The sequence below is a fragment of the Hevea brasiliensis genome, chromosome 7 (assembly GCF_030052815.1).
Source record: "Hevea brasiliensis isolate MT/VB/25A 57/8 chromosome 7, ASM3005281v1, whole genome shotgun sequence".
NCBI lineage: Eukaryota > Viridiplantae > Streptophyta > Magnoliopsida > Malpighiales > Euphorbiaceae > Hevea > Hevea brasiliensis.
Genome location: NC_079499.1, coordinates 6941798 through 7011849, shown reverse-complemented (window position 1 = coordinate 7011849; position 70052 = coordinate 6941798). Strand labels below are relative to the sequence as shown.

The 70052-nt window shown below is 32.1% G+C and overlaps 5 protein-coding genes and 1 non-coding gene across 7 annotated transcripts in view; 4 read left to right on the top strand and 2 right to left on the bottom strand.

Moving 5' to 3' along the window:
- Positions 1–1528: 1528 nt before the first annotated feature.
- On the top strand, positions 1529–4581 carry LOC110648933 (60S ribosomal protein L32-1). Its single transcript, XM_021803308.2, has 4 exons — positions 1529–1681; positions 2258–2352; positions 4025–4206; positions 4287–4581. The coding sequence occupies exons 2-4, from the start codon at positions 2263–2265 to the stop codon at positions 4414–4416; spliced, it is 402 nt and encodes a 133-aa protein (XP_021659000.1). The 5' UTR covers positions 1529–1681; positions 2258–2262; the 3' UTR covers positions 4417–4581.
- LOC131181924 (small nucleolar RNA snoR100) lies at positions 3492–3608 on the top strand. The gene has a single exon (XR_009150396.1). It is a non-coding gene; the product is annotated as a small nucleolar RNA snoR100 (small nucleolar RNA).
- Positions 4582–24901: 20320 nt separating the features above from the next.
- LOC110652639 (serine/threonine-protein kinase OXI1) lies at positions 24902–26669 on the bottom strand. Its single transcript, XM_021808258.2, has 2 exons — positions 26057–26669; positions 24902–25946 (listed from the first exon to the last, which is right to left on the bottom strand). The coding sequence occupies exons 1-2, from the start codon at positions 26455–26457 to the stop codon at positions 25073–25075; spliced, it is 1275 nt and encodes a 424-aa protein (XP_021663950.2). The 5' UTR covers positions 26458–26669; the 3' UTR covers positions 24902–25072.
- Positions 26670–29308: 2639 nt separating this feature from the next.
- Positions 29309–34686, top strand: LOC110672248 (adenylylsulfatase HINT3). The gene is made up of 7 exons (XM_021834970.2): positions 29309–29662; positions 29805–29860; positions 30454–30511; positions 31529–31595; positions 33835–33890; positions 34116–34169; positions 34262–34686. The coding sequence occupies exons 1-7, from the start codon at positions 29501–29503 to the stop codon at positions 34379–34381; spliced, it is 573 nt and encodes a 190-aa protein (XP_021690662.1). The 5' UTR covers positions 29309–29500; the 3' UTR covers positions 34382–34686.
- Positions 34687–57830: 23144 nt separating this feature from the next.
- Positions 57831–63942, top strand: LOC110634781 (E3 ubiquitin-protein ligase CHIP). Of its 2 annotated transcripts, XM_021783919.2 has the most exons (8): positions 57834–58259; positions 58446–58513; positions 58641–58704; positions 61175–61246; positions 62856–62989; positions 63117–63270; positions 63343–63453; positions 63538–63942. In XM_021783919.2, the coding sequence occupies exons 1-8, from the start codon at positions 58143–58145 to the stop codon at positions 63661–63663; spliced, it is 846 nt and encodes a 281-aa protein (XP_021639611.2). In that variant the 5' UTR covers positions 57834–58142; the 3' UTR covers positions 63664–63942. The 2 variants fall into 2 exon arrangements, with proteins under 2 accessions (XP_021639612.2, XP_021639611.2); XM_021783920.2 differs by lacking the exon at positions 61175–61246 and having other exon boundaries at positions 57831–58259.
- Positions 63943–67621: 3679 nt separating this feature from the next.
- The window catches only part of LOC110634779 (U-box domain-containing protein 9), a 3238-nt gene continuing 807 nt past the window's right edge, over positions 67622–70052 (bottom strand). Inside the window, exon 2 of the mRNA XM_021783918.2 lies at positions 67622–69128. Within this exon, the coding sequence (XP_021639610.2) occupies positions 68043–69128 (1086 nt within the window). The 3' untranslated portion in view covers positions 67622–68042. The remainder of the gene's footprint in view (positions 69129–70052) is intronic.

The window sequence follows — 70052 nt, the reverse complement described above, 5'->3', positions numbered from 1 at the left end:
AGGCTGCTGATTTTTATTTGCTGGGCTTGCCTTCGGGGCATCTAATGAACCTCTTTTTTTTTTTTTTTTTTTTTTTTTTTTTAATTGCACTTAACATTTTATAAAAGTTCACTGGATGAGATAAAAATTGAGTCCATAAGTCTGATTTACATAAAAACTCAAACCTAAATACAGGCACAGAAAAAAAAGCCTATGTTCCTTCTCCACACTAACCTTAAGAATCCTTAATGCTGCCTCATCAAAACTTACCGAACTAGGGCAACCCGAAGGAGATTAGAGAAGAAAGAGACGCTTTCATGACCATACAAGTTTTCGAACCCAACAGGATCTACAGAACTAGAGCAACGCGAAGGAGACTAGAGAAGGAGATACTTCCATAACCATGCAAGGTTTCAAACTCAATATATATATATAAACTCATAGTGATATAAATCTCATTTTCTATAATTCAATAAGAAGTTTTTTTTTTTTCTTACAAATGTTAATATAACTGTATTGGATAAGATTGTCTTACATCTTCATTGCATAGATCAACAAAACAAGAAAACAAGGATGGGTAATCAATCCTTGATAAGGTCATCATCAAGACTACGGTAGTTTTTTTTTTTTTTTTTTTTTTTTCATTTTAGAGATTTATTAGATCAAATTATCATTTGATTGAGTAAATGCACTTATATGAGTTTATTTAGTTGTTTTTGTAAATTTATTTTAGCAAGTTACATATCTGTAAAGAGTTACACATCTAAATAATATAATAAATTCAAAGTTGAAAGATGAACTAATCAATTAATTAGTTTTAACTTTTCAACAATGATCAGTCTAAACTCAAATAATTTAATAATAAAATAATTAAAAAATAGGTTTGTTGGGTTGGGGTAACTTAACAAGAAAAGTTCAAGTTCCCATGAAAAAATGGTTTGTTGGGTTGGGGTAACTTAACAAGAAAAGTTCAAGTTCCCATGAAAAAATGGTTTGTTTGGTTGTCACGATTGTTTAACTTGCCAGGACTGTACTTCCTTTGTATATGAAAAGTAAATTCTCTTGCCCAATCTAAGAAACTTCAACTTTCTTAGCGTAAGTACTTTACCTCCAACTGTACCCCTCTTGATTTTTTGAGAAAAATTCGTCACATTATTTTGTATTCAATATGCACTCGTATAAAGAGAGAAAAAAAAAAAAGAAATTTTATTATATTTTCTGATTTCTTTTTATATTTTACTTATTATTTGTCAAAAAAAAATTATGTTAATTAACACTTTCTATTAAATACTTTTACCTACTAGAAATTTAGTATATCTATCAAACACATTTAAATCATACTAATTGAAGAATAATTTCCCTGAAAATGTACTTTACCGGAAGCAAAACTTCTTGAAAAATAGATTATTTTAAACCAAACAAGGCTCTAATGTCAAAATCCGATGTCACTCCTAAAACCATGACAAAACATGTCCATTTAGTTAAAACCTGATTTTGAAATAAGCAAAATAAGTACAGACCTGATTTGGGCCTTTCCTTTTATATAGGTCTCCCAAGGCCCATATTAGATTGGGCCAATCAAGCCCATTTCAAATTCCCAATTCAAACCTATTCAGCTATATATTTGTCGCTTCGAAGTGAAAAACCCTAGCTCGTGCACTTGTTCAGGGTTTCCGAAAGCTATAGGAGTGGCTGCACGCAGGTCCCAAATCCTAATCTCTCTCTTTATCTCTTCCAATTTGTCTGCGTACCTTTTTCGAGATTTGTATGATTCTGTTTACGTTAATAGATAGACATCTTATTGAAAATGGCTAAGCTTAGCAGGTCTGTTCATTTCTAGTGCACCTTTGTTGGGTTGATGTTGAATTTCTGTTTAAAGTTTATGGTTTTGGTGAGATTAAGCTCAATCTTATTAAATTTCTAGCTTGGACCTCATTTGTTCGCTATAATGGGGTACGCATAAAGCATAATGTGTAGCTCAAGTCTGAAATTCTACTGTAATTATGTTAAAAAAAATCTTCGGAGTTAATCTTAGGCCATATTTACAGTGAATTCAATATGAACATCAAAGGGCCTTCTTTTCCTTTTGCTTTGTGTGTGTATGTGTGTGTGTGATTCCATGATATATACTGGCCCAGTTTATAGAGAAAGATTGAATCTATGATTGTGTTAGATGAATTTGGAGATCTTTGCCCTGTCCCAGGTATATGTTAATGTACAAAAGCTTCTTCATGCGTCAACTGCTTATGTTCCTTTCCCCTTTTTTTATGTGTCACAGAGACAATGGCCGTTCCTTTGCTGTCCAAGAAGATCGTAAAGAAGCGAGTAAAGAAATTCAAGAGGCCCCAGAGTGACCGAAAGATTTCTGTGAAGGTTTGCATGTCTTGATTCATTCCATTAAGTTCTCTGTTAAATTGACTTTATTTTTCTTGCTTGAATTTTCAGACGTGTTCTTTGCTTCTTTATTGCTATCATCATCATTATTTTCGTGGTCTCTAAATTTCTTGGTTATAGATATGCTTCTTTTACATGGATAAGTAGCAGAATGTGACTACATTTTATTACTGTTCATGAGCCATTTGTGGTTTAGGTGTACATGAGCTTCTTCTGATTGGGTAAACATTTGGGAATTTATTAGTTCAATCCTTTTTTGATCTTGAGCAGTGTGAGGCTGTGAGCTTTTGCTAATGCTACCTGAATGCATTTGTGGTGGATATGTATTCATTGTGTTCAGTTATTGAACAATTTACAGAAAACAAAATTGTGGGTTGCATTTTAGATTTTGAATGCTTAAGTTTGTGTACCTAAGGAGTCTGCTATGAGGCCTGTATGTTGTCCATCAGAATGTTGTCATAATCTAATAATTCTAAAAGTAAATTTTGACTGCTAACATTTTACAGAACTTTGGTATGATGCCCTGCCATTTAAATTTGGTGTTTATTCTTTGTTTTCTTATTCTAAGTTATACATGTCATTTCTGACATCATGGGATCCAAGGGATTGCATTATCATTTTTAAACAAAATTTGCTTATATGGGTGCACTAGCAAGTTCAAGGCTTAGTAGAGTTGAGTTGAGTTTTTGCTTATATGGGTGCAGTAGCAAGTCCAAGAAGTTTGAGTCATTAGATACTTTGTGGATTTTGAAGCTTTATGTGCTCTTCAGTTCAGCTGAATCTGTTTCTCCTAAAATGGTTTACTGATTTTGGGAGTCGATATAAATTTTGTTGTTGAGCTTTATGAGATATTGAGGACTATGTTGTAGCAATATTTCTTGAGTTCAGGAATAATCCCTCCATATAAATTTTAGTTTGTTGGTTTCAAAGCACAGGTTGGCTCAAGGACATGTGTGAATACCTATCAGTAGTAGGTTTTGCTGCTATATTGATGTATGCCAAACATATAGTTTGAATGGTGGGCTACAATTGGTTTTTTTTTTCTCAATTGTATGAAGTAATTCTGTTTTAAATTTAATTATCTGTGTACAATAAGCCGATGCTCTGGATTGAATACACTATGAAGGTAGCATGGTAAGGTGCACAGAAATTGAATTTTATGGGTCGACATGTCTGCTCCCTCTGATGCCTCTATTGGAGGCTTTGATTTGGGGGCCTGGTTCTGACCCACATTTTTTTTTTTAATTCTGCTTGTTCAAAAGAAAAAGAAAGGCATTTTAAGTTGATGGATTCATTTATTATTTTCCGGGACGTCATGCCTGGTGTTGTCACATTCTACGAGTTTAGTGACTGCATCAAAGTCTGCAGTGGAGTTGGAGTAGTGTAATTGTTTAATTTGTTAAAGCTAGGCATCTTGCTTAAGGTAGTAAAGCTTGCCAGGTTGCTGATGGATGTTGATTATCAATGGTGGTTCTGTTTATTAGCTTTTTATAGCATTTTTTTCACCAGCCACAAGTATTTCAATTAAAGCTATAAATGTTGATTAGCAGTTTTTATTGTATTTTTATCCTTGTTTACTGTTGGTATCAGTGTCTGCCAGAATGAAAATTCTTTGGATTTATCTTTGAATGAAAGTTTGTATTGGTGGCAGACAAACTGGAGAAGGCCCAAGGGTATTGATTCAAGGGTCAGGAGAAAGTTTAAAGGATGCACTTTGATGCCTAACATTGGTTATGGTTCAGACAAGAAAACTCGCCACTATCTTCCCAATGGATTTAAGAAGTTTGTTGTGCACAATGTCAAGGAGCTTGAACTTTTGATGATGCATAACAGGTATGATTGGTTCTCTAAAATGTGTTTGAGGATTTATGAATTCCACGAGCTCTTGAGCTTACTGTTTGACAAAATTCTAGGACTTACTGTGCTGAGATTGCCCACGATGTATCCACCCGAAAGAGAAAGGAGATCGTTGAGCGAGCAGCACAGTTGGATGTTGTTGTTACCAACAAACTGGCTAGGTTGCGAAGCCAGGAGGATGAGTAAACATTTTTTACTATTTTATGTTGATTCTGCTGTTTAAACAAGACTCTTTGCTTTTGGCAGTTTGATCATTGCAGAATTATTTTGTTCTGGATTGAATGTTTGGTTATTTTTGAATCTAAACCTGTTTACTACAAATTGACGCTTTTAAATAGTTGTCTTTGCGAATCTTGAGGTATGCCCTAACCTTTTATATTTGCCTTAGCATGCTGATGTTTGCTACTCTCTCTTTGTATCTTTTTCAATGTTAATGAAGGAATTCATCAACAAAGCAAAAATTCATTGCCTAAAATAAAAATTATATATATATATATTGGTAAAAAAATGCATTTTGTATTGGAATCTTCTTATTTTCATTAATGAAGGGAATTATGGTATTTTCACGCATTTAACTATTTTTATTAACATAAAATTATTTAAATTTTGGATGGGAAGGCAAATTTATTAAAGAAATAAAAGTAGATGGATCAATTAATTCCGTTTTAGATTAGAGGGATTGATTAGTCACTATGGTTAAATTTTAGGGATTAAATAATTATTTATCTAAATAAAATGTGTAATATAACATAATATTATCTTTTTAAAATGTTTAGTTTATTATGATGGTAATGACAAGCTAGTGACAGCTGTGTTTGGTGGTGGCTGGATGGCCGAGGATGTGGTTGAGGCATTGAGGGGGCGGTGATGGTTGCTGGGCGGTGATAATGGTAGTGGATGGTGACAACTGATAACGTGTCACTTGTGAATAGTAGTTGTGATATTTGAAAAAACAAATTAAAATAAATGGTGTCCCCTCCCATAGGAAGCCTCAAGATCAACTGTGATATACCTTGGAAAGAGGGTGCTCCTCTTTCTGGCATAACCGTGATTGGTGAAGAAGAGCATAAATGCTTGTCCCCCTTTAACAGGTGAGGCAGAGGCTCTTTTAGAAGCGATTTTACTTGTAAAAGCAAGAGGTTTCATATCAATTATATTAGAATCAGATTCTCAAACGTTTATTAAGTCAGTTAAGGGTGCATCAGCAAATGCTCCTTGGGAGATTCGTGCTACGGTCTAGGCTATTAAAGCTTACACTCCAATTGGATAGTGTTTTCCTTTGTTAAGAGGAACCTTGATGGTGCTGCCCACTGCTTGGTTAGCATCAGTATGGCAAATCAACTTCATTGTAACAGTAGGATTATTGACCTTTCTGATCAGTTAAGGTCGATTTGTAATTTTGTTGTCCATGGGCCGTGTAATGCAATTCGCAACTTGCGGTTAAAAAAAAATAACAATTATATATAATTTTATATATAATAATTATTATTATAATTATTTACATGATAAAGGGTGTGTTGATTTGGTTTATCAGTTAATTAAATTTATTTATATATAAAAATTTATAAATATATTAATATTTAATTTAATTTATAATTAAAAAAATTATTTAAAATAAATTAAAAGTCATGGGTAAAATATTCTTTACTTATTTATTTATCGTGAAATTACTCTTTAATTGTATAAAAGATTATATTATTTTAATAATTTTTAAAAATATTAATACTATCTTATTTTATATATATATATACTTTTAAGTTATTTTAATAAATTAAGTGATTTATGAGTACCTTTTTAATTAAATGTTTAAATTAACTATAAAAAATATATTTTAAATGAAAAATAAAAAATAAATAGTTAAATCAAATGCTATCACAGTTGTCATTCTATTTTATTAAATTTTTATGTATGATCTAACAAAATATAGAAATATAACATGTAACTCATGTAACTAAGATTTCATTACATATTATCAAATTCTATCACTCATATATCCACCGTATAATTCAGTGATACCATTAATAAAAACACACACCAGTCTTATCTGTGTTCACTATTTCTTCAAGTTTAGTTGATCTCTCAGAACAATGGGGCTTTTTGTGTCCCAAAGGCTTCCTCTGCCCTTGGGAGAAGGGGAAGATGATGGATCTTCCTCGCCTAGTTGTGGTTGAAGCCCTCCCCCAATTGGGTTGAGAGTAAATAGTTGTTTTTAGGTACTGTTTTCTTGCAGGTTGGGGCAATTTGAGAGGGCTTTCAAAGTAGACCTGCTTGTATGGTTGTGGATTTTTGGGTTTGTGTTTAGATTGGCAGTTTGAAGTCCGATGGCTGTTGTTGGGATTGTAGTTGTTTGGGTCTAAAAGGATGGCTCTGAGTGACGAGAGGGCTCACTTGCATTGACTGTGCTGCATATCTGAGTTTTGCTTCTACACTACGGCTGTAAAGGTCTTTCCGATGGCATCGAGTGCGAGAGAGCTCTATGACAGCTCCCTCTTGTCGCTGCATAGCTGTGCTTCATGGCCTATCGAGGACGGTGGAAGACTAATATTGTTTTAGATTGTTGCGCAATGATGGTTGACGTTAGGTTGATGTTAGCAATGTCTGTTGGCTTCGATCATTGTTCACTTATATTGATGGCAAGCCTCTTAGTGGTGGTCGGCGGCCTATAGTTTTGGATTAGAGTTCTCCTGTAAATTTAGGGTTTCTAGGTTGGGAAAGTTTTACTTAGTGAGTTGAATTTTGGCTAGATTTAGTTTGAGTTGTTTCTTTGGACTTGTTACTTGTTTCACACTATGAGCCTCCTTACTATCTTGCTTTTTTATTTAGATCCAGATGTATTTTTGGCTTTTGACAAGATTAATATAACTAGACAAAATTAATAATCTCAACTCTCAAATAAATTTTAGATTAATCAAATTTAAATGTACATTTATTTTTGTCTCATATTTTTTTAGGAAACTGATACGTCTGCTTTTTTTTTTTTTACTAATATTTATTTTCATGTTTTTTCAGTTTTAATGACTATTATTTTTTTTTAATTTTATTCATAATCATTTTCAATTTATTTAACTTAATGATATAATTATAAATAATATAAAGAATTTAATAATATTTAATTATAAAAAACTAAATTATATTTAAATGCCATTAAAAACCGCATCTTTTTTAAATTATTCAATAACAATACAAACAATAATATAAAATTTAAAAAAATTATAACTTTTAAACAATAATTTATCTATCTTTATATCAATTTATCTATTATAAATAAAATAAAAAGAAAATATTATGTTATTAATATTATAGGATTTATTTGAATTGATTTTAAAATAAAGGAAGATGATAATAATAATAAATAAATTAATTAAAGTTAATTTAGTAAATGAGAATAAAATAATTAAATTTTCCTAGATTATATTTATTTTTATCATTACTAGAGTTTTATTAAACTTTAACATAATAAAATAATTTTGGACCTAATTCTAAATCCCTAAAAAGTTGAGGGACTAATGGTGTAATTAGAAGTTAAAAAAAAAGGAACCCAAAAACGCTGCGCAAGACCCACCCCCCTCCCCCAGCTTTCTTTCTCTTTCTCCCCGACTCTCTCTCCTCCCTCTGCTTTTTCTCCTTGTCGGTGAGAGACCCCTGCCGGTGACCACCCCAGTGGCTCCAGCGTCGACCAGTCCACCTCCAGCAGCTATGAACGTTGGCTAGAAGAGCAACAACAGCGGCGGGAGCTCGACCAACCACCCAAAGGCGCGCGACGTGGGAGAGCTTCCAGGCCGTTTCCGATGCCGAGAAGCCTGCAAGCGGTGGCAACATGGCTAAGGTGTCCCTTTGGAACCTCCTTCGCTAGCGATAATGGAGTTTTTCTGGCGAGTCAAAGAGAGAGAAAGAGGAGAGAGAAAATTTTGGGCAGTGGCTTTCCGGCCACTTTTCGGTCAATCCGACCGTCGGATCGGAAATCTGAGGCCACCGATGGACTCAGGACGATGAGATCTTCGAGATAGGACTGGCCCCGCTTCAATCAGATACCGTTGAAAAAAGGTGATAATCGGATGGTCTAGATCGCTTGGTGAGATTTTTGAACTTTTTCGATTTGTAAAATTTATAAATAATTTTATGATTATTATTAAAAAAAAATTTGGACTTAATTTAGGTGCGATTGAATAGAGGATAGCTCACAGCGTTGGGACTGTATTTTCAGTCAGATCCGGCTGTCTGGCAGCCTGTCTCAGAACGTAGTTAATATTATAGTCAATCTTAACATTTTCAAACGTTCTGGATACGTTCTAGGTATCAGAATTGGTATAGGTAAACCCGAATTCCAAGTTGCTCATTTCCGGTTAATACTGATTTAGAAAAAAATTCATAAAATATTCGTGGATGATCAAAAAATTATGATTCGGGGCAAAATTTTAAGGACCTATTAAGGACCTTGGGGCAAAATTTTAAAATTTTTAGAGCTTGTCGGAGTGAATTTTTATGAAATGTCAATTATAGAGACTAAAACGTAATTTTTCAAGTTTATGATTATTGTCTGATTTGGAGGGCCCAGGAGAGGCCATATGATGTTGATGAGATGTGATTGTAGAAATTGAGAATTTAGAAGTGTTATTTGAATATTTTTGCAGGTTGAGTAGGTCCTAGGTATAGGGGAGACTCTGCCAGATTTTCGGCACGACTTAGGACATCTTTGGTCTTTTTTTAGGTTGTATTGTATCAAATATATTAAATAATTATAATGAAATTTTCAGGTGAGCCGGGACAGTCTTCTTCCTCCGCCCAGCCACCACAGTGACCTCAATTTAAGTCTATGAGTAAAATATTAATTTTAATTATAATTTTGATATTATTATATATTCAAGCATGCTCATGCATCACTTATAAATATGTATCTATGTAGTTAAACACTAGGCACATTTTATATTGCATTCATAATTGATGAAGTGCGATGGACGTTGTTTGTGGTAATTTAGAGCAGCGTGTATGTGTTGGCGTGCGTGTGGTATGGTATTGGATATGGATAAGACGGGTAGACACGGCTTGAGAGACACTCGCTGGGACTCAGTATTTTATGGATAAGTCGGGGTAGACACAGCTTGAGAGACACTCGCTGGGACCCTGCATTTAGTTTATTAAGCGAAAGTCCGGCTTGAGAGACACTCGCTGGCAGAGGTTGGATTAAGAAAGTTGTATAGGGGATCAGCTCCCATATATGTACTGTTTGAACAGTGTTGGATGTGTGAATGCTCCAAATTACCTTTTTACTATTATGATGTAATGTGTATGAAAATGTTGATGATGTTGCATTCCACTCCTTATGATGCATTAGCTTTAGATAGCTATAGAAATTATAGTTAAAATTAGTATTTTACTCTCTAAGTCGAACGCTCACTCCTGTTCACCTTATTTTTCCAGGCTACAGGATGAGACCTTTTTCAGAATAACCTGTTCCTTTTCTCGCAGATTATGAAAAAATCACTTAACTGTATTATTATTATTATTTAAATTTGTAATTTAGAACTCTGCATATATTAGTAGTAGCATTAATCCTATCAGAGACTACATGAATTTAAGTTTTTGTATTAAGAAATGAAAATTTTTTATGAGTTTTAAATAGTTTGTAAATAATGTAACAGGGTTGAGCTGGGCTCCCCTAATTTTAGTTTCTGATAATTACTGGGTTAAGTTGGCTCGAAATAAAATTATAATAGTTTAATTTAAATTATTTTATATGCATATTGAGCCTAAATTGTGGGTCTGGTCATGAGTTTAAGAATAGTAAGACTTACTACGGGCCTCGGGGGCTTTATACCGACTCAGGTCCTAGTACTGGTCTGGCCCATAGGTTGGGTCGTGACATTAATTTTCTAATCCTATTAGTTTAGACACTAAATAAATTCTTTTGATTTCATCTTGTCTCAATTTCTTTTATTTTTATAGTTTATAATTTTTTAATCGATTATTTTGACATAAAAATTTTAAATATTAGAAGTAATATAACAAAATTAAAAATATTTTATTAATTCAAACATTTTCCCGCTATTTATACTTTTATTAAATATATTATAAATGTGTATTTGCCATTATGAACGATAACAAGGTGAGTTAGTGGCAGGGATTGCTCTCCCCATCCACATCTCAAAGGATTCAGACTCGAGGACTTTTTAATTGGGAAGTGGGGTAAAGCCAGTTTTCCGTGGGGAGTTTTCTTTTTATTTTTTAATTTATTTTATTATTATAAAATATAAATTTATTTTTTAAAAATAAATTATAAGTAGGGATGACAATGGATAGAATACCCGTGAAAATCACTTTATCCAAATTCTTCAAACCCAATTAATATTCTCGAAATCTAAATCTGTTCTAAGTTCGATTAAAACTTATTCTAAACTACTTGAACTCAATTATTATTACTTAAAAAATACTCAAACTCTTTTAATTTTATATATTTTAAATAATAATTTACATAAAAAATGATTTTTATAAATAGTTTATATTTTAAAAGTTTAATAATTTCATAAAATATTTAAATATTATTTTAAGTAAAATAAAAAATATAAAAATTTATACATAGTATTATAAAAAACATATATTTTATATTTACTAAGTATTTATATATACGTGATCGGGTAAAGTATAGTTAACATGCAAAATTTGAATCCAATCTGAACCTGTCACAGGTATTATTTTTCAAATTTGAATCCGTCTCAAACTTAATTATGTACTACCCAAACTTATCATATTAGGATTTAGTTGAATCAGGTACCCATAAAAGTTTGACTCATTATGTAACACCCAAAAATTTTAAATTTTATGAGCATTTTTGGTATTTTAATTTTATTTAAATTTTAGGAATTTTTTTGAGATTTTTCGGATTTTAAAAATCGGGTTCGATTTTCCGAAAATATAAACTTTGATGAATTTTAAAAATTTATTTAAAGACCACGTGGCAAAACTAAAAATATATTTGGAGTCTACGTATTTTTCTGAGTTTTCTGGAATTTTTTTTCGGAATTTTTGGATCTCGTTTTCGGTCCCAAGGCAGAGTAAAAATTCAAAATTTTATATCTTGAATCGAATCGGCCGAATCGAACCGGACCGAATCGGACCGGTCTTCTTCTCTTTTTCTCCTCCCTCCCGCGCGCGTCGACCCTCTCCTCTTCTCTCTCTCTTTTCTCTGTCCTCCCTCCTCCCCTTGCCGCGCCGCAGCCTCCCCTGCGTCCCCACCTCGGCCTTCCCCCATGGCCGGCCGCCGCCTGGAACGCCGGAAAACGGCCTTGGAACGGACGCGCAGCGCGCGAGCAACTGTTGGACTTCCCGGCCAAAATCCGGCCGATCCGGCCACCAATTGGACCGGGTCCTGTGTCTAAAATCATCTACTCGACGAGAGCTTTCCATAGACACCAAGAACGCTGAAATCCATCGAGCGGTTTGTCCAATTTTTGCTCGGGAAGATTTTAGCCCATTTCGACTTTTGGGCTAGATTTCTCGAAAACCGTGAATCCCACGAGGAAACCGAGGGTATCAGCACGCTCCACTCGTCGAGAGCTTTGCGGCGACATAATTTTCAAATTTTTCCTACACCGTTTTTCGGTGGGTCCCACGAAACTTCGCAGTGTTTTTCCGAGCATTTAATGAGCTTAGAAAATTTTGAAAAATTTATGTACTAACCCCCGTGTTATGGGCTTCGTGTACGTATCCTCGATTCGCGGAAATTCGACAGTTGATCGTGCGTGAAATTAGGCCGATGCACCGTTCTGGAAAAGTCTCCGAATTGGACCGAGGTTTTGGCTAGCCCCCCATTGTCAGACGTTCCGAGCGCGTTCACGAAGTCGGAATTGGCAAAGGTAAATCCAAACCTTGCTTTTTCGTAATTTTCTAGTGCTTAAATAGGATTAAAAATCCATAAAATATTCGTGGTAGCTTAGAAAATTATGATTCTTTTTGCAATAGCTTAGTAATATTGCTAAGGACCGCGGGACAAAGTTTTAGAATTTTTAGAGCTTATTTGGGCAGTTTTTGCAAAAATGGTCAATTATAGGGACTAAATTGAAATTTTACATGTTGTGATGGATGATTGATTTGATGGGCCCAGGAGGGGCTGTGTGATGTGATTGAGTTGTGGATATATGGATTGTGAGTATAGAAGTGTATTTTGAGCCCTTTTGCAGGTTGGGTAGGTCCTAGGTATAGGGAGACTCACTGGGATTTTCGGCACGACTTAGGACGTATTGGTCTTTTTCTTTGTTTGTATTGAGTCAGATTTATTAAATGATTGTAATAAAATTGTCAGGTGAACCGGGACAGCCTTCTTCCTCCGCCCAGCCGCCACAGTGATTGTCGTCAAGTCTGTGAGTAAAATATTAATTTTAATTGTAACTTCGATATTATTATATGTTCAGCATGCCCATGCATCACTTATATGCATATAATTATGTAGTTAAACTCTAGGCACGATTTATGTTGCATTTATAACTGTTAAAGTGCCATGAATGTTGTTGCGGTAATTTGGAGCAGTGTGCGTGCGTTAGCGTGCGTGTGATGTGGTGTGGACTATGGATAGGACGGGTAGTCACGGCTTGAGTTCTTCGCTGGGACCCGATCCTTCGAGGGGTAGTCACGGCTTGAGTTCTTATTGGGACCCTCGATTTGGTTATTAAGTGGAAGTCCGAGTGAGTTCTTCCCGGCACTGAGTTGGATTTAAGAGAGCTGTATAGGGGATCAGCTCCCATATATTATGATTGATGTTACAGGGTGCGTGAGTGCTCCAAATTACCTTTTTGATGCTATGATGTGAATTTATTGCTGATGTTGCATTTCATTCCACAGGTTGCATTAGTTTTAGATAGTTATAGAGATTATGGTTAAAATTGATATTTTACTCTCTGAGTCGAACGCTCACTCCTGTTCAATATTTTTCCAGGCCACAGGAGGATATTTTTGAGGTTAACCTGCTTTTCTACTTCGCAGGTTGTTTATCAATATTTGTGTAATTTTATTTACTCCTAGAATTTCCGCATGTGTTAGCAGTAATTATTTGAATTTGGTCTGTAATATTATTATCATGTTGGACCTGTAAACTTAATATTCTATGTCTGTTTGATGGATTGGATGAGGGAGCTGAGCTCCCATTTCTTTTATGATGCTATGAGTATGTGGAGGGTGAGCTGAGCTCCCCAATTGAGTATTTATTATGTTTACAGGTCGGGTGAGTCGAAAACTCCCCGTTGGAAAGTCCATTTTATGGCCGGACTCTGTCCGTTTGTTTTCTTGATATTGGGCCCAAATGGGCCTTAGAGTTGGGTTAATGAACAGTTAGGCTTACTACGGGCCTCGGGGGCTTTAGGCTGGCCCAGGTCCTAGTGCCGGTCCGGCCCATAGGTTGGGTCGTGACAAATGTGGTATCAGAGCTTAGGCTCCAGATTCTTAGGGAATGTTGTCTAAAGTGTTGGGAAGAGTCTACTAGGAGTCACATGCGGAAAAATAGGGTCCACATTCGTCTTGCATTGTCATCTTTGCTTCTAGTTTCTGCTTCAAATAATTATGTGTAAATATGAGTCTATAGAACTGTGTAATGTGCAGTTTTGAATTTTGTGGGCTAATGCTGCTGAATTTCAGGAAAATGCGTAGAAGCAGGAGAGCTGCCACTGCACCAGAACCAGATGTGCCTGACGAGGTGTCGGCACAGGATGAGGCGCCTGCCCCGAGGAGGCGGGGTAGGAGGCCTAGAGCTGCTCAAGTAGAGGAGCAGCTACCCCCAGTACAGGATCAGTCCTTTATGGCACAGGGTCCCATGGACCCCATGGCAGCTACTCTAGCTGGTCTGCAGAGAACCATCGACATGATGGCGCAGTATATGGTCCATCCTCCACAGCAGCAGCAGTCCACCGCACCAAGAGGGGAACCTTACAAACAGATCATAAATTTCAAGAAGTTGGTGCCTGGTACTTATGATGTGTCAGACGATGCATACCGGTTTTTGGATTCCTGCAGACAGGCAAGAATCTGATTGGTGATAGAAGATTGATAGAGTGTATGCAGCATGTTATGGGGCCTATGCCTAGACAATGGATGAATGACTACGTGTTACCCCGGATGGAGGGTTTGACATGGGCACAGTTTGTGGAACTTTTTATCAATCGGTTTGTGCCAGAAAGCTTCAGAGATCAGAAGCAGTGGGCCTTTGAGGCCTTAAGACAGAATGGCAGGTCTGTAGATGAATATGCTACAGGATTTCTGGAATTGAGCAGATATGCCCCTACAGCAATATCTATAGAGACTATGAAGGTGAAAAGATTCCTAAAGGGGCTTGACAGGAGGTATGCAAACCTGGCCATGATGTCTGATCAGTCTTTTGACGTGGTAGTTGATCGAGCCAGACAGATAGAGATTAGCTATACTGTGGATGACAGCGGAAGAGCAAAGAAAAAGCGAGGCGAGAGGTTCTACGGTGTTCCCCAAATGGGTACTCCGGATACTGGTGGCCAGAGTAATTACAGAGGAAAGTGTAGGAGAAAGAGAAGTGGTTTTACACACAAACCACGAGGATCTGCACCAGTGCGGATCCAGCGGTGGTCACGATTCGAGCCTGGCGATTCTGCAGTTCAGATCCTCTTTGGCACCGTGTGCACAGTGTGGAAGAGGACATTCAGGACCTTGTTTGATGGGGTCAGGAGTATGCTTCAGGTGTGGCCAACCAGGTCACTTTGCTAGGGAATACCCCATGTTCAGCGAGCCACAGATGGGGTCACAGGGTTCTGTTGCAAATGTTCCTCGCCAGTTGTATCCGGGTACTTCCAACATGGCAGGCAGTCAGTTCAGTGGCCAACAGGGCCGAGGACAAGGGGGACGTGGATTTGGAGGCAGATCAGGAGGTAGAAGTCAGTATCAGGGTTCTGCCACTCAGGGTAGGGGTCAAGCTCGGGTTTTCACCCTGACCCACCAGGATGCTCAGGCTTCCAATGCAGTTGTGGCAGGTATTCTTCTGGTCTGTTCTTATGAGGCTCGTGTTTTGATAGATCCGGGTGCTACGCACTCATTTATCTCCCCTGTGTTTGCCATGAGGTTGGGTAGAAACCCTACAACTTTAGAGTGCCCTTTGTCAGTAGCTACCCCACTTAGTGACAACATAGATGTAGATATGGTTTTTCCGGGTAGCCCAGTGGTAGTGGATGGAAAGATCCTCCCAGCAGACTTGGTTCCTCTACCAGTAATGGATTTTGATGTAATCCTGGGGATGGATTGGTTGTCAACTCACTATGCCACTTTAGACTGCAGGAACAAAAAGGTGTATTTCCACATACCTGGTGTGGAAGAGTTTAGCTTTGATGGTGACAGGAGCGTGGCTCCATATAATTTGGTGTCAGCAATTAGTGCCAGAAAAATGTTGAGGCGTGGATGCCAAGGGTATTTGGCATTGGTGAGAGATACATCTGTAGAAGGTGTCAGCATGAAAAATGTTCCTGTTGTCAGAGAATTTATGAATGTCTTCCCAGAGGAGCTTCCAGGGTTGCCACCAGGAAGGGAAATAGAGTTTTGCATTGATGTTGTGCCGGGTACAAATCCCATATCCATGCCACCTTACCGGATGGCACCAACAGAATTGAAAGAGCTGAAGGAGCAACTACAGGAGCTTTTGGACAAGGGTTTTATACGTCCGAGCACTTCACCTTGGGACGCTCCTGTTCTATTTGTGAGAAGGAAGGATGGGTCATTGAGGTTATGTATTGACTACAGACAGCTGAACAAGGTGACTGTGAAGAACAAGTATCCACTTCCTCGGATCAATGACCTGTTTGATCAGCTCCAAGGAGCTAGATTTTTTTCCAAGATAGACCTGCGATCAGGCTACCATCAGTTGAGAATCAGGAATGAGGACGTGTCCAAAACGGCTTTCAGGACAAGATATGGTCATTATGAGTTCTTGGTGATGTCTTTTGGACTCACTAATGCACCAGCAGCCTTCATGGACTTGATAAACAGGGTGTTCAAGCCATTTTTGGACCGTTTTGTCATCGTATTCATAGATGACATTCTGGTATACTCTCGGACCGAGGAAGAACACGTGTGGCACTTAAGGATGGTGTTGCAGACGTTGAGGGAGCACCAGCTATATGCCAAATTTTCAAAATGTGAATTTTGGCTAGAAAGCATCTCATTCTTGGGACACGTGGTTTCTAGTGACGGCATTCAAGTGGATCCCAAGAAAATTGAAGTCATGGCGATTGGCTTAGGCCTACAACGATCCGAGGTGCGAAGTTTTACGGGTTTAGCCGGCTACTATAGGCGTTTTGTACAAGATTTCTCGGGATAGCGGCTCCCCTAACTAAGTTGACCAGGAAGAATGTTCCATTCATTTGGACAGATGACTGTGAGGTGAGTTTCCAGAAGCTTAAGGAGTGTCTAACCACTGCCCCTGTGTTGACACTACCTGTGAGTGGTGAAGGATACACCGTGTATTGTGACGCCTCCAGAGTTGGCCTAGGGTGTGTTTTGATGTAGAATGGAAAGGTAGTGGCTTATGCTTCAAGGCAGCTGAAGAGGCATGAGCAGAACTACCCCACCCATGATTTGGAAATGGCGGCTGTAATCTTTGCACTAAAGATCTGGAGACACTATCTGTATGGTGAAGTGTGCGAGATATACACCGACCACAAGAGCTTGAAGTACATCTTCCAACAGAGGGATTTAAACTTGAGACAGAGGAGATGGATGGAGCTTCTGAAAGACTATGATTGCACCATCCAGTACCACCCTAGAAAAGCCAATGTTGTGGCAGATGCCTTGAGCAGAAAATCTTCTGGCAGTTTGGCGCACATTTCAGTAGAGAAGAGACCATTGATTCAGGAGGTACATGAGTTGATGGATCAAGGTTTAATCCTAGATCTTTCAGATGAGGGGGTATTGTTGGCTCACTTTTCAGTGAGGCCAGACTTGAAGGACAGAGTTAGAGTTTCCCAGCACAGAGACCAACAACTGATGAAGATTATAGAAAGAGTACAGCAAGGTGAAGGTGGTGAGTTTGGATTTGCCAATGATAGCGCCCTAGTGCAAGGTTCTAGGATATGTGTGCCCGATGCGGACAACTTCAGGAATGAAATCATGCGAGAGGCACACTACACACTGTACAGTGTCCACCCAGGTTCCACCAAGATGTACCATGATGTGAAAGATAGCTATTGGTGGAATGGCATGAAGAGAGACATAGCAGACTTTGTGTCCAAGTGCTTGACTTGTCAGAAGGTGAAGTTTGAACACCAAAGACCGTCAGGGAAGCTGCAAGAGCTCCCTATCCCATAATGGAAGTGGAAAATGATCACTATGGATTTTGTGACTGGGTTGCCTCGTACCACGCGAGGATATGATTCGATATGGGTAATTGTAGACCGCTTGACCAAATCAGCTCACTTCTTACCTGTAAAGACTACATACTCTGTGGCACAGTATGCCCGGCTCTACATTCGAGAAATAGTCAGATTGCATGGAGTTCCGACAGAGGGCCCCAGTTCACTTCTCGATTTTGGAGAAAGTTGCAGGAGGCACTTGGCACACAGTTGAACTTCAGTACGGCTTTCCACCCTCAGACAGACGGACAGTCCGAAAGGACAATCCAAACACTGGAAGACATGCTTCGCATGAGTGTCTTGGATTTTGGAGGTCAATGGGATGAGCAACTAGCTTTGGTGGAGTTTGCCTACAACAACAGTTATCACTCCAGCATAGGGATGGCACCCTATGAGGCATTATATGGAAGAAAATGTAGGTCTCCTCTGTGTTGGACATAAATGGGGGAAACGAAGGTGCATGATGTAGACCTAGTGCAGTACACTTCAGAGGTAGTTCCTTTAATCAGGGAACGATCAAACAACTTTCGAGGCGTAAGAGTTATGCACGGACCCAGACGGAGGGATGTGGAGTTTGCAGTGGGCGACTATGTATTCCTGAAGGTTTCTCCAATGAAGGGAGTCATGAGATTTGGAAAGAAGGGCAAGTTGGCACCTCGGTATATTGGACCTTTTGAGGTTACTGATAGAGTTGGAGCAGTTGCCTACCGGTTGGAGCTACCACCCAACCTTTCTCACGTTCATCCCGTGTTTCACATCTCCATGCTCAGGAAATACATTTAAGATCCTTCTCATGTACTACAGCCGGATGTGATAGAGCTAAAAGAGAATTTGACATTTGAGGAGCAGCCTGTAGCCATAGTGAACTACCAAGTGAGACAGCTGAGATCCAAACAGATCCCTATGGTTAAGGTTTTGTGGAGGAGTCAGTCAGTGGAAGAGTGCACCTGGGAGTCAGAACGGGACATGCGTAGCAAGTACCCTTATCTGTTCAATGTATAATCATGTGCTTTATTCTGCCTTGTGTAAAATTCGAGGACGAATTTTCTGTAAGGGGGGAAGAATGTAACACCCCAAAATTTTAAATTTTATGAGCATTTTTGGTATTTTAATTTTATTTAAATTTTAGGAATTTTTTTGAGATTTTTTGGATTTTAAAAATCGGGTTCGATTTTCCGAAAATATAAACTTTGATGAATTTTAAAAATTTATTTAAAGACCACGTGGCAAAACTAAAAATATATTTGGAGTCTACGTATTTTTCTGAGTTTTCTGGAATTTTTTTTCGGAATTTTTTGGATCTCGTTTTCGATCCCGAGGCAGAGTAAAAATTCAAAATTTTGTATCTTGAATCGAACCGAACCAGATCGGACCGGTTGAATCGGACCGGTCTTCGTCTCTTTTTCTCCTCCCTCCCGCGCGCGTCGACCCTCTCCTCTTCTCTCTCTCTTTTCTCTCTCCTCCCTCCTCCCCTTGCCGCGCCGCCTCCTCCCCTGCATCCCCACCTCGCCGGCGCCCCACCTCAGCCTTCCCCCACGGCCGGCCGCCGCCTGGAACGCCGGAAAACGGCCTTGAAGCGGGCCTTGTGTGAGTGGTATTGGACTTCCCGGCCAAAATCCGGCCGATCCGGCCACCAATTGGACAGGATCTTGTGTCTAAAATCATCTACTCGACGAGAGCTTTCCATAGACACCAAGAACGCCGAAATCCATCGAGCGGTTTGTCCAATTTTTGCTCGGGAAGATTTTAGCCCATTTCGACTTTTGGACTAGATTTCTCGAAAACTGTGAATCCCACGAGGAAACCGAGGGTATCAGCACGCTCCACTCGTCGAGAGCTTTGCGGCGACATAAATTTCAAATTTTTCCGACATCGTTTTTTGGTGGGTCCCACGGAACTTCGCAGTGTTTTTCCGAGCATTTAATGAGCTTAGAAAATTTTGAAAAATTTATGTACTAACCCCCGTGTTATGGGCTTCGTGTAGGTATCCTCGATTCGCGGAAATTCGACAGTTGACCGGGTCTGTGAAATTCCGGCCAGACAGACCCGTTACCGGAAAAGTCTCCGAATTGGACAGAGGTTTTGGCTAGCCCCCCATTGTCAGACGTTCCGAGCGCGTTCCCGAAGTCGGAATTGGCAAAGGTAAATCCGAACCTTGCTTTTTCGTAATTTTCTAGTGCTTAAATAGGATTAAAAATCCATAAAATATTCGTGGTAGCTTAGAAAATTATGATTCTTTTTGCAATAGCTTAGTAATATTGCTAAGGACCGCGGGGCAAAGTTTTAGAATTTTTAGAGCTTATTTGGGCAGTTTTTGCAAAAATGGTCAATTATAGGGACTAAATTGAAATTTTACATGTTGTGATGGATGATTGATTTGATGTGCCCAGGAGGGGCTGTGTGATGTGATTGAGTTGTGGATATATGGATTGTGAGTATAGAAGTGTATTTTGAGCCCTTTTGCAGGTTGGGTAGGTCCTAGGTATAGGGGAGACTCTGCCGGATTTTCGGCACGACTTAGGACGTATTGGTCTTTTTCTTTGTTTGTATTGAGTCAGATTTATTAAATGATTGTAATAAAATTGTCAGGTGAACCGGGACAGCCTTCTTCCTCCGCCCAGCCGCCACAATGATTGTCGTCAAGTCTGTGAGTAAAATATTAATTTTAATTGTAACTTCGATATTATTATATGTTCAGCATGCCCATGCATCACTTATATGCATATAATTATGTAGTTAAACTCTAGGCACGATTTATGTTGCATTGATAACTGTTAAAGTGTCATGAATGTTGTTGCGGTAATTTGGAGCAGTGTGCGTGCGTTAGCGTGCGTGTGATGTGGTGTGGACTATGGATAGGACGGGTAGTCACGGCTTGAGTTCTTCGCTGGGACCCGATCCTTCGAGGGGTAGTCACGGCTTGAGTTCTTCGCTGGGACCCTCGATTTGGTTATTAAGTGGAAGTCCGAGCTGAGTTCTTCGCTGGCACCAGGTTGGATTTAAGAGAGTTGTATAGGGGATCAGCTCCCATATATTATGATTGATGTTACAGGGTGCGTGAGTGCTCCAAATTACCTTTTTGATGCTATGATGTGAATTTATTGCTGATGTTGCATTTCATTCCACAGGTTGCATTAGTTTTAGATAGTTATAGAGATTATGGTTAAAATTGATATTTTACTCTCTGAGTCGAACGCTCACTCCTGTTCAATATTTTTCCAGGCCACAGGAGGATATTTTTGAGGTTAACCTGTTTTTCTACTCCGCAGGTTGTTTATCAATATTTGTGTAATTTTATTTACTCATAGAATTTTCGCATGTGTTAGCAGTAATTATTTGAATTTGGTCTGTAATATTATTATCATGTTGGACCTGTAAACTTAATATTCTATGTCTGTTTGATGGATTGGATGAGGGAGCTGAGCTCCCATTTCTTTTATGATGCTATGAGTATGTGGAGGGTGAGCTGAGCTCCCCAATTGAGTATTTATTATGTTTACAGGTCGGGTGAGTCGAAAACTCCCCGTTGGAAAGTCCATTTTATGGCCGGACTCTGTCCGTTTGTTTTCTTGATATTGGGCCCAAATGGGCCTTAGAGTTTGGTTAATGAACAGTTAGGCTTACTACGGGCCTCGGGGGCTTTAGGCTGGCCTAGGTCCTAATGCCGGTCTGGCCCATAGGTTGGGTCGTGACACATTACCATCCCTAATTATAAGTTACATATGTAAGTTAAAAAAAAAATCTTAATAATATATATATATCCTGCCCTAATAATAATATATTTTTTAATATATTATTATTAGGGCAGGATGTCTTCTCTCCGCTTTGTACAGTACCAGGAATAAGGTGGAGTTAGGAAAAAATTAAATGGATGCTAAGTGGGTGAGATTAGAGTTCATGAACGATTGCCATCCCTATTTACAATATATTATCAACTTGCAAATATTTTTATTTTACAAGTTAGCTTCAAATCAAATAATATAGATCGTCCCATTAACTCTCAATTTTGTGTGTCTTCGTGTTAAGTTATTTTTAGTTTAGTGTAATTTTAATAAAAAAAAAAATTAAAAGCTTTATATATAAGATATTAAAAATTAATATCAGTTAAATTTAAAATTTAAAATTAATTTTCAAATACTCGTTAAATACGTTGGGTCTAATATTTTTAGATTAGTTGCAAATTAAATAGAAATTATTCGAAACTCTTTCAAATAAGCAAAACAATATAAATTTATTGAATGAAATAAAAATTTTAAAGCTATTACGAAAATTGTACTTCATTATAATTTTAAAATTAATATGTTATAAAATAAATAAATAGTTATTATGATAATTTTATAATTAAAATTTTAATTATATTGCTAATCATTAAAAGTTTAAATTAATATATCTGACAACTAATTCCTCTTTAAGTTTTAGGGGTGTTTAAATTAAGGGTGTTTAAATTAAACTATTTTTATATTGAAAATAATTATTTTTTCTATTTTTGAGCTTAAACTTTTAATAATATTATAAAAAATAAAAAATAAAAATATTTTTATCAGTTAAAAAATTGATCTCTTATTCATATTTTTATAATATATATATATATATATATAATTAAGGTATTACAATTAGTCCCTAATAAAATTTTTTGATTTCTCCCATAAATTTATCATGGAGAGAAATATTTGGATTTCATATTCATAATATAGTCTAAAACATTATGAAATAAGAAATATGAGATAAAAAAAATTTCTCCCTCTATTTAAAGCCTACAAGTTTGAAAAGGTTGGCCTTGTATTTATTTATTTATTTATTAAACTTTTAGGAGGAAGTTAAGGTGCCCACATCATGAAACAAACAATCACACTGTTGGAATGATTTAATGGGTGGGCAATTTGCCTAGCCCTCTTCTAGAAGTCAAGCCATGCATGTCCGCCATTACAATTTCGCTTCATATGAGCAACTAAAATACTAGCTATTATTATTATTATTATTATTATTACTTTATATATATATGATAGCTTGAAAGCAAGACTTTCACTGGTCTTAGTGCGAGCGATTTTGTCAAAGTTGACATAATTGATCCATTGAATTGAATATGTGATAACATGAGATCGTTTTGACGACTAGACACCACCACCATCATGACCAATATTTCCCACCAATTGGCTTTAGCTTTAGCTTATTTAGTCATACCAGAAATGAGAAGCAATATGGAAAAAATAAATAAATTAGCCTACAAAGTCTTGTGATTTTTTTAAGGTGGTTAATTCTCTTAGGTCACTCCTCAAGAGCATGGACTCCCACCAAACTCAGCAACTTCGATGATACAGATTTCTTTTGCCTTTAAAAAAAACAAAAATCAATTTTAGACTTCGCAACAACTGATAGCAATTTCCCCCCCCCTTTTTTAATCAGATTAAATAGACTTCATCATCATCATCATCATATGTTATGGCTTTTGGGCTATATAAATAACCTCTTTTTAATAATAATGAAATAATCATGTAACAATTATAAAAATGAAAATTCATTGATGATGGTTGTAAATTTAATATTATAATAAATATTTATTAATTTATAAAATTACATTTTTTTATTTCATTATTGTTATATATATTGAAAATTTACATATTTTTCTTAATAAATAATTTATTATTATATATAATATTTTCTTTTCTTTTAAATTGAGCAAAATAAATTTTTTTTTTATTTCATTGACTAAATTTTCTAGTTTCACTTTTAAAAACTCTAATATAAATATGAACTAACTTTAATTTATCTTCTAAACCTAATTGAAAAAAAGAATGTCCAATGCTTTATTAGGTCCATTGCCCTTATCTAAGGCCATGTGAATGTCAACATTTTGTTAATGGGCTTTACTGATTCTTGCGGCTTCTTAATGTTGTATTTGTGTAGATGACCATGTGATGGCAACAGCAATAGCGGTGAATTTTGATGCTAAAGGCAACACCCACTTGTGCAAGGCCACTATAGTTATGAATCCTCGCTGGTTATTTTGCAATTGGCTGTGTTGCCTGCCAACACCCCAACCAACACACTAACATGTGTGTTGCTTTTTTGGGTCTAATTGTATGATGAACTATTTTCTATGGAATTATTTTATTTTATTTTTTACTTTTTCGTACTCAATTAGATTATTATTTACTTTTCTAAAAGAGTTCTTAATTTAGCATTAAAATTATAGAAATAAGACCATCTTTTAGTATTTTAATAGTTTTCTCTCCGCAAATTAAGAGATAATGGAGAGAATATTTACTCTTTTAAGATCTTAGGAATTAAGAGATTTTATTATTGTAGGCCTTATAATATTAAATTTCAAAACTTTGGTTAGATTTAGTATAAGTGAGATTTTAAATCTTAGCTGCTAAGCATATTCGAAATCCATACATACCAACCAAACTCTTAACACATAATAACCTAATATTTTTATTATTATTATAAGACTTTAGCTTTGAAAGTTAAAGCCAAAATATAATATATTTATTATACGGTCTAAAAAAAATTAATTTTTTTTTAATTTATGACTATTCTTTTTAATAATTTTTTCTTTAAAGATTAAACCTTAGGAGAACAGTGAGTCTTACATTTCATATTTATTAGTTTTTTTTAATTATTAAAATTTGTACTTTAAAACTAATATCTCTTATTGGGATAAATATTATACTAAATTTCTAACATTCCATCAGTGAATAGTTTTCTTCAAAAGTGAAAGCATCCAAATGGATAGACAATAAGTCACTACATTCATTCATTTCTCTTTATTCCAACCACAAAAAGCATTTTTAATTCTCATCTACCATTTGCTTGCCTAAACCATGAGCCATAATAATTTTTGCAATAAAATTGTGTTTGAAATAACTTTTAAAATGAAAGAATTTTAGTTCGCAATAAATTAATTTTAGTTTTTAATTTTTCAAAATATTTTATTTTAGTTTTTTAATTTTAAATTAAAATTGAAAATTAAAATTTTTATTCAATATATATTACAAAAATATAAATTTGGTGTGAGAATACATTACTATTAAACTAATATAATTTATATTATAAATAACTACGTTGAATAAAAAATTATTATAAATAATTTATAAAACTATTCAACTATAAAATTTTATTATACAATTTAATAGTTTTTTTGTAATATAATATAAGAATAAATTTAATAATTATTAAATTAAATATTTATATCAAAATTTATTAATTATTAATCTCCCAGAACTTTCCATATCACACCCAAAGGAATTTCCTTTCTATAACCCAGGCTCTAAATTAGGAAAGGAAATTTCAATTTGTTGGAAAACTAAAAATCTCAAATTCAATTGAAAAGGTAATGAAAATGCAAATTTAATTATTTACCGTAAATTCAGAAGATCAAATATATTACTAAGCTACCAAAAAATATTGTCATGGATTCAATACTAGTCCAAAACTATCTACCTCTCCTACTTCTATACATCTTCGAGTATTAAGATTAAAAAAAATAATAATAATTAAAAAACAAGAAAATTGTCAGTTTCAGGAGGGTGATTATTGAGTCCTTTAACCCACACCCTTGTTTCTGTCGTCTCGTCTTCTTGATTGACAACCTTTTCCTCTTTTTCACCTTCATTTCCGCTAAATATTCTCTGGACAAAAGACTCCACATCAATTTTCATAGTTCCCTCCTTACCCTCCTTCTCCCAAAACTCATAACTTGCCGGCGGAATGTACGGTGGCCTCGCCATTTGCAGTATCAAAGCCCAGTCGATGCCCTCAAAAAATTCGTGGCGTTTGATTTCTTCAACTTTGATCCTACTCTTGGGGTCTTTCACCAGTAACTTTCCTATCAGGTCCCTCAACGGCGTCGCTTCCCCCACGAGATCCGGCGATTTCGTTAAAATCTTGAAAAATGTATCCTTCCTATTTGCACCCTTAAACGGTGTCACTCCATACAACATCTCGTATAGTACGACTCCTAAGGACCACCAGTCCACCGCAAAATCGTGGCCGTACCCTTGGATTATTTCCGGCGCCACGTATTCTTCGGTTCCTACGAACGAGTTGGACTTTTCGATGGTGTCTAACTCCGGAGGTGCCGTGCTGAGACCGCGTTCCGATGAGTCGTCGGGCGAGATACCAGAATTGCAGCAGCCATGAAAGAGAGATAATCGTTTTTTGTGAGACGAGTGGGGTTTAGGGTTATTTGAGTTGGAAATAGGAGAAGTTTGAGGTAATTTTGGAAGGAGCTTTGTGGACAGATCGAAATCGACGAGCATTATGTGGCCGTTCTCTTGAATGAGGATGTTTTCAGGTTTCAAATCTCTGTAGGCTATGCCTAGATTATGAAGATGCTCCAATGCGAGAACCAATTCAGCAGCATAAAACCTGAGGAGGGAAGATGAATTTAGCGACACAAATACCAAATTAATGATTCAAAATTTCTATCTGGGTTGTTTTCATAACATTGATAACGAAATGAACAAAATTGAAATTACCTGATAATCTCAACGGAGAACATTCTCTCGCTCTGTTGCTTTCTCAATTGATTGAGGTCACGTCCAGAACAAAAATCAATAGCGTAGGCAACAATTTTTTCGGTGGCCAAAAGACCACGTAATCTGGGTAAAAGCGGATGCTTAAACTGGCCCAAAACTTGCCGTTCAAAGCAAACCCTCTTGTATTCACTCCCATCGGATACATCGTTGTTCTTCTTCTCCACCAAATCTCTCAATATAACTTTCAAAGCCCACAACTCACCGTACTGCTCTTCTTCAACCAGAAAAACCACGCCTTTAGCTCCACGGCCAAGCGGAGATATCACTTTGAGGCCATTCAAGTCCAAGATCGGCACTATATATTCTTGTCTGTGTTGATCTTGCGGCACATCGTCGCACATGGTAACGAAAGTGACCGGCGACTGACTAGAGGGTCAAGGCAAAACCGGTACGATAATCCTCTATTCTCTTGGAGGCGATAGACGAAATTTTGTTAAGCGAAAAATTTATAAAGGGGAAGGGAGTTTGGATGATGAGTTGTGTGACTGTGCTGTGATATGTTGGGTTGCGCTGTGCATTTGTATTTTCTTGGTGAGGAAGGATTCAATTATACGAGTTCTTGTAATTAAAGCTGTGTCCCTTTTCTTAATTTTTTCCCGGTCATTAGGGTGTCGCTGCAATGTGATTAGTACACGTAGTGGTTTTGCAGACGTGGCAAGATCTTAGGGAGCAAAGATAAAATAATAATAATAATAGTAGTGTGATTACGTATGGATTTACGTGTGTGCGAAGGGTTGGGGCTGGGTTCTAGAAACCGCGATGCGTAGAAATGTTCAAACTTCAAATGCGTGCGGCCGGTGGCAGACTTGGAAGAGAAGGAAATTATTTTTACTGGAATTTATTTATTTTTTTTATAACGATTTTAACATATGCAGTTTCTTGGTAGGATGATTATTTTAATAAAAAAATCGTGTGGACCATGTTTATAATGTGATGTTAATTGTTAAATAATTGAGAATTCTATATTAACAACAAAATCTTAGGCAAACAAAATCATGATCATAACGTTCTATATCTTCCAGCATATTGTTTGTATAACAAACGAAAAATAAAAATAAAATATTTTCATTGCTAATTAAAAAAATCTAAATTAACTAGATATAATTAGATAATATATAATTTTGTTTTTTAAAAAAAAATTTACTATTTAATATTTAGATTTTGATTAATATTACAATTTGATTTTACATTTTAATAATTAAAGGATTTAATAACTTAATTATGTTTTTCATAAAATTAAAAATCATTTCATTTAATATTACAGTTAATTTAAGTTAAAAGTTCCTTTATCAATTAAGAAAAATTTATTATTTAATTTTTAAATTTTGACTGATAATATAATTAAATTTTTTTTATTTTAAAAATTAATTAATTTAATAAAATAAAAAATTAATTTATTTAATAATAATTAATTTTAATTAAAAAAATATAAACAAGTGATCAAATCATTTAATTTTAAAAATATAAATAATAAATCATAATAAGGATAAATAATTAATAATTGATCTGAAAGTTTAATTTTTTAAAATATAAAAATTAAATTATAATATTTATCAAAAATTTAATGGTCAAATAATAAATTTTTTTTAAAAAAAAAACGTTATTGACTACTACCATCGCGGCATTTGTTTACTGCATTTGGCTTGTTTCTGTATCTACTCATTAGACAGATTAATAAAAAAAAAAAAAAAAAAAAAGGCAATACCATTTAGGGAACGCATCCTGGTGCAGAAGAGCGCGTGCAGCTGTTGTTACACCAAAACTAAGGCCAGCCGAAAACACTGCAGTAGATTTTGGCATCCTTCCATGCACACTCACAGAATCTAACAAAGGCTTTTTTTTAATAAACTAGGAAAGTTTGATTTCACAGCTAATTTATTATTATTTTATTTTAATAATATAATTTAATACTTTTTATATTTTTAAAATCATATTATTTTATTAAATATAATAAATGTTACTTAAATTTATATTAACTCATACTATTTAAATTTTGCTGAATTATTTTATTTTTTAAAATTATATGTCACATGACAATTTTTAAAATATTATTATTAAATTAAATGTTTAATTTTATGAGCTATTTCCTAACTAATTTTTTTAATAAAATATGTTATGCATTTCAATTTGAAATGCGCAGTTGAAGCCTGATTGTTGAAACTTCAAAGTGGGCTGGATTGAATTAGAAGAACTTTTGGGACTACTTCCCTAAAAAACAATCATACTGAAGCCCCAAAACCCTACGCCTCACAGCAGGGCTGGGCCGCACAATACTAATCTATATCTGTTATAGGCCTGTATTAAAACCCTGGCTATTTTTAGGATTTGGGTTGGGATGAACGAAGGCTGGGGAGTCATTTTCAGGGTGTAGATTACCTAAGGGATGGGGCTCATCGAATTTTTTCGATTACCTAATTTAATTAAATTTTAATAAAATAAATTTAAATTTAAAATTTAATATTTATGACGAGTTTGAATTTTATACATTGAATATTTATTATTTAAATTTATTTAAATAAATATAAAATATATATTTTTTATGATAATATTTATAAATTTTTATATATTTTATTTTATATAAAATAAAATTGAAATATTTTATGAAATTATTAATTTTTTAAAATATAAATTATTAATAAAAATTATTTTTATATAAATTTTTAATTAAAATATATAAAATTAAATAAATTCAACTATTTATCGGATAATAATAATCGAGTGAAATGCATTTCAGATAATTAATAATAAATTTTAATCGGATTTGAGACGGATTCAATTTTTGAAAATATTAATCGGATTAGGATTCGAATCATAAAATTTTCGTGGGTATTCTATCCGTTGCCATCTCTAGAATCTCTGAGACTTTTTATGAAAAATAAAAATAAAAATAAAAATTGCATGACTTTATAGCTCATAATCTCTCTTAAAACTACAAAGCTGTATTGTTACATAAATAGCTTAGCTTAATTAGCTTTTCCATTTTTTTCATGACTGTAAATAGAAAATGTTGAAATCTTGAGCATTTTTTATAGAAAAAATATTAATTAATATGAATTCAACAATAATTTAAATTAAAAATAAATTATTAATATATTATATTAAGTCAGGCTTGGTGGGCTTGGAGCAGCACGTGAAGGCCAATTTGAAGAAACCATACTGTAATACTGATACTGACATAAAGGAACCAAAAATTGAAATTCGGAGACAGCCACACCACACGAAACGAAACGAAGAGGATAAGCAAACCAACAACCGTAAAGTAACCTCTCTTGAAAAAACACTCCACCTTTCTACCGTTTGTCTCCGCTCTCTCTGCAAAATTTTATTATGGCAACGCACTTTCCTACCCTGCCGATTCTTGACCATCTAGCCGATTTCGCCTGAATGGAGACACGGAGGCTTGCCATCCTCTGCTCCCATCTCCGCCCCATACCTCCTCGTGCCACCCCTTTTTCCCCTTTTAACTGCCTTTCTGACGACAAGGGGATTCTGCAAAACGACTGCGTTTTCTGCAAGATTATTCTCGGGGACTCCCCGGCTTTTAAGGTATTTGCCGCTTTCCATTGTTCACAACTCTCGGAATTTGGTAATTAAGTTGCTTTCAATTTTCTATATTTCTAAACATTTTAGGAATTCTTTGATTTTGGGAAAATCTTCAACATGTTCATACTATTATCTGATCTTGCAGCTTTATGAAGATGATACGTGCCTGTGTATTTTGGATACAAATCCGCTGAGTTATGGGTAAGGTATCATTTATCCAAAGCACAATCGTAATTTGCTACTTTAGCACTTTTTTTTTTTTTTAAAAAAAAAAGAACAATTATTTATAGATTCTCTGGTATGGTGATGCAGTGCAGTGTCAGCTACTTTAAGTGCAATTGTTAGAAGTCCTACTTGCTCTCTTGAATGAATTCTTATGGTCATGCTGGTTTAATGTTACTTGAAGAATGCTACATATTGTCTGAAATTAACCATTGAAAGGGAATGAGAAGAACCATTAACGGAATGCATTTACCTTGTTTAATTGAGTTCTACTGAACAAAACATTTACCCAAAATTTCCCTTCTCTACTTCAGCTGAGAGAAGTTTTACCAATTTGCTAATTTTTTTCCTCCCTCAAGAGGATGTATTCCTTGTTCTGTGCTGACTACATGAGGGATTGTGATTGACTGATTGTAACAATATGCAAAGTTCAAACTTTAATGTGATTACTTTCTAAATATTAAAGTAAACAGTTCAGAGCACGCGTCAATTATCTTTTGCATTTTTTCGTTTACTGGTAAATCTTTATCTGTCTCCTACTCATTTGAATTCAAACCCTGTTTGTTTTGTAGGCACTCTCTTATTATCCCAAAGTCTCATTTTTCTTCCTTGGAAGCCACTCCTCCATCTGTAAGTTAATTTCCCCCTCATTTGGTGCAATTATTTGTGGGTCCTTCATGAACTCACAGTATTTTAATGTGTATTTGTTGCAAATTTTGTTGTTATTGGATTAATTGCCTCACAAAATCCTGTTAATTTTAGTTTGCGCTTGGTCAGATTTCTTCACAAAGTATTGTTCTCGTTTATGTCTTACAATCAATTGTAATTGTGTAACTTGTGTTTTGGTTGCTTGTCTTGGCTCGCAATACTCCTTTATTGTACTCAGTAAAACCAAAATTGAGGTGACTGCTTGAGTACTTAGATATCTTTTTTGAGGTTTCACTCTCTTTTACTGCATCTAAAGTGTAGTGTAGAATAAAAACATATTTTTCATTCCCATTAGAAGCATAAAAACCCAAAGGTCTTCTGTAAATGACTTTAAAGAATAGATATTTCATCCTCATTAGACTGCTCTATCTGATGTTGGATGAAAACACCAGAGCAAACATTTTCTCATAGTGACTTGATATCATGTATAATGTATTCAATAGTATATTGCATATTTTATTGTTTGTTCAGGCCTGCAAGTGGGCTAGCACACATTTGTTAGATATGAATACTGTTGGATATTCTATGTTTAGAAAAAAAGAGAATAATTTGGATTAGGAGGCCTAAATTCTTAAAATGTGTAATTACTGAAAAGGAAAATTGAAAAATTTATAAATGCGGTATAGTTTGATCTTTTCACTTGTTATATTCTTTTTTGTCCTGTTCCATTCCATCCAAAATGTTAGGACTGCACTCCTTATTGTGTGACCAAAATGTTAAGATCATTGTTCAAAACTTCAACTCTGGATATGTTACCAAGTATCTCAAAATTTGATTTTGAATGAGTCCCCTGAATGGGATATATTCTGTATCCAACACTCGTCCGTGAGTCCATGTAGCACAGGAATAAAGCTATCCAAATACTCAGACTGTTCCCTGAGTATTTATATAAAATAAATAAATCCTTGCCATGTGTCTTCTAAGGAATTGGGTTTGCAGGTGGTTGCAGCTATGTGTTCAAAGGTACCTTTTATTGGCAACGCAATCATGAAAGCCACTGATTCCAGTATGTGTTTAACATTCTCTATTGCTGTTATGATTAACATATTTCTTCCCTGCCATTCCTGGTTGCCATTCCATTTGTTTGGTATATGATATGTCCAAGTTGATTCTAAGCTTTTGGAATCATGAAAAATTGGCTTTTTTAACTGACATGATGCAGCCACTGGTCAGGTTGGACCCAGTTATGCATTGACAAAACAAGCTACACACCCTTACTTTGATCCTGCAGCTTGGTTATAAAGCAGGGTATAATCTCTCTCCTACAGAGATTGTCTGATTTCTTAGGCCACCAATTCTTTGTATGCCCTTGTCCAAAGGGAAAGATGAATCGCTGATTGAAGCCATAGCCTCTAACTTGCACTCTTTGGTGATAAAATTTTTATAAAAAGGCATTAATTGTTGAAAATGACTTGTCTATTGTGGAGTCATGTGACATGTTTGCATTACCTTGTTATGTCCACGTTAGATTATCAAACATCCAAATAAGGCCTCGTAGAAGAGATAGTTATCACTCAAACAATAAACATAAAGTTAGGGATGTTAGGGGTGTGCAATAGTTTGGTTTGATTCTGAACCAAAAAGACTGAATTACAGAAATCATATAAAATGAAAACCGAACCAAACTAAAATGATAGTTAGTTTGGTTTGTCGATTTTGTACATAACGCCAAACATTGTGTTTTCGCCCAAACAATGCCGTTTCCTCACTTTCCCTACCCAGTGCCCGGTGACTAATACCAACTCGGGCCTAGCAGCATGAAATTGTATCAACACTGCATTCGTAGAATAGAGTACAAGAGTCGAAGAAACAAACAAACAGCAAAAGAAAGGAACCCAACACCAATAAAAGGAATTGTATCTCAATATTAAAATTGCATCTCAATATTTTATCTCAACAAAATCACCAACAAAATTACAAAGTGGAAATTATTATTGAGTCCTTGTATTTTAACGAAACTAACTATTTGATCTCCATATTTTGAAAATTACCCTATTAGTCCCTATATTTTGCATCCGTTAAATTATTTAGTTTCTCCGTTAAATTTTTCATTAGTCAATACTAGTCAAACTACTATTTAGTCCCTCTATTTTAAGAAAACTAATTAGTTGATCCTTGTATTTTGAAAAATATTACTACTTAATTCCTCTATTTCACTAAAATAGAGGGACTAACTAGTGTGTTTTTCTAAATATAGGAACTAACTAATTAATTTCACAAAAATAAAGGGATTAAATAGTAGTTTGATTAGCATTGACTAAGGAAAAATTAACGAAGGACTAAACAGTTTAACGGAAGTAAAATATAGGGACTAAAAGATATATTTTTCAAAATACAGGATCAAGTAATTAGTTTCGTTAAAATACAAGGACGAAATAATAATTTTCCTAATTACAAAATCACCACTTTGACCTTATTGGCATGAAATGAAACACCACCTTGCAGCAGATCTGGTCCACGTCAGGAACGGGAAGGCGAAGTTCGTACACATGATTGGTTGTCGTTGCAGACAACCCCAACCTAGTTGCAGGTGGAGTCAGACGCATTCCATTAGAAGCTTGCAACTGCAAAAAAGGAGTTGGAGTTGCAATCATTGAGGGTGTGGGGATTGGAAGGAAGCAGTAGCACACTAGCATTAGTGAGAGTAAGTGAACAAGGAAGAGGGCAAGTTGGAATTGCAATCAGTTGAGTAAGGGAACTGGGGAAGGGAAAATGGAAATATCACAACTGAAAATTAGGTATAGGGATTTATTGAGGTGGGTTGGGTCATTGGGTATACAATTGATAGTGGCTTGGGTAGCTGTCAGTTGGACTTGGGCCTTGGCTTGAGGGTTGAAATGTTGGCTGGGGAAAGGTAATTGGTAGAGTAGTAAAATTTCAGTTAGGTTATTTCAATTTTTAACCCTAATAACCTTTTTTTTTAAATATAACCGAAACCAAATCGAAATATCAAAAAATTGAATTGAATTGGTTTGGTTCAGTTTCATTTAAACCTAATTAGAAACTTATTCGCAGTTAAAACGTGGGGCTAAATTTGACAGAGTTTTATATTTTTAACATAATTTGCCTACTAGGATAATATCTTAGGATTAATTTTTATTTTATTCATAACATTTATATAACTTTATAACTTGCTTGTGTTACTCATTTCTTGTTTTTGGCAAATGGAATCTATTTTTTGAGCCATTCAAGCAAAATTTCAAGCACACCTGGTAAACTGCAGTATCATTTGACCTTATTTGCAGATTCTTTCAATTTATTGGTTAATAATGGTGCAGCTGCAGGCCAAGTAATATTTCACGTAAGTTGTTTTGAACTTCTGTTTCAATGTGAAAAAAGTTATTTTAATGGTAAATGCACAAATTTTGTGTTCTTTAATTTCATCTGAATCAGAATTAGACTGCCTTTGTTATTTGTCTAGGAAACAGATTTGCTTTTTCCCTTGTTAGCAAGATAACTTCAATTATTTACAGCAAAGTAAAATGAACATTTGTGCTAATTTTGCCTCATAACATGGGAATTTCAGACACACATCCATATAATACCTCGTAAGGCACGTGATTGCTTATGGACCACCGAGGTATGCATCGCTAGCTTTATGTGTTTTCCTATTGCAACAAAAAAGACAATATTCTACTGGGAAAAAGTATATAATTTGTTGAAGTTCTACAGAGTTTACGGAGGAGACCCTTAAATTTCGACCATAGAGCTTCTCAACTCGTTAATTGTGTTCGAGAACAGTTATCAAACAATTCTGAAGATGGGAAGGATCAAGAATCTAGTCTCTCTTGAAATTAGAAGGACTATGAATCTTTTCTGCAGTATTTTAAGTATACAACGTGAGCCTGTAACATATGTGTATAGTCCCATTCATTTGAGTAGGCACCTTGCACTTGCAATGGTTTGCTGTACTCTTTAAATGGGAAGGAATTTGATTTAGTACCCAAAAGTACTTTTATTTAAAAAAAATTAGAAGAAAAAACTTCTATGGACATTTCATCCATAGAGATACAGAAGCGTGAGCAATGTTCGGCATTTTAGCTGCACTCAAGACAATAAGTATTTTATATTGGAAAAACAGATGCCCTTTGTTATAATCTCTCTCTCTCTCTCTCTCTCTTTCTCTCTTAAAATCTCATTATTATTAAGATTTCGATTGTTTCTTAGAAAATAACTCATATATAAAAATATATTTTTAAATATTATTTAATTACGATATATATTTATGTTATGTATATTTGAATATTTTTACGTTTCAATAAGATTATCTAAGTATGAAAAATGGATTAGTTTAACTATTAAATTTATAATCGAGGTACTCGTTGAAATTTAATTATTACTGTTCTTTTTTAAAATTTTCAATCCCCAAGCTCAAAGGCATGGCAATCAAAATTTTTAATTTGATTTGATTAATTTAGATCGGATTGATTTACGGTCTTTTGTCAATTCTAACGTGCGACATATATAATGATGATTTAGCTATTGTATTAGAAATTAAATTGATTGAATATTTTCTCTCAAGAAAAGTAATTGAATATTTATCTGCACGTTTTAATTTATTAATGTTAAATTATGAAAAAAAATTTAACAAGAACTAAACGAAACAAGTGATTGAATATTTATTTTAGGATAAATTTTACAGAGGTCTCTCAATTTAGGAATATATAAATTTGTAATTTAAAATTTTCATATTTTTTATTTAATTAAAATAAACTTTTTAGGACTTCCAGTAAATATGACACTTATTACATTAAAAAAAATATATTTTTTTTCTCTTAATTTGATACTTATAAAAAATATTATTTAATTAAATAAAGTTAAATAATTTTATCCTTAAACTATTAGCTTTATGTTCAAATATATTATTTTTAAATTTTTATCTTAATTAATCCACAAGTTTAAATATGTTCTATCTTTTTAAAAAAATAAAATAATAATTGTCAAGACTTGATCCCATGGGCCGAATCGACATTACGACTTTTGGGGAGCTCAACTCACCCTCTTAATACTCAACACAACAATTTAATTAAATGGGAGTTTAACTCCCTCATCCAAGACAAAATTCTATATATCCATACACGTATAAATATTATGTTTACAATTTAAAAAATAAATAAACTATTGTAGTCCTAAACCAATTAAAATACTATATAATATTGATATTTGTTGCTAATAGACCTGCGAAGAAGGAAGCAAATTAATTACAAAATGAATTCTTCTGCATCCTGAAAAAAAATGGAGTGAGCATTCGACTCATAGAGTAAGATATTGATTTCAAATATAATTTCTATAACTATCTAAAGCTAATACATTCCTAATGATGAAATTCAGTATATATTAACACATTCAATCAAGTTTAAATAATATTCACACAAAAAATAATTTGAAACACTCATACATCTATGTGTCACATCAATCAATATATATATATATATATATATATATATATATATGGGAGTTGATTCCCTACACAACTCTCTTAACTCTAACATCTGCCAGCAAGATCAACTCGAGGTGGACTTGCTCTTAATAATCCAAATGCGAGGGTCAGCGATATCAACTTAAAGCCGTACTCAATTCGACTTATCACAAAAAGGACCGGGCCCCAAGTGAGGCTAGCTCAAGTCAATCTGTCGTCGTCCCAAGCGAGACTAGTTTAGGACCCATTTTTCTCTCTCTAATAAAAACCACAGCTACCACCGCCGATCACCGCAGGTCCTTGGCTTGCCAGTGTCGCCTAAGGTCCTTGGTCATTCACTGGTCAGTCATCGTCCATGTGGGTTGTCACACCTTACCCCTCCGTAAGATGTGGTATGATCCCGTAGTATACCTAATAAGTTACTGAACTTTACCTACAAATAATCTATTAAATATACTACAAGAGATTTTGATAAAACAAATTCATTTTTAAGTTAGGCGTGATGATAAAAATTTAAATTCAGTGTTGTCAATTCAGGTATGTTTCATAAAATTTATTTAGAATTAATTGGACATTTTTAAAATTCTGCGGAAAATCTGCGTAATAACGACTGAAAATACCATTAAACAGTTATTCTAACCTGTGAAAATCAATTCATAAAAATATGTCTTCCACAATTCAACATGATTAAACTCAATCAAACATCAAATCATCTCATTTCATTTTTAGCAAATTCCATTATAAAGGAAATATTTCCCTTTTACAAGACTCAAAAAGAAATTTAAATGTTTACATTCATTGAAGTAATAAAATTAACAATTACAAAGATTTTCAACTATTAAACTCTAAAAAAAATAATATTACAATAATTTACATTTGATTAAAGTCCCAAAATAATATTACAACTGTTTCTGTACAACTACTTGAATGTAATTACATATATATAATTACATGAGTACATCAAAACTTAATATACAAAGGCATACCTATGCTATACACGTAGACAACTTCAATTCACAGCTTCAAGTGTCCTCACTCAGCTGCTATATCTTCTCTTTCACCTGCGATAGCATACAAAACTATTGCTGAGCGGTGAACTCAGTGGTGCATAACTAATAAATTAAAACTCAATATAAAGCATAATTTATCAGAACATATCAAATCACATTTTATTGATCCATAAAAATAATCCAATATTCATCAATCGAAACAAATCCTTTATTTTAATCACTTATATTTAAATCCTCCTATTTTTAGGAAATCATCATAATAAATTACAATCATTGACAAAACATTTATCATATAATCACAGTTTAAGGGTGTTGCCAATAATTCTCACAGTTGGACCCATGACACAAAATTTCACGATCAATGTCGCGTTGTACACCACAACAAAGTAAACTCCTCCCAATAACCGAGGCTAAAGGGAGGCACCAAAGGCTAGCTAGCTAATGAGTACTCATCCGAATCAACCTCAACTGGCAAGCCAAAGAGGGAAAACTCAACCCCAACAAGTGGAGAAGATATCTCACTAGACAAGCTAATGAGAAACACAAAGCATATTGTAATGTCAACTGTGGTTTCAAAACATTTTTATAAATCAGCAAACATAATTAAACTTGCAAATTCATGCATATGGTTGGCAACATATCAAGTTCACAAAAGCACTTCAAAATAAATTCAAATACCAGCCCACCCCCTTGCTACAATAAAACTAAGGGCTAACATCCGTCTTTCCATAATATAAAGTCATTTCATAATTCACAATTTTAAAACAATGTAAATAATTCTTTGGATGCATAGGAAAAATCATATTTGGTTCATACAATTTCATTCAACAATTTAAAATTTTCAATGCATTAAAAATTGTAATTATTCATACAAACTTATCCAAATCAACTTCAAAGTGAAAAACAATTAAAGAGAGTTAGTTGTGCACAAACCTCCTTTACTTGTCTTGACTTAACCCAATCCATCTCCTTCCTTAGAAGGCTCATTTTCAATTGAAATACATAATTAAAGTGTCTCAATACTCATCCTAGATGTTTTCAATAACTAATCCAATAATTGCGCTATACATACTTGAATTATTTATGAAGTTTCCTAAGGTTTGAGTTTTTTGTATTTGATATTATTGCAGTTAACATTCACTCAAAATGTTGACTTTTTCATAATTAATAGGTGTAACATTTCTAAACACATAGCCATACCATATTTTGGATCACAAATTTGTTAGCATTGGTTGCCAATTGTAATTCAAAGCTTATTTAGGAGAAATTACAAAATTTCAGATTTTATCTCTAAGGTTTACTGTTCTATTGGACCAATCTACAGTGAAAAATTGGCCAAACTTTCTTCATCAAAGTTGTTCCTTATTGTCTCTACTGTAATTTTCTTTTTGAATTACTCCATTTGGAGTTTTGTAGCTCAAGTTATGGCATTTTTACCATAATTGGCCAGATTGATCAAATCCCAAAATTCTGGACAAATTAGGGTTATGGTAGCTTTTGTGACGTAAATTTGGTTAGCAATTTGAATAGGTTATGGTCAGAATTTGAGTTTGTGTTCTTCATAAAAGTTGTTCTACTATGTCTAAGCTTTCTATGGGTTTAAGAATCAGGTCATTTGGACCTCTCTACACAAAGTTATGATCATTTAAACATGTACTGTTCATTTAGTCAATTCTGCCCAGAATCAGGGCACCAATTCTGGATTCAATCAAATTTGAGACCAACTTATGGTCAGTTTTTGGGCAAGCTTTCTACATAAAAAATGTGACATTATGACCCTAGTTTCATTTCCAATTGGCCTCACACCAATTGGAGTCATACTATTCAACTTATAACCTCTTAAATAGACAGAGGTCAGGCTGTCCAGAATTCAACAACACCACACCACAAACTTTCTCAATTCCATTCATCCATCCCTAATGCAAAACACACTAATTGACTAAACTTGAGCATCACAAATATCAATTGGTAAAAAATTCTCAAAACTCCCAATTTTCAACCAAAACCCTAATTCTTGTCTTCCTAATTTCATACACCTATACAATTCCCATGCCAATCATCACCAAATTCATGTTCATGGTCTCATTTAAGCTAAATTACATGTTCCATTAACTTAAAACAATTCAAAACCCTAATATGTCATGGCTGGCCAAAAATTCATCTCTCTCTAACATGCATAATTTTTCAATTTTTCCAAGTAATTTTTGCTTATTTAACTTCAATTCAACCAATATACAAGAGGAAAAGTTTGGAATCACTTACCTCTAATGGAGCTTTTCTTCACTTCTTAAACTCTTAAAAATTTTCCTTTCTTTCACTTTCAATCTTCAACCCAAGGTGTAGTTTCAAGAATTAATATTGAAAATTATGGGAATTATGAAGTAAAATTAGGGTTTGTAAGCTTAGTTTTACTCATCCATGAAGGTTTTGAGAGAGAGATGGAGAGAGAGAGAGAGAGAGGGGCAGCCACAAGAAAGGAAGAAGATCAAATTTTGTTTTTTTTTTTTTCAATTTGTGTTTATCCCATTATATACTTATCCAAATAATTAATTAAATTAAATTAAAATTCTTTATTGTGTTATGCTTACATAATGATGATGTTATAATTCACTTTATTTAAATTTTTTTTCTTTTCCTTTTTCTTTTCCTTTCATACACCTGTCCATATATTTAATTATTTTTCATAATTTTAATTTCCTACATTTTAATGGATATTTAGGGCAAGAGTCACCTCTAAGGGTGAATTGACCATTTTGCCTTAATCGGTTTGAGTAATTTTTCTAATAGCACTAGGTGGGAGGGCGGGAAGGGGGGTGGTGGTGGTTGCTGGAGCTTTCATTTTTTTTTTTTATGCAAATTGCGTCCTGCATGGCCACCTTTCTCTTTTTTTTTTTAATTATTATTATTATTATTATTTTACACTATCAAAACTAATAAAATAATTTAATAACATTTAATTAAATTTCTTTATAATTTAACTAATTAATAATTTAAGTACCACTACTAAATTTTTAAATTATCTCATTTAACTAAAATAATCAATATATTAAAATGTTTATGTTTGAATGCTATATAAAATATTTAAAATTTAGAATAGAGTTTAGATATAAATGATAACAATAATGTACTCACACTCATACTCTTAGAACCATGCTTAATTGATATAGAATTTTCAATAATATTAATAATATAGAATTTTCAAATTAATGATAATATAAATCTAAGTACAAACAAAAGCAGGATAATACCAATATTTTAATATCTAATATAATATTAAACTTTAAAACTAATCATTTAAATTTAAAATTGAAACTTTAAAATAATTTTACAAAATATGTTTAAAATAAATAAAATATCATTAAAATAATTATTTTATAATTTATTTAAATTTTATAATTTTTCAGGGCATTATAATCTCCCCACCTTAAGAACATTTGTCCTTGAATGTTCAAACAACCAACTTTGGTGTTTAATTTACTTCCACCCTGTATTGATTTGTGTTCTTATGACCCGCCTTCATTCCTCTATCTCATCACTCTTTGCTCTCTAAGAATGTGACCTGCATTCCTTGCCATGTTATTGTAACTTGTCCTATATATTCCTTAGTGTGCCCCTTACATGCTCAATCTTTCTTGTTCTCAATTTTGTAATCAACACTTTGTGACCTTTCTATTGTCCCCTAGGTATCATTTGCTCTTTTTTTCTTATTACTATTAATACCTTTTTGATCCACTGTACTTCCTCCTTATCTTTTGTCTTGAGTTTTGAGCCTATAGTATTAACAGTGCTTATGCCCATCTTGTCTATCCTCAAACTTCTGCTTTTTCACCCTTAAACCTCTTCCTTCAAAGATAACCATCCCATCATTATAAACTTTAACCTTCTTCAAATCTCTTATTCCTTACTGAATTGCTAACTCCATTACCTTTGGAATTATAACTCTATGATTGGCTCCTACAAGTACATCGTTTACCTAGCGTTATATTAAAGCACTAGCCTACCACTCATTTTTTGGAACTTGGGCAATTCACCATGGATGATCCTTTTGGTATCTCCTTCCTAACATGATCACCAAAATATTATTGTTCCCTACTATCCTTTGTATGGACTTATTCTTTATAGTTAGATAGGTATCCTTGAACCTATAAGTTCCCCTGAATTAACAGGGCAATGGTGAACATGTGTTCTGTAATGATCCCTGACAAGATACCTTATGCATTCCTCTTCCTTGATATAGCCACATCTCTTGATCCTCCTTCATTCTTGACGTTACGTATGCACTAATCATCATTTTCGCCTCAAGAGATTGGGTACGTAGTAGTGCCCCCTCAAATTCTCAATTAATTGGGTTGCCTTTTTAATGTAATCTCTTAGAATCGAAACATGAGCTAATTTGGAAAGAAGGATAAATCTTCTCCTACAATTTATAGTACACCATTGTTTGATAAACAATGTTTAGGCCATACCCCTTAGTCTTCCTTTTCAATTTTATCATTTCTTTGCAATTATTGTGCTTTATTATAAGATATCAGCTGTTGGAATTTACAATCTCTTTTTATTCTCCATTTATCCTCCATACTTATTATTATTTGTCTAATGCTCCTTATACTTGGTTATATTCTAGAAGATATAGCACTAATAGATTCTTTCAGATCTACTCTAATTTTACCAAAAATCACTCTTCTAATCTATGTACTTCTTAATAACTTATAATTACATCTACACCTATCTTGTCTTATCCTGACCTTTACTAGCGTTCTCCTATATATTATCATATTATTATTCATGTTTTCTTACATAATTATCCTATTAGTCACACTGAAAATACCTGCCTAAACTTTAATTGCAGACTTTAGGTCTCACCATTTTGATTTCTAACATTAACCTTTATGCCATTATCCCTCATTCCTTTTCTCTCATCATGCATGTTTGAATGCATTAGGTTGACTTTTGTTCAACTTACTCTTTATTGACTTCGCTTATCTGTCTGATAAGACAATTCAAGTTACTATTACACACCCTTTAGCTATTACTTACTTTAGTTGCAAATCTTACCTAACTTTTCTCATACTATCAAGAGTCCAAAGGATTCTTATCCTTTTGCCCCTTATTCTACCTTAGGGATAAAAGATATACAAGGTCTAATCCAGATCCTACTCCAAGTTTAGGCTCTTAACACTGCATCAATTATGATCTGCTCTAAGTTCTACCTTGATAGGTCCTATACCATGACAACGTTCTCCCTAATACAATCCTTTTCTAAGCTCTTTATATTTACTTTTCTATTTATCTCATTTACCTTTCCTAGAACCACATTTTGCCTCCTCTGTATCCTGACTTTACTCTTCCTTATCTTATCCTAATCTAGGCTTTCTAGTTTATTCTTTAGCCAACTCCTTTTATCTTACTCAAATATGAACTTTGACTATTTTGTCCTTTAGCTCTATTCTCTTTCTTGACCTGATTGTCATGTTAAAAAATTATACCCTTTCACTGTCTCTAATAAGTCATCTACACCTTAATGTTACCCAGAATTGGTCCCCTGACCACTCTAGTTAGTATTTCTACCAACATTCATGTTATCTTTCCTGTTGCATTTGATTCAACTATTTTATCTTTCCTTTTTGCACTCCTTCTATATAAGTACATATTCTATGATCCATCTATGCTAACCTTTATCCTATCCTTTCCTTTACTTAAAGTATACTTTTGTTTTGTGCAATAAGAAGGTAAGGAGGAACTCAGGGAATAGTAGCTATGCATTCACTATGTGATCCTTGTTTCTGTCTTTTTTTTTTTTTCCCCACTTCCACTTAAAAGCCAAAACTTAAGATGTTAGGTATCCAAACTCATCATTTAATTCAAAGGCTTAATGTCCATCGTGATCTGATTACTTATGATTTCTATAGTGAAAGTTATACCTTCTATAGGGTACCCGAGCTAACAACCCTCTACCACACTCCACAATCTTATTTGGGACACTATTTTATAGGTTATTCTCAATAGTAGTAACCTTCTGTCTCTTCTAAAAGGATAAATCATACCCTACATCACACTTGACTGTAATAGAGGTACTGCATCTGCCACCTTGCCATAACCATGTTAGACTATTTGCTCTCTTTTCATACTGCAAACCCCTTAAAGCATCATTTCACAGACTATGAATATCATTCCTAGCATCTCGGTCACTTTTAGGGAAGCAAAGTCCTAGTCTGCGACTTGCTGCCACAACAAGAAGACACTATTTTTACTAAACTTTAGGCAAAACATCTATTGTAATGCCAAAACTATTCAAAACACCATATCAGAGACCAAATGGTCTCACTCTACAGGTGCTACCTTTACATTATGACTATATTAAAATCTCTAATCTTATGGTAACTCATAATATACTCAAGCTCATGTTAGGATAACCGAGTCATCGACTCAAGTTACCATCAAACTGAGACCTTTCGATATTATAGCTCAGGGGTTTTAGACCCTAACTAGGAGTTTCTAACTCCTTTGCAAATGTTTTGGCGTAATTGTATCAAAATAGAGGTTGTCTACAAACACCCTCATTATGGAGCATCACAGGGAAGCACACAGCTCTACACAATAATCTCATGTTGGTACTGTAATCTGCAGCTTACAGCACAAACATCGTGAACATTACATAGTTACTACAGTATGTCCTAACAGACTAGATTTTCCAATCTCTTATCTCTTTTAAACTCATTAATATCATAAACTTACTATGAGTGGGCTATCCACTGATGACTGCCAGTAGCGTTACCCTCACCCCTATCTAGGGCAACTATACTGCCATGACTCACCTTTATGTACTCATGTCTTGTTTTAGATAGGCACGCTACCTAGCCCCATACTGATAAAAACACAGAACTTCTTAAAGTATGTATTCCCATGGCAAACCTCAATATGTCTGCTAGGCCTAGTTTACATTACCATGTACTCCACGAAAATTGAAACACTAAACTAAAATGTTCTTATAATACCTAAGAAATAATGCAGAGTCTAGAAATAAGGAATTACAGAAGAAGACAAAACAGGATCCTATACTCCGTATATGACAACTCTAGGTACACATCTTTCTATGAATCTAGAGCCTAAGCTCTGATATCAACTATGTCACGACCCGATCCCACTGGCTGGATCGACACTAGGATTGGGTCAGCATAAGGCCCTCAAAACCCATAGTAAGTCTAACTAATCTAGCTCAACCATGAAGCCCATACTCTATGTCCCAATTTAAGAAACTAACCGGACAGAGTCCGGCCATAACCTAGACTATCCAATGGGGAGTTTTAGACTCACCTAACCTGTAATCACAAAATATATCCATTTGGGGAGCTCAGCTCACCCTCATAATACTCAACACAACAATTTAATTAAATGGAAGCTCAGCTCCCTCATTCAAGACAAATACCCATTCCATATATCCAGAGACGCATAAATATTAAGTTTACAATTTCAAAAATAAATAAACTATTGCAGTCCCAAACAAATTAAAATACTTTTAACACATGTGGAGTTCTAGATTTGCAATCAATATTATATAATACTGATATTTGCTGCTAATAGACCTGCGAGGAAGGAAATAGGTTAATCACAAAATGAATTCTCTTGTATCCTAGAAAAAAAAAAAGGGTGAACAGGAGTGAGCGTTCGACTCATAGAGTAAGATATTGATTTTAAATATAATTTTTATAACTATCTAGGGCTAATATATCCCTAAGAATGAAATGCAGCATATATCAATGCATTCAACTAAGTTCAAACAATATTTACGCAAAGAATAATTTGGACCACTCACACACTCATGTGTCACATCAATCAAATATATATATATATATATATATAAATGGAAGCTGATCTCCTATACAACTCTCTTAACTCTAACCTCTGCCAGTGAGATCAACTCGAGCCAGATTTTCTGTTAATAATCCAAATGTGGGGGTCAGCGAAATCAACTCAAAGCCGTACTCACCCTGACTTATCACAAAAAGGACTAAGCCCCAAGTGAGACTAGCTCAAGGCGATCTGCCCATCCTACCCATATCCAATACCATTACACTACACGCACGCCGACACACATACACACCTTCAAATTACCCTAAAGCGACATTCACAATAATTTCATCAAGTAAAATGAAACACAAGGCGCGTCTAATATTTAACTACATACATATATGTATAAGTGATACATGGGTATATCTTGATCATAAAATAATATTGAAATTATAAATAAAATCAATATCTACTCATAGTACACCGGAGACTATTATGGCTGCTGGGTGGAGAAAGATATCACCTAAATAATTATATTGTGAATTTATTAGTGCTAGCCCAAATCAAGAACTTAAAGAGGCAAAGACATCCTAATTTATTGTCACGACCCAACCTTAGAAAGCCAAGGCCCAAAGACTCACAGCCACTAGCCTTCCTAAACAGGGGGTAGGCCCTAACATTTAACCATTCCCCTATATCACCCTACCCCCCAATCCCAATAATTTTTAAATTCACCAGTTTTTGATTTTCTAATCAAAAACAATCTCAATATCAAACACACATATCTCCACATCCTCCAATATCATATAACAATATTCACACATCACTCCTCATCTACTCATCTCCATAACATAACATACTCCTCATATCATATCATCCAAAATATCAATTAATATAATAATAAGTCAAATACATAAAATAACAAAACAATAAAATTTATCATTAAAAATAATAACACAAAACAAAAAAAACAATACATGAAAATAAAAACAAAAAAAAAAATAAATAACAATAAAAAAAAAAAAAAAAAACAAAAAATAATCGACAGAGAGAAAAAAAAAAATAAAAGAGAAAAAAAAAATATCTAGAGAAAATAATAAAAAATACTTAAAATAAAAAATTTAAAGTAAAAAAAAAAAAACATCTATAAAAAAAAACAACATAAAAAACAAAAAATCATCATCATAAAACATAATTCAAATCATATCACAAATATAATAATCATAATATATATACATAATAATAAAAATAATCCTAATATAAATCATCAAATAAGAACTCTAAGATAAAGCTTAACAAAAAACTTCCAATAAAAAATCAAAGGGTCTGAACAGAAGAAGGATCCCCCCCCCAAAAAGGAATCCATGCCTACCATAATCCATGACCACCTATCCCATCATATATCCATCCCATCCATCACACACGCACACCACACACACAACACACAATACACTACCACCAACACATCGCAACACACAATTACAAAACATAAATAAATAAAACATCCATTGCACTTACATACATACATACATATATAACATATATAAATAATAATATACATATAATATATATAATTAAATATTATTTATATTATTAATATAAAAACAATTAATTAAAAACGAAAAAAAATATTTTAAAATTAAATATCAAAATAAATTAATTTATATTATAATTAAATTATAAAATAATATAAATTAATATAAGAAAAACAAAAAAAAAAAAAATACAAATCAATAAAACAAATAATAAAAAAGACTAAATCAAAACAAATCAGACCTAAAACAACACATTCAAAACACACTTCATATTCACAATTCAATCCATCACAATCCAATCAATCATCACATATCAATCATCCATCCCAATCAATCAATCAATCATCACAAACAATCAAATAAAATTTAAATTTTTATTTAAATCAAAAAAAAAAAAAAAAAAAAAAAAAAAAAAAAAAAAAACTAAAACTAAAAAAAAAAAAAAATTACAAAATTATTATATATTAAAAAAAATATTTTATTTTTTTAAATTTTTTTAATTTTTTTTTTATTTTTTTTATTTTTAGATTTTAAAAAAACTTTTAAATTTAAATTTCGTTTTTGGGGTTGGGATCTGCGACTGGGGGGGGGGTCGGAGGGTTGTGTGGTGGGGGGAAACCAAACCTCAATTTTTTTTTGATTTTTTTCCGGCAAGTGTTTTTTTCAGAAAAAATCAATTTACGCTGAAAATTGAATTGAGATATTAAAATAATATCAAAAAATCTTTCAACATCACGTTTAATTAAATTTTTTAAATTATTTTAAGCTCATTTAAATGAAAAAAAAAAAAAATGAAAAAAAAAAAAATGAAAAAAAAAAAAAAAAAAAAAAATAAAATAAAAAAAATTAAATCTCTTCTCTTGGCTCTGCTCTCGGTTTCGGGTTTTTTTTTTTTGGGTTAAAAAAAAAAAATAAAAAAAAAAAAAAAAAAAAAAAAAAAAAAAAAACAAAAAAAAAAAATTGATTGAATTGATGTCGATGTTGATGTCGATGATGTTAGTAGGAGTAGAAGAGTTTAGAGATAGTTTTAGACCGATTGGATTGGGGATCGCGGTCGATTTTTTTGGCCGGGGCGCGCGGCCGCGGCGCGCGCCGCTTTTTGTCGTCGTTTTTTGTGTTGGTGGTGGGTGTGGTGGTGGGGTGGGGGGGATGGTGGATGTGGGGGGGCGGGGGAGGGAGGCGGAGGGAGGAGGGAGGAGGGAGAGGGAGAGAGAGAGAGGAGAGGGAGAGAGAGGAGGGAGGGGGGGAGAAGAAAGAAAAAAAAAAAAAAAAAAAAGTTCGATCGACAAAGTCCGATCCGGTCCGTTCGATTCGCGGTTGATGATCATGATATAAAATTTTTTTTTTTTTTTACGCCTTTGGAAAAAGCGAGGTCAAAAAAAAAAAAATTTTAGAAAAAACAGAAAAATCAATATAAAGCAAACATATAACTTAACCCCACCTAAAACGCTCCATTTGGGACTTTTCACTCCATCAACATGAATTCACCCCATTTACAAATTTTATCTCATTGGGGACCTTTTTCAATGGATATCAACAAACAATAAATATAATAATCTCATCATCCTCATCAATAACCATATACTCAACATAAATAACTCAATATATCATCATAATGCTCATAATAATAATATACACATCCACATCACCACAATAAAATAAAAATTAAATAAATCCAAAAATTAAAATTATTAACATATAATAACATATTATAAAATAAATAAAAAAAAAATATTAATAATAAAAAATAACAAAAAAAAAAATATACAAAAAAAAAAAAAAAAAAAAATAAAATAAAAAAAATAAAATAAAAAAAAAAAATAAAAAGTAAAAAATTAAAAATCAATAAATGCTCAAAAAATAATCTCTATAAATATCTAAAACTATCCAACTAAAATAGTAAAAACTGCAAAACATAAATAATTTCACAAACAACACATCAACAATAATTTCCAACATCCAAACAAATATATAACAAATCATAAAATCAATATCCCTATAAAATTCATCATACATTCCTTAAATATAGCTCTCTCCAAAGAAATCCAAAGCAAAAAAACCAATCCAAACTCAAATCGAAAAACCAAAGCAAGATCCCAAATCGACTCTCCCCAGGATCCACCCCATACAATACCTCAAGCCACACCCACCCATCACATCCAGACTACCCCATATATCACACGCACACACCAACACACACCAACGCCTTACACACACATATAAACGCAATGACAACGCTATCCATGGTACATATAAAATTATACATACATATAATTACACATACACATATATATTGCATACATATATATATACACATATTAATATCAAATTAATAATTATAAAATTAAATATTTAAAAAAAAATAATTAAATAAAAATTTTAAAATTAATTAAGAACATCTAATTATAAAGAAGGATGTTGATAAATATGACAATTATATTATAATTATTTAATACAATAAAATCAAAACAAAAAAATAAAAAACCAATATAAATCAAGTCAAATAAAAAATCCTAAAACATACCAGAAGAAAGCAAATCAAAAACACTTCAAAGAGCTCAAAACACACTTCTATATTCAATCACACACTACACACACAAACATCACACATATCACACATCCAATCATCATCAATCAATCAATCCAAAATATCAATCAAATCAATTTAAAAATTCATTTTTGCAAAAAATTTAAAAAAAAAAAAAAAAAATAAAAAAAAAAAAAAAAAAAAAAATTTTACAAAATACTGCAAAAAAGAAAATGTTTTAAAACTACTAATTATATTTTTTTATTTTAATTTTTTATTTTTTTTTTTTATTTTTTTTAAAAAATTTTTAAAAAAAAAAATTCTTTGAAAATCTTTTCGCGGTTGGGGCTTGGTGGGGTCTGGGCATGGCTGGGGCGGCAAAAACCTCAGCTTTTTATTTCAGTTTTTTTTCGACTTTTTTTCTGATTCTTTCTTAAGAAAAAATTTCAAATGAATTATGGAATTGTGAAATAATATATCGGCGATACACTAGTAATAAATTTTCATAAATTTTTTCTTTTTTTTTTTAATGCTTAAAATTTTAAAAATTCAAAAAACAAAAAAAAGTTGAAAAAAAAAGGGAAAAAAAAAAAAAAAAATGAAAAAAATTTTGAAAAAAATTTCTGGCGCTCGTGAGCGTCTTTTCGACTTCTCGTTTTTCTTTTGGTTCCAATTTTGCAAAAAAAATAAAAAGTAAAAAAAAAAAAGAAAAAAAATAAAAAAAAAAAGGATTGATTTCGATGTTTGCCGTGTGTCTTTAGTCTCGCTCGTATGAGTAGAAGAGTTTAGACATAAGACTCGATTCGTGGTGACCGGATCGATCGTTTTTTTTGGATCGACGCGGCCGCGCTGCGGCGCGGCGGCGCGCCGTTCGTTCGCGGGGTGTTCCGTTGGTGGGGTGGTGGGGGGGATGGGGGATGGGGCGATGGGCCAGGTGGGGTGGCAGGAGGGCAGGGGAGGAGAGGAGGAGGGAGGAGAGAGAGGAGAGGAGAGAGAGAGAGGAGGCGGAGAGGAGAGGGAAGAAAGAAAAAAAAAAAAAAAGGGGTCGATTCGAAGTCGTCCCCGGTCCGTGCCCGTGATCGGCCGTTTGATTGATGATATAAATTTTTTTTTTTTTTTTTTTTTGGGAAAAAAACGGAGGTCCAAAAAAAAAAAAAATTTTAGAAAACTCAGAAAAATTTGTAGACTCCAAATATATTTTTAGTTTTGCCACGTGGTCTTTAAATAAATTTTTAAAAATCATCAAAGTTTATATTTTCGAAAAATCGAACCCGATTTTTAAAATCCAAAAAATATCAAATAATTTCTTAAAATTTAAATAAAATTAAAATATCAATAATACTTATAAAATAATAAAATTTAAAATTTTGGGGTGTTACATTTATGCAGAAAATTCGATAGAGTTTTTCCTATACCTAGAACTTACCCAACCTGCAAAGTAACTCAAATCACACTTCTATATCACAAGCCTCAAGCCCACATATTATCAATATCATATGGCACCTCCTGGGCCCTCCAAACCAAACCAAACCAAATTCAAGCATTCAAATAATTTAATTATAAGGCTATTGCAAAAGGAATCATAATTTTCTGAATATCCACGAATATTTTATGAATTTTATTTTAAATCCGGTATTAGGCAAAATGAACAACTTGGAGTTCGGGTTTACCTATGCCAAATTTGACACTTGAAACGCATTCGTAACATCTGAAAATTCTAGGATCGACTCTAATATTGACCATGTTCTAGGACGAACTGTTGAGTAGCCGGGTCTGGCCGAAAACTTAGTCCTAGGAGCATGAGCTATTATGGATCCGATTACACCTAAATGAAGCCAAAAAATGTTAATAATTATCATAAAATTATTTTTAATTTTCAAGAATTGATAAAGCCAGAAAATCTCACCAAGTGATCTGGACCGTCTGATGATCGCCTTTTTCAAACGGTGTTCGATCGGAGCAGGGCCGGCTCCATCTCGAAGGTTTTATCACCATGAGTCCAACAGTGGTCTCATATCGTCGATCCGACAGTTGGATTGTTGGAAATCTCATCGAAAAGTTGCAAAACAGTGATTTTCTCTCTCCTCGCCGGCGCTGGAAATGGCCACCAAATCCGACGAGGTTAGTCTCATCTGAAAGAGCTCTCTATCATACCAGGAGTCCATAGCTATTGGAATCACTCCGATTGGACGTCGAGATCGTTGGATATGAGCATTCAAAGTTTAAGACCCAGTTTTCTCTCTCTAACAAAAACCACAGTTACCGCCGCCCATCACTGCTGGTCCTTGGCTTGTCGGCATCGCTTGAGGTCCTTGGTCACTCGCCGATCAGTCATCATCCATGGGGGTGGTGTTGGCCAAAGCAAAATGGGGAGGAAGAGGGAGATACGTGAGAGGGAAAGAGAGGTTGAGAAGGGGGGGGGGGGGGGGGGGGAGAGAGGGTGTTTGGTTATCGGAGCTTTCATCTTTCTTTCTTTTTTTTTTTTTTTTTTTAATTTTGACGCAAACTGCATCCTGCATGGCCACCTTTCTCTTTTTTTTTTTAATTATTATTATTATTATTATTATTATTATTATTTTACACTACCAAAACCAATAAAAAAATTTAATAACATTTAATTAAATTTCTTTATAATATAACTAATTAATAATTCAAGCACCATTACTAAATTTTTAAATTATTTCATTTAACTAAAATAATTAACATATTAAAATATTTATGTTTGAATACTATATAAAATATTTAAAATTTATAATAGAGTTTAGATATAAATGATATATAACAATAATGTACTCACACTCATACTCTTAGAACCATGCTTAATTAATATAGAATTTTCAATAATATTAATAATATAGAATTTTCAAATTAATGACAATAAAAATCTAAGTACAAATAAAAACAGGATAATACTAATATTTTAATATCTAACATAATATTAAACTTTAAAACTAATCATTTAAATTTAAAATTAAAACTTTAAAATAATTTTACAAAATATGTTTAAAATAAATAAAATATCATTAAAATAATTATTTTATAATTTATTTAAAATTTATAATTTTTGAGGGTATTATAATAATTTTTATAATTAATTTTTTATATTTTATTTTAATACTACTAACTTTTTAATAAAAATATATTATTTTATTATTAAAAATTAGAAATTTATTGTTTTAATTTTTTTGCTAAAAAGTAGACTTATTTACTTAAACAAAAAGTTATAATTAATTAAGACGAAAACGACTTATTTGGACAAATGCAAAAAGTTGAGAGTCAAAATCGGGTTTTTCTACATTAATTTTTTTCTCTTTACCTTCCCTCTCCCCTTATTCTCCCTTCATATTCTATACCTTTTTGATGTCTTTCTCCTTATAATGTGTTGGTATAGAGTAAAAAAATATTTTATAAAATAAGATAAAGTAATAAAAAGCAAGGCAGAAAATTTTTTTCAATCTATCAATTTACAGATTGTTTGGATGGAAGAATTTTGAGGGTAAAATAAAGTAAAATAAGGTTATAAGAGATTTTCAAATTGTTTAAGATGATGATATATAAGAGAAATGATTTTTTGGCACTTAACCCTCAAATCCTTCCATTTTTCAACCTCCTGATTTAGTGGGTTGAAGGTGTTAAAGTTTTTGTATTTTTATATTATCATTTTTTTTAATTTCTAAAAATCCAAAATTATCCATTCTTTATTTTCTTATTTAATTATTTTATAAAAAAATATATTTATAATATTCATATTTAACTTTACTTTCTAATATCTTCCCTCTAAAATAAAACAATATTATTAAATTTTCATTTACCTTATTTTATTTTATTTTTTTCTTAAATATAAAATAAATTATTATTTTACTTTACTTTATTTCACTATATTTTATCTTACTATACCTTATTTTACTAAACTTTCTTTCACCCCAACTAAATAAAATATTAACGATTGAAAAAGTGAAGATTTTAAAAGTTTTAAAATCTTCAAAAATCTTATTAAAAAAAAAAATTTACTATCAAACAAATAGAGTGCTCTAAAAATCCATTTCTTACTTTTAAAATCTCCTCCCAAACAAGCTGTTGAGCTCACAAAACTCACAAATCACGTACTTCTTTACCACATACCCATCGAAACCACCCATTTTCAAACCTATCAACATCTGCAACCTCACACTTGACACAGATGGAGCAGAGAAATTATAGCAAAGAGAAAAGGTTTAGGAACATTCTATAGGACTCTCTTTCCAATCCTAGTGCTGTATTTGCCTATGTAAAGCAGAAACGCAAAGTCGAAGCTAGCTCCTTCCTAAATCCCAACTTCATTTCTGTACTTGCTTAGCAATTTTCACTCGCCTAGTTAATTTAGTCTAGGGAAAGCGAATCGTTATCGTGATAATTTCATATTATATAGAGGAAAAATAAAAAATAAAAAAGCATAATAGAATTACAAATTATTAAGACTCGAGATCAACGTAATAGAGCCCTCTCTTTATTTGGCTCTTTTTTATCTTTAGAAAAACTCCTCTTTTTCTCTTTTACCATTTATTTTTTCTCTATTTTTCTTTTTCTTTTTCTTTTTTTTTTTATTTTTTAAGTGGCTAGTGTTTTCATAGGTAATTATCCTCTAAATTTTGTATTTTTTAATAATTTTTTAATTTATATTCTTTTGAAATAAATTTTAGATATATGTATGAAAAATCTATTTTATTGATAAATTTTAAGTTATTTGTTTAATTTTTATTAAAAATTTATTTTGTTTTTTCTTTATTTTTATGGAGTTATTTCTCTTAGTTGATTTATTTTGTCTTTGTTTTATGGAGTGTTTAAATATGTTATTTTGTTATATAGATAGGATGCTAAAATTTGAAGGAAAATTGTTATTTAGTCTCTTATTTTAATGAAACTATCAATTTAGTTAAAGTATTTTGAAAAATATACTATTTAGTTCTATTAAACTATTTAATCACTCTGTTAAATTTTCTTTTGGTCAATACTAATCAAATTATTATTTAGTCATATTTTATTGAAATTAATTAGTTGATTATTATATTTTAAAAAATCTTACTATTTAGTTTATTTATTTTAATAAAATTAATAATTAGATCTTATATTTTGAAAAACATATTCCTATATAAAAAAATAATTTTTCTTGTGTTTGTATTTTTTTATTGGAAATTAATTTTTTTAAATTATCGACTAGAATACTCAGAGATCTAGATCAAGTAATGCTTGATAAAGTATTATTTCTCAATAAAAAAATATAAAAATAATACACAAGAAATTAAATAAAAATGCTTGAATAATTAAAAAAAATGTAAGTACAAATTTAGTTTCCGTTCAACAAAATTTATATTTTTTACTTAGGAATATAATTTTCAAAATATAGAAACTACCTAATCAGTTTTATTAAAATAGAAATATTAAATTATTGTGTTTTTCAAAATGTAAAGACTAGTTAATTAACTTTATTAAAATAGAGAGGTTAAATAATAGTTTGATTGGATGAAAAATTTGTTAATTAATGAAAAAATCAACGGAGAGACTAAATAATTTAACGGACTGAAAATAGAAGGATTAAATAATGTATTTTTAAAAAATAAAAGAAATAAATAAATAATTTTATTAAAATGTAGAAACTAAATAGTAATTTTTTTAAATTTAAAAGTTATAATATTAGATTTATAAAAAGACTATAAAATCAATTAATCGCTACCAAAATTAATATGCTTTTCATTGGTTAGTTAAATTAAATGTTCTATGAATACGATTAGATTTTTTAAATTAAGTTAATAACAATAATTTTTTTATATAATTAATTTATATTGAATTTATAATATAGTAATCTGATAATTTATATTTTAAATTTGTATTTTATATAATTAATGATTTTTTTAAATAAAAGATTTTTAAAATAAAGAAAAATCCTGAAGATTTTATAGGATTTATTCATTAAAAAAAGGGGTCCCTTACAGGGAATACAAAGGCTTCAATTAATATATTTATTCTGTAGCCACCGAAGTTTTGTACTGAGCTAAAATAACGTCTAATTTATAATTTTTATTTTTTAATTTAATTTTTTATTATATTTTTTAAAAAATAAATTATTATTATTAAATTAGATTTAAATTAAAATTTTCTTTAATTTAATTTAAATAAATTTTTATTTGTTATTTTATTTTTAATTTAATTTTTTATTATATTTTTTGAAAAATAAATTATTATTATTAAATTAATTTTAAATTAAAATTTTCTTTAATTTAATTTAAATAAAATTTTATTTGTTATTTTATTTTTTAACTTAATTTTTTATTATTTTTTTAAAAAAATAAATTATTATTATTATTAAATTAATTTTAAATTAAAATTTTCTTTAATTTAATTTAAATAAATTTTTATTTGTTATAATAATAAAATTTTAATTAATTTATAATATAATTGATTAAAATGTTTCTTTAATTCTTTTTATATATATTAATAATAATTTTTATGATTATTTCATTTAAAATGTAATAAAAATATTTTATTTAAAAAATAATTTATATTTTATAAAATTTTTATATTTTATTTCATAATTTGAGTAAATTAATATTTATTTTTTATAAATTACAAAAAATACATTAAATTAATAAAAATAATATTATTTTAAAATATATAAATATAATATTTTTTATTATTAATATAATAAAAAATTAAATTACTAATAATGAATTAAATTATTTAATTTTAATAATAATAAAAAATATATTATTATTAATTAAAAATAACATTCTATTATATTATTTTTTAAAAATATTATATCACTTTATATAAATTTATAATATAAAATAAATATATTTTATAAAAATTAAAATTTTAAAATATTGTTATTTTTTTATTAATATAATTAATATTAAAAATACATATTAATTTTTAAAAAATAGATTCATAATTTTAATATTGTAACTTTAATTATTTTTATTTATGATTAAATTTTTGATATAATTATATTTATAATTTATTTTTAAAATTTTACTTCTATATAAAAATATAGTTGCGAGATAATCTATACATAAAAATATAGATATTTAATTAAATTTTAAAAATAAATTTATTGAAAATTAATTAGAATAAAATATAAATAATCAAAATATTAGTTATCATTATATTCAATATATAATTATAATAAAATAAAAATTTTAAAAGTTTAAGAAATATAAAATAAGAAATTTATACAAAATTAATAATTAAAAAAATATTAAGTAAATATATTTAAATAAATAAAATTTACAAATGATATCTAACTTTTGAAAGAAATAATAAAAAAAATAATGCAAATCAAAAAAGATTTAGAAGCATTTAGGTGAAATGAAAATACTTGATAAAAAAAAATATTTGATATTTATTAAATATCTCATATGACATACTATATATATATAGGCAAGTAAATGAAAATTATTTAAGTAAAAATTAATTTATAATTAAATATTAATTAATTAAAAAATAATAACAAACATTCAAATTTAATTTTTATAACAATAAAGTGTTTTCTATTTATTTGGCTATTTCAATTAAATCGTTATAAGTTGATCATAATGATAATAATAATAATAAATATTAATTAATATCAGAAAAGTAAAATAAAAAGAATGTTAAATTATTAACATAAAAGATAATACATACTAATCATAAATAAGTCAAATATTTATATTTTATTTTTATAATTTTTTATATAAACTGTACTTTTGTCTCTCAAATTTTTTAATAAAAATTTTATAATAAAAATAATAGAAAATATAATAATATAATAAAAATATTTATTAAAAATATAAAATAATTTAAGATTGATTAAATTATATGATATTTTATTATGAGATTATAAATTAATGATTAATTTTTTTTTAAATTAATGGCTATTAATGATTTATTATTATTATTATTATTATGGAGGGTAACATGTGGTAAATAATATTTTTACATAAATGAATTTATAAAAAATTAATATAAATAATTTTTAAATATTATATTTAATAATAAATGTTCTTAATTTTTAAAAATTAAATTAAAAATAATAATAATTTAAATAATAAATATTGAGGTAGTATTACAAATAATAATAATAATAATAATTAAAAGAGAAATAAAAAAATAAATAATAATTAGTATTTATAAAATAATATAAGTAATTTTTAAATATTATATTTAATTATAAAATATCTTAAATTTTTAAAAAATAATAATTTAAATTATAAATATTAAGATAGTATCATAAATAATAATGATAATTAAAAGAAAAATTAAATAATAAAATAATAATTAATACAAAGAAGAATATTTATTATTGACTATGAGAATCAATGACTTATTATTATTATTATTATTATTATTATTAACGTAAAATGTAATAAATAATATTTTTATATAAATAAATTTATAAAAAAATAATATAAATAATTTTTAAATATTACATTTAACCATAAAAAATTTTAATTTTTTTAAAATTAAATTTAAAAAAAAATAATTTAAATAATAAATATTAAGATAAAATTATAAATAATAATAATAATCAAAAGAAAAATAAAAAATTAAATAATAATTGATATTTATAAAATAATATAAATAATTTTTAAATATTATATTTAATTATAAAATATTTAAATTTTTAAAAAATTAAATTTTAAAAAAGTTAATAATTTAAATTATAAATATTAAAATTATATTATAAATAATAATAATAAATAAAAGAGAAATAAAAAATTAAATAATAATTAATATTTATAAATAATATAAATAATTTTTAAATATTATATTTAATAATAATTAAAAAATTAAATAATAATTAATATAAATTTTTTTAAAAAAAATAAAAAAAATCTGTCACCCTCACCAACTCCAACCGCCAATTAAAATCAATTTCCACCTAAAGACTCGTCCTATAAAAATGTTCTGTGACCTAACTACATCCCCGACTTGTTACCCAATCTTTTCTCACCACACACAGCACCTTCCCTGCAATCCGGCCAAGCCCTCCTTTCTTCTTCTCTGTCGTCTCGTCTCACCTTCGCATTATTTTACATTTACCCCTACGCGTATGCCTTCTTCGCTACATATAAAAATCGTGAGAGATTTATTTATTTTTTATAATTATAGAAAGTTCCAGAGGGAGAAGAAGGCCGTGACCCATTTGCCAGATATTAGAAGACGCCTACTCGCAGATTGTACAGAGAAATTGGAGGATCGCTAGACTTGAGTGTGTGTGTGTGTGTGTGTGTGATCGATAGCCAGATAGAAAAGAAAGCGAATGGGGCCTGGAGCTGCATTGACTGCGGCCGCGAAACAAGCTGAACGATTGAGGATTGATGGAAACAACTATTTCAAAAAGGACCGATTTGGAGCTGCAATTGATGCTTATACTGAGGTACTAATTCAAATTGATCGAGATAAAAGAGAACAAAAAATTGATTTTGGACCATTTTTTCATGTGCTTTTGAAATTTCTTGAATAGGGATTTGTTGGATGAGTTTGTCTTTTATTTATTTATTTTTTTTCTGTAAGGCATAAATTCAACTAATTTAATGTTTCATTTCTGTTGTTGAAACGCTAGGCAATTACGCTGTGCCCTAATGTTCCCATTTATTGGACGAATCGGGCTCTCTGTCATCGGAAACGGAAGTATGTACAAGCACTGGCCTCTTTTTCTTTGCCTTTAACCGTCCCTTGGTTATTTTTCTTTTGGGAATGATTTATTTTTTGCCCCGGCTTTCACTTTTTTTTTTGGGTTTATGATATTGGAATTCAGTGATTGGACGAAAGTTGAAGAGGATTGTCGCAAAGCGATTCAACTTGACCACAATTCTGTGAAGGTATTGCTTTTGCTCGATGATGCTGTGTCCTCTGCTCCATTTTTTTTTTGTTGGAACTTGCATAGTTGCATACTTGTGTCTGAACTTGATCACACTTGATAAACCAACTGCCTGCGCAATTGCTTACTGATGTCTGAACTTGATCACATCTGATAAAATCAACTATTTATAAAGGTGCTAATAGAATGTTGTGGTCAAGAATTGCCGAGTTATTATCATATGGAAAATTTTATGGTTTGAGATGTTGACAGAATGACCAACATTAATGTGCATCGTCAACACCAAAACTTCTTATGTATTACTGAGTGGGCAAGTAATTAAAAATGATGACCATGGGCAGAGAAGATCATTCAATTTATCCAGTGCAACTCATACACATAAACAATTGCACATTGACAACATATTTGTTTTAGAAAGGCACGCTTTGGTATGATGCCAGGTTATTTCTTCACCAGTGTTAAGGCATTCATGTTCAACACATGTTAAACTTTTTTTTTTTTTTTTTTTTTGTGTTATTTCATGGGATTTTTCATTTGATGGCCAGGAAAAAACCTTATAGTAAGTGACAACTAAAATTGGGGTGCTGCTCAACTACAGACACTAGATGAATAGCAAACTATCAAAGTATACTAGTAGAGATTAACCAGCAAGCTAAAGAAAACTTCCCAACAAGCCTTGTACAGCACCAAGAATATGATAAAAAGAAATTTGTAAGATTTAATTATCTCAATGGCAATGGATCTCCATACAGTCTTTTGATTAGGGGTGTGCAAACGGTCGGTTCGGTTCCGAACCGAACCAAACCGACAAAACCGAAAATCGAAAATAAAAAATTTTAAAAACCGAACCGAACCGATTGATAAGAGAAAACCGAACCGAATCGAACCGATAAATATCGGTTCGGTTCGGTTTTAAACCGATCAAACCGAAATTTATAAAATTTCATATTTTTAACATTAAATCTAAATAATAAAAACATAAAAATAAAAAAAATTAGAAATCAAAACTAAAAAATCTTAAGGTTCGGTTAGGTTTTCTTTGATTTCGGTTCGGTTCGATTTAATTTGGTTCGATTTTTTTATTTCCTATATATATTAATAATTTCGGTTCGATTCGGTTTTTTTGATTTTTTTATGAAAATAACCGAATCGAACCGATTAATCCGAAATTATCAAAATTATAAACTGAACCGAACCGATTAAATTTTAAAACCGAACCGATTGAACCGAATTAATCGGTTCGGTTCGGTTTTTCGGTTTAAACCGAAAACTGCACACCCCTACTTTTGATGACAGCAAATGCTTCTCGTAAGCATCCATCCACATCTTCAAAATCCTAATTTTCCTCATACTTTTCTCCCCATAGTTATCACAAACTAGCAATTTATGTTTGCCTCTCTCTCTTTTTTTTTTTTTTTTTTTTTCTATATATTAAATGATATCCTCTATCAGTTTCAATATCCAGTCTTCTGAGCTGGTGAACTGAACATCCAAACAATTGTCATTATACTTGCTGTTTCATTCTTACACTTTTGAAACTTTATATTGAATTCTTGAACATTAGTATTTTATTGCAAGTTATATGGCTTTTCTGTTACTATTAGTCTTTGTACGTCTACATTCATGTTGTTCTTGCAAAGGAAAAGAGCATCAAGCCATTGTCACTCTTCTGTACTAAAAATAACGAACCTTTTTGTTCATTGGCCCACTTCTCAATCTTTTATATCCTTATTACTTTCATCTCTCTCTCTCTCTCGGTGAGACTTCCTCACTAAATTAGAGTGAACCACCACATAAGAGAGAGTATCTGCATGTTTGTTTTACCGAAATTTTTTGTTTTGATATTGCTTGACATTCTGTAAATCAATAAGGTCAGTTTAAAGGAGAAAGAAAGGGGAACCTTGTGATGATGATTCTATGTCGCTAAAGAGCACGAGTTGTTCTTCCCTTCCAAAAACATGATCTCTATAAAAAAAATAATAATAAAAGAAAAGGAGTATTCATCTTTGAGCTGAATCAATTATAGAGTAGAATGTTGCTTCAAATGAGATGAATATGAGGGTGAGGGAGAGAGAAATAATGAGAAGAGAGAAAAGTATCCTCCTGAAAATACGAAGAAGAATTGCTTATGATGGAAGATGTTTATGCTCGAAAGCAGTGTAGACTGCTTATTTTGCCATTTGCATGTCAAACTCCTTATGCTTTCAAAATAAAGATTGATCCTTTAATGTATGTTCAAAAAGAAGCCAGCATTTTACAGCTAGCATCAAGGCACTCAGTATTGTTCTGCCAGCATTTACCAAACTCTCTCTCTTTCTCAGCTTATTGTTAACAGAATCAATGGGCTTCAATTTAATATCTAACCTTGTAATGATCCTCCTTAACTTGCTTATGCACATATATATGTTTGCGTGAATGTGCAGATATATTTTATTACAATCATGTGAAGTTCACCCTTGTTTTGCCGACAGGCCCACTATATGTTGGGACTTGCATTACTACAGAAGAATGAGTTAGCTGAAGGAATAAAGGCATTGCAAAAGGTAAGTAGTTATCATCTTGAAGCTACTTTTGTAGCAGACAAGTGGTGCAATTTGCATGTTGATGTTTTTTTGGCTGTAGGCGTTAACACCTAGAAATAGGACCATTAACAAGGGATGAATAGAAACATTTGAAGAACAGTTGCAATAAAAGGTTCTTCAATTATTCAAAATCCAAATTCTTATGTCCAACCTGGTCAGGTAGTAATGAATATTAAGTAACAAGAGAAGATGGTTAGTCTCTCTAATATTAAAATCCTAAAAATTATAAAGTAAAGATTCAAACAACTGATTCTTCCGAGGGACAAAGCTGATAATGGGTGCATTATGAAGTGTAAATAGAGAAATTAGCCGTTAATATCTTGCTAAGTTGTATCACTCTTCTGATTTTTTTTTTTTTTTTTTTTTGTAAAATACTAATTTGTTGTCTCTTTTAGCTTCAGCCTATTGATTTCACTTAGTGACAAAGTTTCAACAGTGTCAATTGAATTTGAATATCCACATGTAGTAAACCCATACATCTGCCCCTCTGTACCTTTCTTTTATCCTTTTTTGAACTTCTCGTCTTTTGAGGGATAGTATGAGTGATTAGTGCTTAATAATATAATATAAAAGTAATGTGCAATCCGCTAAGAGAATATGAAAGCATGTGTGACTGGCCTACAGAGCCATATTTCTTCTAGTTAGGGATCTGTATTCAAAATTACTTTTGCAATGACAAAGTTCCTATAATGTCCATATATCAAGGTGCTTAACCTGTTCAGTTGTTTGATCTCAATATCAAAACGTTACCAAATATTTCTGTTGTTCAGCAGTATGTGCTTATGTGAGGGTCAACTGGACGGCTTTTTTCTATCATGAAAAAAAATGAAAGCTTGGAAAACTTATGGACATTACCTGAAATGTATGCAGCCAGAGCTGATATAGCTTTCCCAGTGCCAAAAGTATTTAAATTTTATGGCTTTATATGCAAAGTGGTCTCAAAGAGATTGGCTGGAGGTTTCACTTTTTCTACAGAACTGTGAACAGTTAGATTAGAACCAATCTTGCTTGTTTGGTTGGGAATTTTACTTAAATTTTACATGGCAACTAAAAGCTATTTTAGGTGACAAGGGTCCTATGGTTATGGATCTAGTAACCTACCTCTGATTGGATATGAGGACTAATATGTTTGCTGCATGTTTTCACTTTTGGAAGCCTCGCAGGAATGTTTATTCTCTAGGCTCCAGCTATGGAAGATGTGAATGCTCATGCAAGTGCACTTAGATTCAATTGGTCGTGATGGTTTTCCCATTATTATATTTTGATATTGTGAAAATTATGAACTGTAGCTTGTGGGATTTTTAAATAATAGATGTGAGAGGGAACAAGTCAGTTGAGTAACATGTACTTGAAAGAAGGCGACCTGGTTTGGCTGTGATTGCTATCTCTGGATAACATTTTAGAGAACTTGAAGTAGCTTTTTGAGCATATTATATGATATAGTATCCATTGTTATATAATATCTTAATATGTCAGGTGCTAGTTAGATGCTGTTGTTTATAATAAAGATTTGATCCTAAGCATTAGATTTAATTATCTTTTATGGAGATCTGAACCCTTCATTTTACAGGCTCTGGATCTTGGTAGGGGTGCAGGCCCAAACGGTTATATGGTAGAAGAGATCTGGCATGAGCTAGCAAAAGCAAAATACATGGAATGGGAGCAAACATCTACTAAGCGTTCATGGGAACTACAAAGCTTGAAGTATGTAATCGCAGTGAGTTTAGTCTCCATTGTTGGAAAGGATCCTTGCCTTTTAAATGCTTAGACAACAAATTGCTTGCTTATTTTGCTATCTACCATTCACATCAGTAATCTTTGTTTCTCACAGAGAAGCCTGTGAGAATGCTCTTAAGGAAAAACATTTCCTTGATAGTTCTGAGACAGAAGTATTCTTGGATGAGACAATTGCCCCCCATTTGAAGCAACTGGAGGATTTAGGACAAGTGTTTGAGAAAGCCGTAGAAGATGACACACCAACAGAGGTAGCATCTGTGCGTTTGATTTATATATTATTCTGTCATTGCCGTTCCTTTTAAATTTTGAAAATTTTTCAGGTGCCGGACTACCTATGTTGTAAAATTACGCTTGATATATTCCGTGATCCTGTGATTACTCCAAGTGGGGTTTCATATGAAAGAGCATTTATCCTTGACCATCTAAAGAAGGTTTTCACATTGCACCTTTCGAATGAGAAGTCAATTACTTGCTTTTATTTATTTGCATTGATTATTCGCTTGAGTTCAATGTAGGTGGGCAAGTTTGATCCAATCACACGAGAACCACTTGATCCATCACAGCTAATTCCAAATTTTGCCATGAAGGAAGCAGTCCAAGCATATCTTGACAAACATGGTTGGGCTTACAAGATGGAATGAATTTGATTGTTGGGGGTTTACTCAAAAGAGAAGTTAATATTTGAGCTTCAATGACTGAGGAACTAATAGCAGGAGGGCAGACTAATTCTCTCAAACTTACGGTAGCATCTCTCACGTGCATCATCAATCACGTCTGGTATGTATTTTTTTTTTAGGCTTGTGGTTCAAAGTGTGAATGTGATGCCATGATCATTGTGTATGAGAAGTCTGTAATCTTTTGAATTGTACAGTTATTGTGGTCATATAATTATATTGCATCAGTTGCTGATTGTACATAAATGTACTTAGTCCTTGTGATATTGTGATATGTTGGTTCTTCTATTACTACCACTACGCTGAATACCTCAAAGTAAATCTTATATTCCTACCAAAGAAGAAAAATTAATGCATGGGAATAATGCTAAAAGCTTTCTGTTTGTGTTCTTTTCTACGCAAGAATGGCAGTTGGAGTTGAGTTAGGTTATGTTTGTTTGAAGATGAGAGAGTTTCCAACTCATCCTTAGTAGCCAATTTGTGGATATTATTGATGGAGCAAAACATTTGCATTTTCCCATTATCTGCTGAATTTTTTTAAAACAATTCAATAGAAGTCAAATTTATTAAAATTTATAAAACCTGGCAACCAATTCCAAAAAATGGTGCTAAATATAATAGTAAAAAAAAAAATTGAGAAGCAGATGCTAAAATATTTACATTGCAATTAAAATTATTATTGAGAAAATCACTTTTTAAAATATTTTTATTAAAGAGTATTAAAAAATAATTTAAAATTAAATTTTATACGTTTTAATTATGAAAATATTAAGATAATAAAATAATTTTTTTAACAATATTTAAAATTATGTTTTTATTAAAAAAAATAATTTCAAGACTCTAAATATAATGTCAAATAGTTACTTAAACTATTATCGATTCAAAACACTCCTTCAGTCCCACACAATTAGTTAAAATCATAAGCCATAAGAATGATAATTAAATTAAATTAATCAATTCAGAACATAAAGGGATTGAAAAATATGATAATAAATTTATTATTTATACTAAATAAATTAAATAGTTATATTAAATATAAAGATATTTTGATCCATTATTTACAAGTTCACTCATTCACTCGCACAAATAATAATAATAATAATAATTTTTAATTTTAATTTTTTTTAGCAGTATTATCTTTTTTTTTTTTTTTCTATTAGAATAAGAAGAGTGATATCATCAAGCAGAAACAAAAATGGAAGAATTCACACATTCCGTGGCCATACTAGGCAAGATAATTCTTCATACTTTGTAGGGTTGTTCTTTTGGCAACGTGTGTGGAATAGATCTTATTCCTAGCCCTCTTCTATTCATGAGGAATGGTTACTACGAAACTTGAGAATGGATTGCTTGCTCAGGCTTAGACCTCTATTGGGATATCGTTTAAGCATTTTTGAGGCTAAAGATCCTCTACCAATTCGGTGGGATATCATTTTACCCTAATCACACATTACCCATGTGTTAATTAAAGCCATGATTTGAGGGTGTTAATAATGCCAATAATGGTATTTGGCATATCCCTGAAAGGTTCTGCTTTTTTAGGACTTATCCAATTACTCACTCACAAGATTAATCAAATCAGTTGGCAGACTTTTTCTTTTGGTAATCAAATAGAATGAATGATGTTTGGTAAAAAATTAATAATAATGTCGGTTCAACATTTCTTCCCCTAGATTGAACTTTGTTGACCACTCTTCAATTTCTTAAATCATCATATCATTGGCCCAATATAATTTTAAATTGATGCATTGGATTTGGAGAAGGAGGAGCTTAATCTTAATGGTCATTTCATGGAGCCACCCATGTTTTTGTTTGTTACGAGCTGGGGTGGTATATCCCCTACACTGGGTACAAACCAGAGTTATTAAACCTGAGCTGAGGTTGATTCGGTGGAGAGACTAAGTCATGGGTTAATGATTTAATCAATGAGCTAATAATTCAATTAATAATTATTAAAAAATTAAATATAAATTTATTAACATAAATAAATAAAATTAATTAAATTTTAATTATTTAAAATCAAACTTCTAACATTCATTAAGTTATATTTATATAAATTTGTTTTTAAATTTTATATAGAAGTGTTAAAGTAATATAATATATAAAAAATTTTAATAAATGTATAATTATCTTTTTAATATTTATAACATATTAAGTATATATTAATACCATTTAATTTTGATTTCAAAGACTTTTTATAAGATTTTAGTTCAATTCTTCTGCTAATATTAAATAAAATATTAATTTTATTGACTAATTGAATCAGTTGAATCATCTTATTCATACCTATTTGCTGATTCAACTTTCATATTAAGTTAATTTTTTATTTAATTCAATTATAAATTCAAATCAATTTAAAAATTAATTCTCTAATATGATCAGCCAATTTGATCCGGTTTAATAACCATGATACAAACAATGCAATTATTCACTTCCTCACATCACTTCCAAAATGGCCATCCCATTCATCAATTATTCACTTGTACCTTATCATATTATCACAATAATTCACATATCCTAATCATATTGGTTTATAATCTGCACTTTTCTATAATTTTTATACATATACTATAATTTTTTTATATTTTAATGTTTTTTCTTGAAAAATGTGAAGCTAGCAAGCAGAATTCTTCTGAGTGAACAGCCAATGAAAGAATAGCCGACATTGGTTCTTTGGATTTTTGTGGGTTTTAGTTAAGCTATCCAGCCTCTATGCCACCTGGTAGACCCATTTCTTTCTGTTGTTTGATCTTGAAAATTACACCTAAAAGAATGAGCAATCATTGTTGTTTGGTTCACTTCTTTTCAATTTTCTGCCCAAAATTACAACATTGGAGCCAACATCTCCACCCATTCCAATGCAATGTCTTCCTTTTGTCCAAACTAGTATCATTGAGAATATTCAAAAATTGAAATTTCTTTCCATTATTATTATTATTATTCCTAAACAATACTCAATTTGAAATTGAAACCTAAAATTTTTCTTGGAAATTTTGAACATATATCAGTGTCAGGAAATGGCTTTCATGTGAATTGTTTATTGCCATGTCAAACTCATAAATGTCTGTTTGAGGTTTCCTTTTCACATTATTAATTAGTAATTACTGTGCTCTTAATTATTGCATGCAGAAATTATTACTCTATATATATATATGAATTTTTAACTTAAACACATAATGTATAATGAAACTCATATATTAAATATATAGATTCCACATGTTTATATTTTAAGTCTATGATGACTTGATTTAGGTGAAAATTTTCCTATATATGATTAAAATAATATGAATGTACAAGAATTGGATTGAATTCTTTTCTCCCAAATTATTTTTTCCAAACAAAGCCAAAGAGAATCTTTCAAAAGCTTATCTAGTAGTAGGTTTTACTCATGAAATAGTGCAATTATACATATCAAGGTACTTAAACAAGTTCATAAATAATTTAACAAATAGGTCATAAAGGAGGGATATTCCAACATAGAACGTACTATGTTGCCCATCTTGAATTGGCATGGACAAAAATGTATATATATCACAGAGAAGATAGGGTTTGATGGTAACTGTTCAATAGAAGACTTTCACAAAAGGTTAGTCATCAAGCAGCATCTTTGATGGACCACAGTACCAGAAATCAGCAACTCCATTCAATATGAGCAATTTATTCCTGTTACAGTCCAAACCCCATCTCTCTCTGGACCATTCTTTCACCGTGCATGCATTTGGATCCATCCTTAGGTCAGACACTATAGTGAAAGGAGCCAACAGTTTTCATTCCAATGGAAAAAATAAAGGATCTGGTATTTATTAAAAGCAATATAAAGTACAGACAACTTAGAAGATCAATCTTTAGTAGTGGAATTCCTAGTTCTGGTAAGTAAGAGTGAGAGTGCCAAATCCCACTTGTGAAAAAGGTGACAAGTACTAGATTCAAGCATAATGCAAGTAGAAGCTTTTGATTAGATGACAAAACTAGGTAGAAAATCTTATACATGTTTTTGGTTCCTTGGGGGACCATGGATTCATATTAGCAAACTGGTAAGAAAAAAGCCAAAACTGTTACTAGTAAAAGCCAAGACAAAAGCCAAGACATCTAGAATGCAAGGCAACCGTGAAGAAACTATAGCACAAAATAAAAGACAAAAATTTACAACAAACTTAAGGCATATTTATTCACAATGGCTAACTCATTAACCTGAAATAGAAATTTCGGTGAAGAGAATTTACAGAAAGGCGGTGGAGAATTGCACAGATATGCTGGAGTTGCAATGATGATTGCAAGTGCTGGAATCAGATGTAGAATTTACATTTCAGCATAGTTGACTATTGTGCATAACTGATCCCGTCAATTCATGCTGTATGGGTAAGATTAACAGCTCTATTCAGTCTTTCAAGAATGCCATTAGCCTTTCTCTTGGCCCTTGAAGTGCCATCTCGAGCTAGTTTAGAGATTGTTCCACGGGCATTCTCTTCTTCCCTCATTGCCTTCCACTTGGTTCGATCATATGTACAGATTGTGTGGAGAATGGCAATGCAATTTTCCTTGTTGCGTTCACAATTGCTCTCCCTGATAATCCGAAGCAAGCAAGGAACAGCTCCAAGCTCTACCATTTCTTCGACAGCCCTCTGATGGCCAGAAAGAATTGCTAGGATAGCTAATAATTCATCAACAAGCACACCATCCATAATCTTTTCCACAATCACCTTCACTGCACCATCCCTCACAGCTCTTGCCTTGTTTTCATGTATAAAACATAGGGTAAAAATTGCAGAAGCAACATCTTTCAAGGTTAAAGGATTTCCCTCCTCTAGAAGGTCTATAAGTGGTTTTAGAGCGCCTGATTTCCCAATAAGTGCCTTGTTGGAATCAAGAGCAGCTAATGTGAAAAGAGCCGCAGCTGCATTAGTCCTTGTTTCAATGGTTCCCGACCTTAATGCTTCCATAAGAAGAGGAATTACCATAGGGGTTTCAGCAACAAGCTTTTTATTGTTGTCATGGATTGAAAGATTTAAGAGGGTTGTGATTACATCTTCTTGAAGATCAGGTTGGATATCACTTCCAGACTTGCTTGCTGAAAGTGGATTGAGCAATTGAGGAATGGCACCAACAGACTCGCCAAATAACGCCCGGAATGAGGGCATCCTCTTCGTCAACAATCGAAGCTCCCTTGCAGCTTCTTTCTGTTCAGGAAGTGCTGAGGACATCTTTTCAAGTAAAGACTGAAAATGGTCACGATCAGCTTCTGTTATTCCTTCCTCATTAACATATTGAACAGGGTCCGGCAACTCTAACCCTTGACTCTTGCACCATTGTGATATCATTTCCCTGACCAAGTGATTAGGAGTAAGGAATGTGTGTGACAGGACTTGCTGAGTGAGAGGGCATGTCCGGTTCCCTGATTTCAGCCATTTCAGGATGAAGGGTCTATCATAAGTCTGTACACATCAAAACAGAAAATAAAATAATCCAAACAAGAAACGAAATAAGAACACGGGTTAACCAACATTAAAATCAAAATAACAAAAAAATTCACATAAATTAATTTCATTACGTTGAAGAAGTAAGAGAATCGGCCAAATAACAGAAGTGATTAAAATAAACATTCTTTTTTACTGCAGATTTTCTCTGCAGGAATCCAGTCAATAATTTCATCAGAAATTTTCTTCCCCCAATGGTTTAATATTGATGAAATAAACAAAATAAAAATTCTCCATTTTTATAAATTGGTTGCTCCTTTCACCCCTTCAAAAATTCCAATCAAATCCCATCAACCTAAACCATATCATCTTCTGTATAATATAACGTAAAAAACATAAACATAAGACGACACAATAAATAAGGTTTAAATTATCCAAATTCCAACCAGTCACCAACTGCCATTTTTCCTAGTTATATAAATAGTACAAGCATCCACAGTATTTAAATTTCAACAACCACCAGATTTCAAAACCTGTCTTCATGGTAATAAATATTAAATCAATAACAAACACTCACTATAAACTACGCAACATGTCACATATGCACAGGAAAAAAAAAATCTTTTAACTTCCGTTTGTTTTCTGAGAAAATGGGAGTGAAAATAAGGAAGTGAAAATTCCAATCTCAAATGCTATGTTATTTTGTACTCCATTTAACAAATAAGACTCGCCTGAAATGAATGTAACTGTATTACAACGCCAGTTGGAGTAAAACACTCACAAGGCAGATTTCATTTCATTTCCCACATTTTCTTATATGAATCTGAACAAAAAATGAAGAAAATCAAATTAAAGGCATCCAAAGTAGATAAATTCTTATGCATATGGAATTAAGCCACAGATAAATTATCAATACGCTGCTTAACCCAAATTCACAGCTGA

Coding starts and splice junctions, on each gene's coding strand:
- LOC110648933 (XM_021803308.2), top strand. CDS start 2,263: ATGGCCGTTCCTTTGCTGTCCAAGAAGATCGTAAAGAAGCGAGTAAAG. Junction 2,353..4,024: donor ACCGAAAGATTTCTGTGAAG/GTTTGCATGTCT, acceptor TATTGGTGGCAG/ACAAACTGGAGAAGGCCCAA. Junction 4,207..4,286: donor CTTTTGATGATGCATAACAG/GTATGATTGGTT, acceptor ACAAAATTCTAG/GACTTACTGTGCTGAGATTG.
- LOC110652639 (XM_021808258.2), bottom strand. CDS start 26,457: ATGTGCGACGATGTGCCGCAAGATCAACACAGACAAGAATATATAGTG. Junction 25,947..26,056: donor TTCTCCGTTGAGATTATCAG/GTAATTTCAATT, acceptor TTCCCTCCTCAG/GTTTTATGCTGCTGAATTGG.
- LOC110672248 (XM_021834970.2), top strand. CDS start 29,501: ATGGAGACACGGAGGCTTGCCATCCTCTGCTCCCATCTCCGCCCCATA. Junction 29,861..30,453: donor ACAAATCCGCTGAGTTATGG/GTAAGGTATCAT, acceptor TTTGTTTTGTAG/GCACTCTCTTATTATCCCAA. Junction 31,596..33,834: donor CATGAAAGCCACTGATTCCA/GTATGTGTTTAA, acceptor CCTTATTTGCAG/ATTCTTTCAATTTATTGGTT.
- LOC110634781 (XM_021783919.2), top strand. CDS start 58,143: ATGGGGCCTGGAGCTGCATTGACTGCGGCCGCGAAACAAGCTGAACGA. Junction 58,260..58,445: donor CAATTGATGCTTATACTGAG/GTACTAATTCAA, acceptor TTGAAACGCTAG/GCAATTACGCTGTGCCCTAA. Junction 58,514..58,640: donor CTCTGTCATCGGAAACGGAA/GTATGTACAAGC, acceptor ATTGGAATTCAG/TGATTGGACGAAAGTTGAAG.